The sequence below is a fragment of the Lycium barbarum genome, chromosome 3 (assembly GCF_019175385.1).
Source record: "Lycium barbarum isolate Lr01 chromosome 3, ASM1917538v2, whole genome shotgun sequence".
In the NCBI taxonomy this organism is placed as follows: Eukaryota; Viridiplantae; Streptophyta; class Magnoliopsida; order Solanales; family Solanaceae; genus Lycium; species Lycium barbarum.
The window spans coordinates 103,681,505-103,753,593 of NC_083339.1; the positions used below are offsets into that span (position 1 = coordinate 103,681,505).

The following is a 72,089-nucleotide window of genomic DNA, read 5'->3' on the forward strand; positions in this document are numbered from 1 at the left end:
TTTCTCGGTCATAAGCTTGAGGTCATTCTTGACTCGAAGGGTTTCCTTTTTAGCTTCATCAAGCTCAGCTCAGAGGACCGAAGGATCACTGACTTACTACAGCTGATCTTCTTTTTGCTGCAGGAGAAGTTTGAACTTCTCAGTTGCTCCGCCTTGGGCATTCAGTTAGGCCTACAGATCGTCCATCTCCCGCATAATATGAACGAAGCCTCATTCTCAAGGACAATAGACTTCAAAGGGAAAATGACACCAAAGATCAGTAGACCCTTAATATTACTCGAAGCTAATAAAACTTTTGAAAGAATGGAATGTTTACCCGGTTAGCTACATGTATACTCTCATTGAAGAGGCATTTCCAGGAGACTCCCCCCATCTTCACCTTATCGGATTCCGACATGAGGGATCGAAGGTAGCTAGCCACCCTGGCAGGCCCGGACAAGAAATTGGTATCCTCGGGGATAGGGATAGTGGCCAACCTCATCCTATTCGGTTCAACGCTCGGAGCCGAGATGGTCCCCAAGATCTTTGATCGCAATCTAAATTCGGACTCACTGGGGAACCTCCTCGACAGTTGTGGAATATAAAGATGGCCAAACCTGAAGACACCCCCCATCACATCGGATGCGGTAATAGCCACCTTTATCGGGGAACATAATATCAAAATCTTCCTGCCCGAAAGTACGGGAAGGAGAAGAAGTTGATCCGGTTTCCTTGGCCCTCTTGGTTGTAGGCTCCTCATCCGAAGACGTGACATCCTCAACGATGACAGTATCCACTTCCGGTACGATGACCTTTAATGGAGTAGGAGTTTGGAAGGTTTCGACGATGGGGACTGTGATATTTTCAGTCGTGTCAACGGTAACGGGTTCGGTCGAACCAGCCATGACATTCTCCTCCATAACGTCGACTAAAGCAAGATCCGCCTCGGTGGTAGCAGTAGTGGAGGCACCGGTCCTGACTTTCGCTACCAGAATATCATCATCGGGGAAGTCTCTTAGACCCCCAACTTGTGAAAGGCCACTACCGGCTTTGGAGCTCTTCTTTCTTTTGTGACCCACTGAAGGTGACTTCGGGGGCGTGGAGGATTTGGCATTCTTCTTTTTCTTCTTTGCCTCAGCGATGAGCTACGCTGAGTCTGACGGATCAAACACCAAACTTGGCGCGAGAGGGGCATCTATTGGTTCAGGCCTTGGGATTGACGAACCCTTTAGTAGACCTGAAAAAGATAATAGCGGAGTTGGAAAAAGGATGAGCGAAGGAAAGAACACAAAGAGAAACAGGAAAAACGATGCTTAACATGATTTTTTGCAATCCACTTCTTGTCGGATAGATCTTTCCATGTGTGTAATTGGTGCAGGTATGGCCTATGATGTTTTCTATCCAATCAAGGAAGTTTATATTTCATCTGGGATCCATGCAGTAGCTGAAGTGCAAGAAAAAGTTAAGAGACATAATTTGAAAGCGTGTGGAGAAAATAAAAGAGTTCTGTGATGCTTACGTTTCGTGTTCCACCACTCGAGGAATGGCAAATATCCCGCCGGGATTATCTTCACAGTTTTATCCGCAAGAAAATGTTCCAACCAGCCTCGGTATCTGTTCTAATAGACGCTAGAAAGGATGGGGTATTTGCCTCTTTTATAGAACTTTACAACCCCACCACGAAAGATCCGTGGACTATATAGCCAGATTAAATGGTGTAAAGTGAATTCCGCATTGACGTTGTTCGCTAAAAATCGGAGACAAGTTACAGTCCGCCAGACAGGCGGACCAATTTGTATGAGGCACAAGTTGTACATTTGGCACATATCGAGGATAACTTGGTCGATCGGAGAGTCGAGGTTGAGTGTGAAGGGATAGCTGTATACATTTGAATATGCATCCCTGAAGGTGGTGATGTCGTCGTCCGCACCCGGAACAACGATCTCGAAAGACCGGACCGTCCAGTCACAATCAGTTCGGACTCGTGAGAGGTCTTTTTCCTTGATCGAGGAAAGGTAACGTCTGACATCGTAACCCCTGTACGACTTTGAGGACTTTTTCAGAGCAGCCTCGACCACGAATTCGATATCGAAATGATAGTTCGAGGGAAAAATATCTTGAGCCCGAGGTTCGTAGAGATCAGCCTAAGGGTTAACCTCAGGCTAGCTGAACGTGGAGAAGCGGCTGGTGAAACGTTTCTGGAAGAAGATCTGGAATTCGTTGCCATTTATTATGAAGATTTGTATGAAGATATAAAGATTTGGATGAAGATATGAAGATCTGGGATGAAGATTTGAAGGTCTGGGATGAAGATTTGAAGATTTGAAATGAAGATTTGAAGATTGGGTTGGAGGTTCAAAGATTGGGATGAAGATATGACAATTGGTAGATGAAGGTTTGAAGGCAGGCAAGAACAAAGTTGAAGATTCAGAGAAAGCTCGAGGAGTAATTGATCGAGTAGTAAATAGTGAACAGTGGAAAATCGACCTTTTATAGAGGAAGAGTAATAATGGCGAGATGTTTCGAATTCAAGAACCGAAGGGGCGGACCAATCAGGAAGATACACGTGTCCGAAGTCAGAAAGATGTGGTGTGAAAGGACGTCTGGTTTCCCGCCCGTTTTCGAAAAGAAGCTTACAAGAGAAGATACCGAGGTTATCATTCCACTTCCCATTACTCTAATAAACTCCGATCCAGGAAGTGTGGGGACTATTTTTATACGGAAAAAACCTGGTAAACAAGTTATGACCTTCCGATGAGAGTTCGGAGAAAAATAGGAATGTGACTTCAAAATGTGACGTTGGTTTGAGCTCGGTGATTCGGATGAAATGAAGTCCGAGGGGTCGTTAGTCCGTTAGGCCGAAGTGATGCCGATTAGCATGAACGCGAGAAATTCGTGACGGGTCAGATTTCTCGCCGCCAATTCCGCCGTCTGTTACACTACAGCCGTTGTGGCTCCGCCAGTAGTGGTAATTAGCGTATTTTTACCACATTTAAGGGAAAATTAGGGTTTTAACCCTTGTACTATAAATAGGGGTAAACTCTCTCATTAGGATCATCTGATTTTTACTCTCACACTTTGTAAAATCTTATATTCACATTATGAAGATCAATAACAACTAGGCTCAGGCACATAGCAAACGCTCTGTACCTGACCAACTACAGGGGCAAACAATAACGGATTCAGGCTAGCTATTTCTATCCTCGCTCTTTATACATAATTGATTGTTCTTCCATATTTCATTATGTTAACGACAGATTAAACCACGTATCCTTTAAACCGCGTATAAATTCAATTGTTACCTTTTTTGGGTAAACAAAAAAGTTAGAAAAATAAGTCACGGAGCAAACTCTCACGATCCAAATTAGGCTCGTGCGGGCACCTACCTTCCCGCCTTGGTAGGCGAACCCTCTAGTTTATATAATGTTTCAGTCACATAACATTCCTTTCAAAACATTAGGAAATTAAGAAATACATCAGAATTTCATTTATAAATACTAATTTTAATGTTTCATAATCCAACAATACATATTTACTGACTCGATACAATGTTCCCATGACCTGGTCTAGACTAATACTCTAAGACTCAACGTTCAATCCCGGAATGAAAAGGGAGGAGGCCTTCCAGACAAGCACCACATAACTTCCGCATATACTTCGATCAATCACCTGAAGGAATCTACACCCCAAAAAGGGTGTAGCAAGTGCAATATCAGTACAAACACGGGTACTGAGTAAGTATCATAGGCCGACAACGGTTAGTAGTACATATTGGTAAAGAATTCACGAATAATGAGGATACTCACTATATGAAATCGCACATCCCAAAAACAGTAGATCACAATTTCAATATAACTTAATTCACAACAAATCTTTAATGAATTATAAGTTGGCCAGACTCCCATACAAGTTCTCAACATCTTTACAATTCCTAAGTCGCTCGTTCGTATTTGAGGAGCAAGCTCTTTATTATGACACCTTTATGTCCACCTTGCTTAACACAATACACTAATAGTTTTAGACTAATTTAACACGCACAAGTCAGCAATATAAGTCACAAGAATCGAGTCCAAATGTTCATCATTACCTATGTATAGCATCTAAACCCCATATGATAAATCTGAGTACTTCTGATCCAACCAATCACTACGTTAGAGTCATCACAACAGAATCATCACAACAGAATCATCAAATGCATCTCGACCAAGTCATAATGCAATGCAATGTGATAATGGTATAAATGCGATGCCATGCCATGCAGATAAGGTGTACACATGTACTCCCGACGGAAATATCGACGTCAAGGTAGCACAACCCAGCGTGACTGGCGAACTCTAAGTGCCACCCATCCCGAATTTTTGCCAAACAGACAGACGGGACCCTGGCTAATTGCTCACAGGGGGAGTCTCACCGGCACCACCCTAGCGGACTAGCGGAGCCCATGCACTAAAAATGATTCCGGAACAACGTCAGAATCGGCCATGCAATAACGATGCCTGAATATAACCATTGGACATAGGCCTCCTCACAATCACTGAAACGAGTTGTCAAATATGAGTTTCATAAATCAACGATTCCGGAATTGAACCTCGGACATCGACCTTTTTCACAATCACTCAAATAAAAGAGTTTATCAAGTGTTAATTTCATATAAACAACGATTCTGCAATGGATCTTCGGACATCGGACTTTTTCACAATCTCAAGTAAAGGAGTTTATCAAATATCAGTTTCGCTCAATCAACGATACCAGATCATCACCGGAAATCGTCTATGCATGATAAATATAAGAGAATAAGTGCAATGCATATGTCAATCACCAACAGTCGAGCTCAATATCACAAATACAACAACAGTTATGTCAACAACGCATCAAATCACAATACCAACAGTGGGTATGCCCACAATATATCCAAGTACAAATACCAACAACGGTATGTCAATCCTATCCGAACCAGGACAACAAGCAGAATTTGATATCTACCAGCTACACATGGCATTAAGCCAACAAAATTGAACAATCAAACACACATAACGGGGTCGCTAGCCTCAACACACATCAAGTCAATCATTTAATATAGGGTATTACCATATCCCTAATCGGCATATTTGCTTAGGATAAGAATCTCACCATACACTCGAGTCACTCGTCACCATTTAACTAGGACATCATTCACTATCGCGATTCATTTTATATTCCCAGCTAGCGTTTAGCTTCACTACAATTGTTACACCTCGGAAATTTCTCCGTGAACGTACAACGAGTAGACCAACAAAGTGTATGAATGTGCGATGTTTTACTAAGTAGGGAATGACTATTTATGAATTTTAGTAATGAGAAAGTTACAGATTTGCACTTCGACCCAGTGGGTCGTAAAATAGAATACGGCCCGTAAAGTGGTTTACGGACCGTAAACTGCCATCGTCTTTCAACATTCCAAAAACTTCAACTTTCTGCCAAACGACGAAATGGTTAAATACGACTCAGAATACGGACCGTAAATCAAAATACGGCCCGTAAACTGTGACTGTGAACCACCATGACTCCAGCAAACCTTTCTGTTTCTGATATGCTTAAATACGGTCGTGAAGGACAGACCGTAAACCAGAAAACGACCCGTAAACTGGGTTTACGACCACTGTGCACCCGACTACTGTTCATTAAAAATCAGGTTTTGAGTTATTAAAAGGGACCCTAAGCTCATTTATTCATTTCTCATCTACACGACTCAAGAAGTCTCTAGAACACTCTAAACACTTCATTCACAAGAATTCAAGAGGAGCAAAGGAAAATCAAGGTCAATAACAACAAATCCATGAAATCAAGTGTAAGAATCACATCAAAGTTCATCTACACCAAGAAATTGCAAAGGAAGTGAAATAAGGTTTTTGGTATAGAACAGTATTGCTACTCAAGGCTTGTTCCTACAACATCTAAGGTAAGTTTGATGACCTTCTCATGATGATTGAAGTATTAAAACGTTGAAACACTTGGATTATGGAAGAGTGTATTAAATGGGTCATAAAATGTGAATAGTGCCATAATTGAATGATAGTTGGATTGAATTATGAATGTTTGGTAGTTGATATTGAATATGCGAAAAGTAGTATAACCAAAGGAAGTGCCGCCCAATTTTCCCTATAAATAGTAGCGCGTTCTTATAGTCGATTAACTAACGTAAATGCGAATTCTCTTTTGAAGGTAGAAACACGATATCGAAGGAGAACAAGCGAACGATAGCTTAGTTAAACGTCAAAGGTATGTGAGGCTAGTCCCTTCTTTCTAATGGCATGAATATGATAGCATAATTTTCCTCTTCTTCATGAGTTCCTATATTCCGGAAAGCTAAAAGCCTACATCTATGAACGGTAATATAAGATAAGAGATATGATATGATGATCCTAAAATGGCATGATGTTATTTATTGCTCACACTCACCTTGTATTTTAGTTTCTTCAAGGTGAGGCAGGTTGTCGATAAGTGCTCCATAATGAAATCGGGGGATCACGACCTTACGTCACCCCGATAAAGTAAAGTTGTTCATAAGCCTTATGCATGTATTATGATGCGTATGCTGCAATAAACATATTATGATGAGCATGTATGATGATGATATAACACCGCGCCTAGTTGGACGGGCAGTCACTGCTAAGGCGGGCAGCTATACGATACACCATGGCCAAATGGCATGGGCAGAAACCACTTGTGGGCGGCATGAGATGATACCCCGGACGCGGGAGGCCTGGACGCAGGATAATGTTATGATTATCACACCGATCCGATATGGACGGGCAGCTTATACTTTATGCATACATGATATGATGACGAGTATGAGTAAGACAGCATGGCTTAATTCTTTTATACATGACAGTTAGATATAGATGTTCCATATTGGTGTTTCCTTTATGTCATTGTTCTATTTCTTTGTTTATGCCTCTCATACTCAGTACAATGTTCTTACTGACGTCCGTTTTCCTTGGACGTTGTGTTCATGCCCACAGGTAGACAGGGAGGAGAGCTCGACCCAGACCAGCAGTAGCTGTCAGCCGATTGAAAGCACTCTTTTGTATATATTCATGTATATGTATCTTTGGGCATGACGGGGTCTTGTCCCGTCCTTATGTTTAGTACTCCAGTAGAGGCTCGTAGATGCGCAGTGTGGGTCAGATGGTCTCACGAAATGCTATTATATGTATATATTATTTTGATGGACGAGAGGCAAATGTATATAAAAAGTATTTATGTTTCCATGTAAAATATGATTTTCCTACAATTTGAGTATAAAGCCGATAAAAGACCATTAAATGAGCAAGATGAGTAGTAGCACGAGTGGTGCTCGGTGGTTATCCCCCGGTACCCGTCATGGCCCCTAGCTGGGTCGTGACAAAAGTGGTATCAGAGCGGTTCAGTCCTAGGAAGTGTCTACGAGCCGTGTCTAGTAGAGTTTTGTTTATGGTGTGTTGCGCGCCACATCAATAAACAAGAGGCTACAGGGCATTTAGGAAAAATGACCATCCTTTTTCTCATGAGATCGTGCGATAGAGCCATGTTTAAGATTTATCCTCCATAATAGTGTGTTATGATTTCAGAATGCCGCCAAAGGGAAAGGCTGCAGCCGCCCAGAAGGGCAAGACTACGATAAAGAGGCGGGTAGAAATAGAGCCTCCGATGAATATAGAAGAAGGCGAATCACATAATGAGGCCTTGTCTAACACTTCTTCTACCCCACCTAATGTGGAAGAACAAGGAGAAGCTCCAGCTCCAACTCCTCCACTTGTTGCTTCGGGTCAACAAATGACTGAGGCCATCCATTTATTGACACAGTTGGTCGCCGCACATGCACAATGACAAAATGCGAGCTCAAGTGATCGGGCAACAAGTACCAAAGCCCGTGATTTTATGAGTCTAAATCCTCCGGAGTTCTTCGGGTCAAAGCCGGATGAAGACCCGCAGGGTTTCATAGATGAGATGTTGAGGACATTGAAGATTGTCCATGCCTCTGAAACTGAATCCGTGGAGTTGGCATCTTATAGACTCCGGGATGTGGCAGTTTTATGGTATAACAACAGGGTAATGTCACGAGGAGAGAATACACCTCCTCTGGTTTGGCAACAATTCGTGGATGTTTTTATTCGTCACTATTTGCCACCCGAGATTCGCCGAGCTAGAGCGGATAGATTTCTAAATCTGAGGCAAGGGAATATGAGTTCCCGGGAATATAACATGCAATTTAATTCTTTGGCTAGATATGCCCCGGCTATTGTGGCCGACATGGGAAATCGGGTACATATATTTGTAAGTGGCCTAGGGCCACATTTATTCAGAGATTGTTTAACGGCTTCGTTGCAAGACGGGATGGATATTTCCCGAATACAGGCCCATGCTCAGAATTTAGAGGGGTGACAACAACCACTAAGGAATGACTGCGATAACGAAAGAAGGCAAGGCAAGAGGGCGAGATCTATGGGAGCAGGCAATGGTTATAGAGGGGGATCAAGGCAGACATATTCTGGTTACTCAGGCCAGTCGGTGACCAGTGCACCTCCTCGATTTACAGGTAGGAGATTTGATCGCTCCTTCCGCTCAGGACAGGGCCAGAGTTCGAGGACTCCAGATTCCCAGTTCAGGGAAGATTATAGTCAGAGGAAACCCCCAGTACCGCGATGCAGCCAGTGCGGTAGATTGCATTCCGGACAGTGTCGCCAGGGTTCGAACGCTTGCTATACTTGTGGCCAAGTTGGGCACATGATGAGAGATTTCCCGTCGATGAGTGGTAGAGTTGGAGTTCAGCCCACAGGTTCAGCAGCTAGTTCCTCCTCAGCACGCCCGGCAGGACAGATTCCTCAGATGTCAGCAGGCCGAGGTAGAGGTAGAGGGGCAGCATCTACTTCAGGTGCCACTCAGCCCCGTGTATATGGTTTAGCCGGACGGCAGGATCTTGAGTCCTCCCCGGATGTGGTTACAGGTACATTGTCTATATTCTCCCGTGATGTATACGCACTGATAGATCCGGGTTCTACCTTTTCTTATATTACTCCATATGTTGCTGGTTGTATTGGGGTGAAACCTGAGCCAATCGAACCTTTCGAGGTATCTACTTCGGTTGGTGATCCCGTGATAGCAAGACAAGTGTATAAAAATTGTGTAGTTGTGATATGTAATCACCAGACCACAGTTGATTTGATTGAGTTGGAAATGTTGGATTTCGATGTAATTATGGGCATGGATTGGTTGGCCTCGTGCTATGCTAATGTTGATTGTCGATTGAAAGTGGTTCGATTCCAATTCCCGGGAGAGCCCGTGCTTGAATGGAAGGGTAATGCAGCATCTCCAAAGGGTAGGTTTATTTCCTACCTTAAGGCAAGGAAGATGATAGCCAAGGGTTATATTTATCATTTAGTTCGGGTTCATGACACCGAGTCAAAGCCGCCAACTTTCCAATCAGTTCCGGTCGTGAATGAATTCGCAGATGTGTTTCCAGACGAACTTCCAGGTCTTCCTCCAGAGAGAGAGATATTGACTTTGCCATTGATGTGTTGCCGGACACCAAGCCTATTTCTATTCCTCCTTATCTAATGGCTCCGGCAGAATTAAAAGAGCTAAAGGCGCAGTTGAAAGACTTGCTTGGAAAGGGGTTTATTAGACCCAGTTCATCACCGTAAGGATCACCGGTCTTGTTTGTAAGAAAGAAAGACGGATCTCTACGAATGTGTATCGACTACAGGCAATTGAATAAAGTGACGATAAAGAACAAATATCCTCTTCCGAGGATTGATGATTTATTTGATCAGCCACAGGGTGCCAAATGGTTTTCAAAAATAGATTTGAGATCGAGTTACCATCAGGTGAGAGTTAGAGAAGCGGATATTCCCAAGACGGCCTTTAGAACGAGATATGGTCACTATGAATTCCGAGTAATGTCGTTTGGGTTGACTAATGCTCCGGCCGTGTTTATGAATTTGATGAACAACGTATTCAGGCCTCTCTTGGACCTATTTGTGATAGTATTTATTGATGCTATTCTGGAGTATTCTCGCACGAAATCGGAACATGCAGATCATTTGCGAATTGTTCTTGGCATTCTTCGAACCCGAGAATTGTATGCAAAATTTTCAAAGTGCGAGTTTTGGCTACATTCTGTGACATTTCTGGGCCATGTTATTTCAAATGATGGCATTCGAGTCGACACTCAGAAAATTGAAGCTGTGAAGACTTGGCCAAGGCCTACGATGCCTACAGAAGTTCGTAGTTTTCTAGGGTTGGCAGGTTATTACAGAAGGTTCGTAGAGGGGTTCTCGTCTATTTCAACCCCATTGACGAAGCTAACCCAGAAGTCAGCAAAATGTCAGTGGAATGATGCTTGTGAACGCAGCTTCCAAGAGTTGAAAGACAGGTTGACCTCAGCTCCGATCTTAACACTTCCAGAAGGGTCAGATGGCTATGTGGTGTATTGTGACGCTTCCGGTGTCGGATTAGGGTGCGTATTGATGCAGCATGGTAAAGTTATTGCATATGCTTCGAGACAATTACGGAAACATAAAAGGAATTATCCGACTCATGATCTCGAATTGGCTGCGGTTATTCATGCCTTAAAATATGGAGGCATTATTTGTATGGTGTACATGTTGATATCTATACAGATCACAAAAGCCTTCAGTACATTTTCAAGCAGAAGGAGTTGAACCTGCGGCAGAGGCGGTGGTTAGACTTATTGAAGGATTATGATGTGAACATTTTGTATCACCCCGGAAAAGCGAATGTAGTAGCCGATGCGCTTAGCCGATCAATGGGCAGTTTATGTGAAGTCCCTCCGGAAAAGAAAGAGATGGTTCATGAGCTCCGCCAATTAGCTAATCTTGGAGTGCGTGTGATTGATTCGGGTAATGCAGGGATTGGCATCAATGACCCCACAACTTCATCTTTGGATATAGAAGTGAAAGAATGGCAATATGAAGATCCTAAATTGTGTCGTTACAGGGACACATCTCATGGAAAAGAAAAATCTCCATTTGAAGTTTCTATGGACGGAATTCTTAGATACCAAGGCAGGCTGTGTGTGCCGAATGTAGCGGAGTTGCGCCAACGAATTCTAGAAGAAGCACATTATTCTCGGTATTCTATTCATCCAGGTGCAACTAAAATGTATCATGATCTCAAGATGATGTATTGGTGCGATGGGATGAAGAGAGACATATCCAAATTTGTAGCGCAGTGTCCAAATTTCCAACAAGTAAAGATTGAACATCAGAAGCCATGAGGCTTATTGTAAGCAATAGAAATCCCTACTTGGAAATGGAAAGTGATTAACATGGATTTTATTGTGGGATTACCTCGTTCCCGCGGCAAGTATGATTCCATATGGGTGATCGTGGACAGGTTGACGAAAGCAACCCATTTTCTCCCAGTTAAGACTACATACTCAGCTGAAGATTACGCAAGGTTATATCTCAAAGAAATTGTGCAACTTTATGGTATTCCATTATCCATTATCACAGATAGAGGAGCACAGTTTACAACCAGGTTTTGGAAGTCCTTCCAAGAAGGTCTAGGCACTCAAGTGAAGCTTAGCACGACATTTCATCCGCAGATTGACGGACAAGCCGAGCGTACTATTCAGACCTTGGAAGATATGCTACGAGCATGTGTGTTGGATTTCGGTGGAAGTAGGGATGATCATTTACCGTTAATCGAATTTGCGTATAATAACAGCTATCATTCCAGTACTCAAATGGCTCCGTATGAAGCTTTATATGGAAGGAAATGTAGATCCCCAATTGGGTGGTTTGAAATAGGAGAAGCACAACTAGTAGGCCCTGAATTAATTCAACAAGCGGTGGAAAAAAGTTAAGGTGATCCGAGATCGATTGTTAACAACCCAAAGTCACCAAAAGTCTTATGCGGACAATCGCCGACGAGACTTGGAATTTAAAGTTAGTGATTGGGTATTTTTGAAAGTATCGCCAATGAAAGGGGTGATGAGATTTGGTAAGAAAGGGAAGCTAAGTCCTAGATACATTGGACCCTATAAAATTATCCGCAAGGTGGGTCATGTAGCCTATAAATTGGATTTGCCTTCGGAGCTTGAATCAGTCCACCCAGTTTTCCACGTTTTGAGGCTCCGCAAGTGTATTGGAGATCCCACAAAGATTGTTCCTATAGATGATGTGCAAGTAACAGAAAAGCTAACCTATGAAGAAGTGCCTATTGCTATCCTCGACATGCAAGTGCGAAAACTCCGAAACAAAGAGGTGGTTTCAGTTAAAGTCTTGTGGCGAAACAATAACCGGGAAGAAATGACTTGGGAAGCGGAAGAGAGTATGAAGTCTAAGTATCCGCATTTATTACAGCCCCCAGGATATATTCAAGATGAAACGCCAGCGATATAAGGTATGTATGTTTATTTTCGTGCTTTTGGTCGCGTGTGGCCACAGATATGTCGATGTTGTGATGTAGCTCTGTGAGGCGATGATATTATGGGATGTTGTGACAGGTTGGTAGTGCCAAATTAAAGGGGAAACTCTGGCGAAATTTTTCTAGAATCCCCGATGACTTAACATTTGAGGACGAATGTTCCAAAAGGGGGGAAGAATGTTACACCTCAGAAATTTCTCCGTGAACGTACAACGAGTAGACCAACGAAGTGTATGAGTGTGCGATGTTTTACTACGTAGGGAATGACTATTTATGAATTTTGGAAATGAGAAAGTTACAGATTTGCACTTCGACCTAGTGGGTCGTAAAATAGAATACGGCCCATAAAGTGGTTTACGGACCGTAAACTGTCATCGTCCTTCAACATTCCAAAAACTTCAACTTTCTGCCAAACGACGAAATGGTTAAATACGACTCAGCAAACCGTAAATCAAAATACGGCCCGTAAACTGTGACCGTAAACCACCATGACTCTAGCAAACCTTTCTGTTTCTGATATGTTTAAATACGGTCGTGAAGGACGGACCGTAAACCAGAATACGGCCCGTAAACTGGGTTTACGGCCACTGTGCACCCGACTACTGTTCATTAAAAATCAGGTTTTGAGTTATTAAAAGGGACCCTAAGCTCATTTATTCATTTCTCATCTACACGACTCAAGAAGTATCTAGAACACTCTAAACACTTCATTCACAAGAATTCAAGAGGATTAAAGGAAAATCAAGGTCAATAACATCAAATCCATGAAATCAAGTGTAAGAATCACATCAAAGTTCATCTACACCAAGAAATTGCTAAGGAGTGAAATAGGGTTTTTGGTATAAAAGAGTATTGCTACTCAAGGCTCATTCCTACAACATCTAAGGTAAGTTTGATGACCTTCTCATGATGATTGAAGTGTGAAAACGTTGAAACACTTGGATTATGGAAGAGTGTAGTAAATGAGTTCTAAAATGTGAATAGTGCCATAATTGAATGATAGTTGGATTGAATTATGAATGTTTGGTAGTTGATATAGAATATGGGAAAAGTAGTATAGCCAACGGAAGTGCCGCCCAATTTTCCCTAGAAATAGTAGCGCGTTCTTATAGTCGATTAACTAACGTAAATGCGAATTCTCTTTTGAAGGTAGAAACGCGATATCGAAGGAGAACAAGCGAACGATAGCTTAGTTAAACGTCAAAGGTATGTGAGGCTAGTCCCTTCTTTCTAATGGCATGAATCTCATTGCATAATTTTCCTCTTCTTCATGAGTTCCTATATTCTGGAAAGCTAAAAGCCTACATCTATGAACGGTAATATAAGATAAGAGATATGATATGATGATTCTAAAATGGCATGATGTTATTCATTGCTCACACTCACCTTATATGTTAGTTCCTTCAAGGTGAGGCAGGATGTCAATAATTGCTCCATAATGAAATCGGGAGATCACGACCTTACGTCATCCCGATAAAGTAAAGTTGTTCATAAGCCTTATGCATGTATTATGATGAGTATGTTACGATAAGAATATTGTGATGAGCATGTATGATGATGATATAACACCGCCGCTAGTTGGTCGGGCAGTCACTGCTAAGGCGGGCAGCTATACGATACACCACGGCCAAATGGCATGGGCAGACACCACTAGTGGGCGGCATGAGATGATACCCCGGATGCGGGAGGCCTGGACGCAGGCTAATGTTATGATTATCACACTGATCCGATATGGACGGGCAGCTTATACTTTATGCATACATGATATGATGACGAGTATGAGTAAGACAGCATGACTTAATTCTTTTATACATGACAGTTAGATATAGATGTTCCATATTGGTATTTCATTTATGTCATTGTTCTATTTCTTTGTTTATGTCTCTCATACTCAGTACAATATTCGTACTGACGTCCGTTTTCCTTGGAGGCTGTGTTCATGCCCGCAGATAGACAGGGAGGAGAGCTCGACCCAGACCAGCAGTAGTTGTCAGCCGATTGAAAGCACTCCTTTGTTCGGAGGTGCTTATGACGATTCTTTTGTGTATATTCATGTATATGTATCTTTGGGCATGACGAGGTCTTGTCCCGTCCTTATGTTTAGTACCCCAGTAGAGGCTCGTAGATGGGCAGTGTGGGTCAGATGGTCTCACGAAATGCTATTATATGTATATATTATTTTGATGGACGAGAGGCAAATGTATATAAAAAGTATTTATGTTTCCATGTAAAATATGATTTTCCTACAATTTGGGTATAAAGCCGATAAAAGACCATTAAATGAGCAAGATGAGTAGTAGCACGAGTGGTGCTCGGTGGATAGCCCCGGGTACCCGTCATTGCCCCTTGCTGGGTCGTGACAACAATAATCTCACCGATAGGCATAATTAGATTCCGTCCACTACTCCCAAGTCACATAAATCCACTGATAATCAACAAGGCCACATCAATACCGAAGGAGTCTGCAGGTCATAAGCCCGAACAAACAAGTCACACACTACAATACCATCCTAACGTTACATACCAAATATCTGATTCCTTTGCATGCATTCTCCGTTTCTTCTACACAACAATACGGAAAACTAACCGGAGTCTACAAAATGGAAACCATAACCTATCTCATGGCCGAGCGGGTACCACGAACATCCAATGACGCCTCAATTAATCATCACCGCGTAATCCATATGAAAAGCTCGGAGACAACCATGAGACCCAAGAGTAGAATTCACCATTAGGGTCCTTCCCAAGGACTTCGAAATAGCTTAGGCAGATATGGAATTTTATCCTACCTAAAATCTCACTATCACAACACTAGTTGATAAATCAACCTTCATTTAGGACATTCATGACCCAACTCAAGTTACTAGTTTGGTCAAATTGTCATTTTAGGCTTATTTCAAGAAACCCATTTCCATGATCTAAAATAGAGACCCATATGTATTTTAATGGGATAGGTGAAGGATTAGGTTGGGAATCATGTTAGGATGATAAGCATAGGAAAATATTCCAAGGACTTTTATATCAAGAAGGACAAGAGTTAATCATTTTGGAACTTAAGAGATTTGAGCTACACATTTGTGATTCTAGACACGGATAGTTAATGAGAATCAATGTTGGGAGAATGGATGGAAGAGGTTAGGAGGATAATCTTTCCCAAGGAAGTATCATTTTTTGCTCCAAAATTACTCCAAAGACGGCTGGACCCTCTAAGGTTTTCAGAAATGAAGCCAATTCCCGAAATGTCACTTAAATAGGTGGAATCACTGCTTGTGACCGCAGGGGCGGTCTCGTCACCGCTTCGGCTTCAAAGGTGACGCTAGGGCGGTCGAATGGGATTCACTGCCCTGCCGCTTTTACAGCAGACAAGTTGTTGCTGCGGCACCACTGGGGCGATGAGCATGACACTGAAGCGGTCAAAGCTGGGCTCGAGGGCCCCGATCTAATTCTTTACGCGCAACTCATACGATTTCCCGATCAAGTTCACGGTTCCCAAGTTGCAAGGGAAGGCTCAAGCATGTCTTTGGGAGCCGGTGACAAGAATATTTCGAAGTTCACCGCAACGACGGAATAGGTCATTACATCAGATACCAATTAAACAACCGTTCATCCCCGAATGGCAAGGGCGTATTGAGGGTGATGACTCTGGTAAGCTTAGATAAGCTTTACACATAGGTCCACGGGGAAAATACATGGGTGAGATTTAATTGCAGGTCATAGTCAGTAAGCTGGTGGGACTTTTCCACTTTTTACCGCTTCAGCGGCAAGTCTACCACTTCAGGGTTACCGCTTCGACAGTAAGCCTGTCGCTGGAGCAGTTGGCAGAAACCAGAAAAGAAATAAAAGCCTCTTTCTCTTCCCACCTTTTCCCATTCCTACAAATATTCCTCCCTTACATACGGCTATTTCCCCAACTCCTAATCGAACACAGCCTTTTAACTCCCCTCCAACCCCATAAAATCCCTTCAAATACCCACATATTCAACCTACACTTTAATCCAAACTTAAACTCCAACAAATTGTTCCCTAAAAGGAAGGAAAAGAGGGTTTCCAAGGTCATTCACAATCATCTCCAACCATACCCGAATTCTCAGCCCTCAAGGTAAGAAATTTCTCCTCTATACTTGTATTAGAGTTGGTAGGCATGATTTGTAGGTCCTTATGCCTCGATTAATGGGTTTATTAACTGCCAAAGTTGGGTTTTTGGTTAATGGGTCCATGGGGCATTGATAGGCTGAGATTTATAATTAATTTAGCGTTAGGATCGTCTAAACATTGAGTGTTGCGTAGTTGATAAACAAATTTGGACCTAAAAACTCAAACATAGTAAAGAAATTTTACTCAAGATTTTATTCGGATAATCCCAAAATCTATGTTGGTTTGTTGTTAGAACAGTCCCTTAATGGGCTTAGAATTCATGCACCTTGATTTATGGTTAGATCCGGGCTGGGAAATGATGTTTGGGTCGAAATTTGGAGTCGGGAACTGAAATTCTCAATGGGTCTGTTGGGGACAACGATACCGCTGCAGCGGTCGTCCTACCGCTTTAGCGGTCAGTGGGGAATTGTACATGGCCGATGTAGCGGCCTGTTTACCCTAACAGCGGCACCACTGAAGCGATCTGCAGACTGCTGCAGCGGTACCTGCAGTTTCTGCAGCTGGTAGATTCTGCGATGGGGGGGGGGGTGAATTTCTTTCGTTTCAAGTTGTTTCCTTCTGCTATGATGTGAATCTAACTCCTTCCTAAATCCTTTCCAGGTAAATGGCACAGAATCTAGAAGAAATTCAACAAGTTCAAGGTGAGGAGGAGGTTCCCACCTATGAGAAATTTCCAACACCCGATAGCTACCAGTTGTACTTGCAGCAGCTGTCCATATCCTTAATATTGGAGCAGGGCTTCGACATGAACAACGTGGAAAAATGGGCCTCGGACTTTCTTGCCCGATTAAATCGAATCAAGTGGAATCGTTTGGTCGAGGACCCGGTCGTTGCAACCAAAACTGGGTGAGGGATTTTTACGCTATGTTGCCTACGGTCAATTGGGATTCTCTTAGCCCAGAGATTGTTATCCGGGGTACTAGGGTGAAAGTGGGGCCCAAGGCCATCAATAGGGTGTACAAACTTGACAATTATCCAGAGGAGCCTTTTGCAGCCAAGGCGGCGGAGCAGGATTTGAGGTGCTTGGCTTCGATGTTGGTTCATGAGAGTGAGATGAGGTATGCCATTTGGGCCAATAGCAGGGTTGCGATCTTTAGTGATTGTTTTACTACGAAGGCAAAGCGGTGGTTGTACATTGTCGCTCGTAGCGTGTAGGGATGTGACTCCCTCGTGCTTTGGTTGTTGCCTGTATCCTTGCGGACATACCAGTTAATGTCGGCTCTCAGGTGGTTGCGGAGTGGAAGGACTTCCTGAGGGACGGGGGTGCAAGTTTTATGTTTCCGTCCTTGATCACCTCGCTTTGCAAGAGGTTTAAGGTGCCAAGAGAAAATGCGACGGATGAGTGGGTGCTTAGTGATAGTTTATTTCACCCACTTCTGGTGAAGGGTAGGGGTACTGTCGTGGTTAGCATGGAGAGTATGAAGAGGAGGAATGTTAGTGATGCCCAAGAGGGAGGCAGTGGGGCTGGGGCTGATGACGAGGCCGGTGATGAGGGCGGTCAGGGGACTGGGACTGGAGCCTCTCGCCTTTAGGGTCCTTTTGAGCGCATAGAGATGTGCTTTGATGAGATGGAGGCCATGTTCCGGGCGATGCCCATGCCAGCTGATGGTTCCAGTTCATCGGGTGATGCTGCCGCTTTTGTCACCAGGGATGAGATGACGGGTTATTTCTATACCAAAAAGACTATGGGAGAGTCGCTTGCCTCCATGCAGACAGTATATTCTACCTTGGCCACAGACCACAGGAAACTTCGGGAGGACTTTGATGCTGAGGTTTCCAGGAACAGATCCCGGGAAAAAGTGTTCATCTATAACTGGAGAGGAACAAAGGCCATATGGGACACTATGCGTCTTGGCGTGCTGATTCCCGTGGGCGACGAGGACGACTCTGACAGGTATTCCTTCCTGGAGATGCCCCATGAGGCCGGTGGTGCAGCTGGGCAGGTGGAGACAGTTGGCAGCTCTGACGATGATAACGCCATGAGCAAGATGGATGATTAGAGACCCCTCTCCCCCTTTCCCTTTTGATGAAAATATGGTTGCCCATGTTGGGTTCTGCAGTTTCAAACAATCTTTCTTTTTCTTTGGTTTGTTTTGTTTCCCTTGTTTGGATGATGTTGTTTTTGGTTTTCGGCCAGCCTGGTTTATGGCTCATATTTGGATAATTGCTTTGTGACGATGACTGCGTAGTTCCTTTGTTTTGGTAATGGTAATCATTTTCGTAGTAGTGACTCGAATGATTCTTGCTCTTGTCGGGCTTGTTGTGACATAACTGTTGTTTAGATTGTTGCTATTATTTATCTGGTCTGTTAATTGACTGAAACAGGAAAAATCAACTGGAAACAGGGGAAGGGTCCAGGTCTCTGATTCTAGTATTACCGCTACAGTGGTCCCGCTTCGGCGGTACATGGGCCGCAGAAGCGGTCGAGGAAGAAATAGAAGGAGCCGCCTCAGCGGTGGCCTGCCCGCTGCAGCGGTAATGCTCCAGCGGTATGCTGACTGCTGGGGCGTAATACCTGGCAGCCATATTATACTAACTCAAATCGTTCGCGACTAAAATCTCAACTCGGCCAATTCAACACATATCAGACCTGATTTCAAATACAACTTGCCTTTCGCGCATAGATACCAATTGGAATCGTCTAGATACCAATTGAGCTCACCCAGATACCAATTTGACAAAAATAACACAAATTGAAAGAAATGAGGGAAATTTTCCTAGATGCCCTATAGCCTCCCGTGGACGGGCACGGACGTCTACGCACCATTCCATGAGACTCTACTCGACATTGCTCTTGTACCTAGTAGACCGGTAACCTAGGCTCTGATACCAACTTGTCACGACCCAAATTAGGCTTTTGCGGGCACCTACCTTCCCACCTTGGTAGGCGAACCCTCTCGTTTATATAACGTTTCAGTCTCATAACATTCCTGTCAAAATATTAGGAAATTAAGAAATACATCAGAATTTCATTTATAAATACTAACTCGAATGTTTCATAATCCAACAATACATATTTACAGACCCGATACAATATTCCCATGACCTGGTCTAGACTAATACAAGAGCGACTAAGTTCAGAATGACATCATACTCTAAGACTCAACCTCCAATCCCGGAAGGAAATGGGAGGAGGCCTTCCAGACAAGCACCACATAACTTCCGCATATACTTCGATCAATCACCTGAAGCAATATACATCCCAAAAAGGGTGTAGCAAGTGCAATATCAGTACAAACACGGGTACTGAGTAAGTATCATAGGCCGACAACGGTTAGTAGTACATATTGGTAAAGAATTCACGATTAATGAGGATACTCACTATATGAAATCGCACATCCCAAAAACAGTAGATCACAATTTCAATATAACTTAATTCACAACAAATCTTTAATGAATTATAAGTTGGCCAGACTCCCATACAAGTTCTCAACATCCTTACAATTCCTAAGTCGCTCGTTCGTATTTGAGGAGCAAGCTCTTTATTATGACACCTTTATGTCCACCTTGCTTAACACAATACACTAATAGTTTTAGACTAATTTAACACGCACAAGTCAGCAATATAAGTCACAAGAATCGAGTCCAAATGTTCATCATTACCTATGTATAGCATCTAAACCCCATATGATAAATCTGAGTACTTCCGATCCAACCAATCACTACGTTAGAGTCATTACAATACAATCATCACAACAGAATCATCACAACAGAATCATCAAATGCATCTCGACCAAGTCATAATGCAATGCAATGTGATAATGGTATAAATGCGATGCCATGCCATGCAGATAAGGTGTACACATGTACTCCGGACGGAAATATCGACGTCAAGGTAGCACAACCCAGCGTGACTCGCGAAGTCTAAGTGCCACCCATCCCGAATTTTTGCCAAACAGACAGACGGGACCCTGGCTAATTGCTCACAGGGGGAGTCTCACCGGCACCACCCTAGGGGACTAGCGGAGCCCATGCACTAAAAATGATTCCGGAACAACGTCAGAATCGGCCATGCAATAACGATGCCTGAATATAACCATTGGACATAGGCCTCCTCACAATCACTGAAACGAGTTGTCAAATATCAGTTTCATAAATCAACGATTCCGGAATTGAACCTCAGACATCGGCCTTTTTCACAATCACTAAAGTAAAAGAGTTTATCAAGTGTCAATTTCATATAAACAGTGATTTCAGAATGGATCTTCAGACATCGGCCCTTTTTATAATCACTCAAGTAAAAGAGTTTATCAAATATCGGTTTCGCTCAATCAACAATACCGGATCATCACTGAATATCGGCCATGCATGATAAATATGAGAGAATGCGTGCAATGCATATGTCAATCACCAACAGTCGAGCTCAATATCACAAATACCACAATGGTTATGTCAATAACGTATCACAGCACAATACCAACAGTGGTATGCCAACATATATCAATAACGCAAGTACCAACAGTGGGTACGCCCACAATATATCCAAGTACAAATGCCAACAACGGTATGTCAATCCTATCCGAACCAGGACAACAAGCATAATTTGATATCTACCAACTACACATGGCATCAAGCCAACAAAATTGAACAATCAAACACACATAACGGGGTCGCTAGCCCCAACACACATCAAGTCAATCATTTAACATACGGTATTACCATTTCCCTAATCGACATATTTGCTTAGGATAAGAATCTCACCCTACACTCGAGTCACTCGTTACCATTTAACTAGGACATCATTCACTACCGCGATTCATTTTACATTCCCAGCTAGCGTTTAGATTCACTACAATAATCTCATCGATAGGCATAATTAGATTCCGTCGACTACTCCCAAGTCACATAAATCCACCGATAATCAACAGGGCCACATCAATACCTAAGGAGTCTGCAGGCCATAAGCCCGAACAAACAAGGTAAACATAACAATACCATCCTAACGTTCCATCCCAAATCTCCGATTCCAATGCATGCATTCTCCGTTTCTTCTACACAACAATACGAAAAACTAACCGGAGTCTACTGAAAGGAAATCATAACCTACCTCATGGCCGAGCGGGTACCACGAACATCCAATGCCACCTCAATTAATCACCACCGCATAATCCATATGAAAAGCTCGGAGACAACCATGAGACCCAAGAGTAGAATTCACCATTAGGGTCCTTCCCAAGGACTTCGAAATTGCTTAGGTAGATATGAAATTTTATCCGACCTAAAATCTCACTATCACAACACTAGTTGATAAATCAACCTTCATTTTGGACATTCATGACCCTACTAAAGTTACCAGTTTGGTCAAATTGTCATTTTAGTCTTATTTCAAGAAACCCATTTCCAAGATCTAAAATAGAGACCCATATGTATTTTAATGGGAACGGGTCGTTACACAAACACATATTCTTGTTTGTTGAGTCATCTGCAGACTGCAGGATTGTTTCTTCAACCATTTCAACTTTATTCCTACTTGTGATTCTTAAATAGTAAGTGGTGAATTTGGTTTCATTTTCACTCTTTTGCTGATAGTATATAGACAATCGTCATGGCAAGTATCCTGAAGTGTATTATTGTATTTTCTTTGTAATTTATTCTTCTACAAACATTGTGATAATATTATCATATTTTTGTGTTTCTTTTTTTCCTTGAAATGAATTGACCTATTATATGTAAGACAAGAAAAAAAATCCGAGCATACATTCTGAAGTTGAGTATTTTGTCTTCCTTGTAACAAAGAGTGTCATTTCTCGAAGTAATTAAATCCAGATTTTGTTGCAAGTTCTATCTTAGACCTTTTACTTATTGATATAAATTATTTGGACGACAAAAAGACACACAAAATGCGGAAACGTTTCAAGTTAACAAGGAATCGGTTGGTTTTTCGTTTTTGGTTGTATCAATGTACTGTTTCCTTGCTGTTAAAATATTTGTCTTTTTAATCAATTTATAAAGCATTTTGATATATGTATATACATTAAGTAGTTTATTTCTTATATCTTAAAGAAATCTACAAAAAGCATTTTATAAGTTCTTAACTTCGTAGTAGACGAAGTGCGAATAAATTCACTATTTTTCAATTAAATATTAGGAAGCATCAATGCCGTTGAAAAGTCTGATCCGAATGGAACAATAAAGTCAAGTGATCAGGTCTTTTTTCCTTTGGTCAATTCACGTGCTTTGTTTTATGTCTGCTAGCGGCTTCCTGTTTATGCCTCTTTTTAATGAGCTTGAGTCAGGGGTTGATGGTTAAAAATATATTTATAAAATTAAATAATTATATAAATTTAATTTAATATATTTTGTATTATAAATTGTTAAGTTGCAATAAACGACAACTAATCTATCATAACAAGTTAAATTACACAGATAATGTAAGAAATTATTATAATGTTACTGTATATAATTTAAATCTTTTAAAGAGTTTAAATTCTATTTACTAATGACATAAACAATATTTACACAATAAAATTACTTAAAAGGTAATTATATATAACTATAATTAATAAGCATTTATAAATAAGTTACAATGAATGATTTAAAAAACTACTCAAGAACAAAACAGTAATAGTTCATTACACTGGGAGGCATATATTTTAAATCCTTGTTGAAAGTCATTTTTTGCACTGTGTAGTTTAACTACGTATATAGTAGTGAGTCTCCATTAATATTTGAAATATGTCATATATAATTGTTTTCTTTTTTGTTGGTTTGTTGTTTCACATTTGATTCTATTGCATTTTAGTAAATTCAAGAACTTAACACCTATACATTCTGAAAACGATTATGCTATTGAAAGTTCAGTTTCGATTGTACCGAACATATTAATGGATTATTATACCAGCAAGCAATATTTTCACAAACGGATAGCAGACGCTAGAAGCTCAAACATTATTCAACAGTGTTACATCTACTATTTAACACAATAATAAACAAAAATTACATCCCCAATATAATCTTATAAATGAGGTCTGGGGAAAGTAGGATGTACGCCGATTTTACCCCTCCTTTGTGAGGTAGAGAGATTGTCCCCCGTAGACCCTTGGCTCAAAATAATAAACACATATATACAGTGTATACATGACAAAATATAGCTCGACACAAGGCACAATGGGAATGGAGCACGTGGTAGTTGAAGGTGAAACGTTGCTTAGTCATTTCACTTAGTCGGAATGAGAGAGTACCAACGCAATTGCCTCGGGTCATTAATGAAAGGTTAACGTTGTGTGACCGGTCCAGATTCGAAGCAAACATTACGATTTAGAATTAAAGTGGCATTTATTGTTTATTGTTACTCATTATTAGAATTTAATCAATGTTTAAGTGTTGATGTATTTGTACTATAAAAGGAGCCTAAAGGCCTCTAATCAGGATCATCAAATAACAATTACTGATACAAATTCTTACTATTCAATCTTTTGCAATTAGCTAATTTTATCATTCTTTTGTACCGGGTTCATATTTATTATGCAAGGCTAGGGCCTATAATTGTTCGACCGGAGGAAAAACCAACAAAGGATTCTCTCCAAGGATCAAAAAAGCCCAAGCTTAATCATTTCATTTTTGCTTTATAATTCTTTATTGATTTACTCATTCGATTTCTCTAGTCGTTATTAGCCTTTTTATTCACTATTTATAACAAATCAAATCATGTATCCTTTAAACCACAAACAAATTTAATTGTACTCTTTTTAGAGTAAACAGTTTGGTATCCACCGTGGGGCTAAGGATAATAGTGATATTGTTTTGTTGCTCTAATTACTTTACTTATCATCTTTTAATCTCTGTTACCAGGTAGTTTTTGACAATTACAAACACTAGAAATCAAGCGATGGAGTATAGAACAACGTTAATGCACAAGAAAGAGATCTGGCAACAGGACAAGCAGGGCAAGGAACCATCAAGCCTAGATTTCCCCTTGTGGATCCAAGCATACGGGAAATGATTTAACTCTTAATGATGAGCTCGAAGAAGAAGTGGCAGCTGCAAATCCAGGGTTAGCAAAGATCCTAGACCTACTAGAAAAGCAGTAAAAGGCTATTGCTGATTTGCAAGTAGGATGAAATAATGTTAGAACAAACTTACCCAATACGAATGTTGAGCATGGAGAAAGCAGCAATGAAACCCAAGGTGATAAAACAATGCCGGACATTATGCAATACCTAGAATTCCTTTCCAATCAGTTAGAAAAGAATGAGAAAGAATTAAACGGTCGATTGGATTGAAACGAAAAAAAAATTAAGGCAATCAATTCCCGGATAGACCAGATTCCAGGAGCCCCTTCGGTACTGAAGGGACCGGATTCGAAGAGATATGTGCAGTTGTCGTACCCACCAAATACAACACCTACATTAATCCTAAAGAGGTTCAAAATGCCGGATCTATCCAAATATGATGAGACCAGAGATCCTCAGGAGCATGTGACGACATACACCTGTGCCGTAAAAGGGAATGATATGTAGCCAGATGAGGTTGAATCCTTTCTACTCAATAATTTTGGTGAAACATTGTCCAAAGGGGCAGTGACTTGGTATTCATTGCTTCAGGTGAATTCGATTCATTCTTTTGAAATGCTTGCGGATGCTTTTATCAAAGCACATGCTGGAGCAAAGAAGGTGATAGCAAGGAAGGAAGTTATCTTCAAGATTGCCCCGGGCGATGCTGAGTTACTTCGTAAGTTTGTTATAAGGTTCCAAAAGGAATGGATGCTATTGCCGGTCGTCCCGGCTGAATGGGCAGCAGATGCATTTTCCAAGGTATTAAACCCTCGAAGTTCGAGCACCTCGTAGAAATTAAAAGAAAACCTATTCACTACACCAAAAGAGGCTTTTGGTGGCAATATATTTTCCTTTTAACGGCAATATTTATTGCCACAAAAACATTTACCATCAATTGGTTAATGCCATTATATCCAAGGTCGCTAAAGCCTTTAACGACATTTATTGTTAGGGCTAAAGTTTGGTATTGCCGGTAATAATTGATTCTAGAATATAATTAGCTGCAATTAAGTTATTGTCGCAAATTAATTGCCGCTAAAAGCATATTTTATTGTAGTGATTGGAATTTCCTGCTACAACATGGGCGGATGTTCATAATAGGTATGAATAAAAAAAAAACAAGTGAAAGATGACCAGTTTGGGTTACTGGCTGGATCGACTGGCCAGAGTCGGAACCATGACAAGCCTAGAAGGAATGCTGATCACGATTTCAGATCTGAAACAGAAAGATATCAACCGTATGGACAATAGGAAAGGTCCGGTTCAAGACCAGAACAGAACATAAATAATCAGTATGAAAGACCAATTTCTGACAGAAAGGTAGATTCAAGTCAAGATAGACTGGGGTTGTAGTCTAAATCTACAACAGTTGATTCAGTTACAGACAATATTGAAAATTCGAGGTTATCGAAATATAATTTCAATGTTGATTTAGTAGAATTGGTCGAAGCAATAAGTAAGATTGATGGTGCAAAGTGACCCAGATCAATGAGATCAGATCCCAGTCAGAGGGATATGAGCTTATTTTGCAATTACTATGGAACCCATAGTCATCGAACCGCTAACTACAAGCACCTCAGGGATGAGATTGCACGATTTTTGAAAGATGATAACCTAAAAGGGTAATTATGAGGGTTAGGATTCGTGGTGGAGCTCGTCCTCAAGCCAATGATGTTCCATGGAGCAAATCCACCACATTTGAGGTGCTTTAAGAGGCCTTAAGCGGGTATCTTCACGCAACACACTCATTAATGACAAAGAGCGAGCCTTTGAAGGCCATTGAAGACCTATATGTGAAAATGATCAAGCTATGGAGATAGCTTGGAAGATGGGGGCTAGTTATGCAAATAGTGGCTAATGATGCAAAGAGGATATTATCAAAAGATAAGCCATCATCCTTTGGAGAAGACAACCAAACAAGGCTCTTACTTCATTAAGGGTATTTTTGTAATAAGCTAGTTAGTCTTCTTTAGTACAGTAGTATAAATACTCCACTTAGTTATTTCATTACTTAGTTTTGAATAATGTTGAGATGAATACTTTTAAAGAGCGATAATTTGTTTGGTAGTTTAGTGTAGTGCTAATCTAGTGATTAGTGTTAGTGATAGTTAATTATGGCGAATTCCATTGTTGGATATTGAAACCCTTTTCCATTGATTTCATAGTAGAGTTGTTCATTTGTGGATTCATTTGATTAACTCTTAATTGAATTCAAATAGTATAGGTTCGTTAATAGGAATCGATTAGGAGAGTTTGGATTTCATATATCCAAATTTACCTATAATTCCTTTACTAATTGTGACTTGCTCCTATCCTTCTCTTCTCATCTCAAATTCTTCTTTTATCTTTCAATTCTAGCATTTAGGTTAGATTCCTAGAGTTTCGGTTGTAGGAATCATATCATTTGGTATCAGAGCTTAGGCTAAAGGATTGTTCCTACAATTCTTAATCCTAGGTTCGTCTTATTTTGAAAATCTAAAAAACAAAATTGAAAATTCCCAAGAAAATTCAAAAATTTGGTCTATTGTTCAATTTGAGTGAAATTGAGTGTACATTTGAATTCCTAGAGGTCAAGTCTACCTAGATCTAAAGTTTCAAGGTGTTTGGAAGAGCTTTGGAAAAATCACCATTGTTGAACTTGAAGGTTTTAGAAGAACTTGAAGTTGGTCTTGAAGAATTCGTGGTTGTTTGAGCTTAAAAAGTTTGGGGTTTGTTCTCTAACTTGAGAGAAAGCCACATACAAAATTTGGGGCCATTTCAAGTTGATTGGAAGAATTCACCATTGTTGGGTTTGAAGTTTTGAAGAACTCGAAGAACAAGAAATTTGGGTTAGTTGATTTCAATTTGTATTGGGCTTTGTTCTCTATGTTGAGGAGGATCTAGATTCGAAATTTGGGTTAATTGGACTTGATTAGAAGAAATTGCAAATTTGAAGTTCATAGTGTTCTTGAAGATCTTCATATCTTCATGGGTGTTCTTGCAAAGTTTAGAAACTAACAAAGTGGGATTAGTAATTTGGAGTTTATTTAGAGCTAATTTTTATTGGGGTTTGTTCTCCTAGTCAAAGAGGACTTAAATCCGAAATTTGGGAGAAAAATAAGTTGATTTGGGTATAGATTGAGTTTTGGGTATTCTTAAAGTTCATAGGTCTTCATAAGTTCATCTTGAAGAAGAAGACCAAAGAGAGTGTTTGATCCAAAAGTCTTCAAGTCAAAGGATTGAAAAGTGTTTGTGTGGGCCCAAAACAAAAACAAAAAATCAAAATAACAATTCAGCCCAAAATGTCAAAAAAAAAAAATCCACGTCAGTCGCTGACGTCAATGCCACGTCAACAGACACACCAGTAACCACGTCAACCTGACGCGCCAGGATGCCCAGTCGCACCTGATGGGCGCGTGGGTTCCACATTCAGAGAGTTGTTTTTTTCCAACACTTTGATATTTTTTTTTTAAGTGTTGGCAGATTTTGGTCCAACTTTAGGGGGGCATATCTTTGTGTATATAAGGAGTTACGAGACTCATCACCTATCTAAATTGAAGTTCAGTGAGTCTACTTTCCAAATCAACAAACTGTTCATCAATCGGAGCTCTGTAGAAAAAGTTATGTGTTTTAAAAACACGCTGCAAGCAGCTCCGAATTTTCTAAGTGTTTGGCCAAGGTTTGTTCACTTCTTCTTCTCATTTCTTTGACTGTCCAAGCTAATTAACGACTCGTAATTGTCCTTACTTGTTGTTAACTAGTTCTTGAGTGCAAATTCTTTTCGTACCAATTCTTTCAAGCATTTCTCGTTTTAATTTTGTTGGAACTTCTTTGGCTCTTTCCGTTAGTTTTTGAGTCATCCGTCATTCATTAAATAATAATCCATTCTTCCACAAAGCTTAGCAACCTTGTGAATTGATTTGGGATAAGAGGTTCTTTACCAACTTTGGAAGAAACACTAGGTTGAGAGGTAAGGTGAGTGCGAATATGAGTGACGTGAGGAATTTTTGCTACTAAGTAGGGTATAGAGGCGTGCATGGCTCAACTTGTGCAAGAAAGAGAGAACCTATTCGTTGCAAATGTGCAAAATTCCACGTGGAGTGGCCAACCTTGTGTCCAAAATCTAATGAAGAAGGTTACTTCGAATGAGAACACAAGTTGGATGAGATTTTTGAAAGTTACCACTACTTGAAAAAAAAAGAAAGTGGAGCAAGCTTCTAGAACCCTCAAAGGGATTCTTATAAAGCATTCGGAGCATGAGAAAGGAAGGGGGAACCCAATTGAGACTTGGAGTGCCTTAAATGAATTTTGGAGGTGTCGCTTTATCAATCCATATGGAAAGAAAAAAGACACCAAGCACATTCCTAATCTTTCGAAGGGCATTTTGGGAGCTCATTCCCTTTCCGAAAAACATGAGAGATACAAAATTGAGAGAAGTAAGGGAGAGCTATGTGACAACTCTAGAGCGGAAAAAGGAGAGGTTGTGCGGAGTGACGAGAGGGAGTTGTCACAACATCATTCCAACCTATTTACTTCTTCATCTTGTTGTGAAGACTCTTTTGTAGATACTCAAGGAGATAAATTACTAAAGAAGTCTTCATGTGAAAAACTTCCCTGCTTGAAAGAAAGAATGGAGCCCAAGACCATCCCTCCAATTGGTCAAGTGAGCTTACCATTGGTAGCTTAAGGTAAAGAAGATCCTTTGAATACACATCGAGGTAAAGAATCTTATCCTAATACTCCTACTTCTTTGAGTGATCTTGATGCCGAATTGAGTATGAAAGATAGTTTACCATGCATTGAGCTTAATGATTCTTTACCATGTGTTGAGCTTAATTGGTCTTTGATGAATATTGACAATGTTGTTGATAGGGGTGTTCCAACACTAGTTGATCCTATTGATGACCGAATTGAATCTTCTTGTGAGGTCAATTTGTATCCACCTAGTGTTGACACTTGTGAATTGAATGTTAGTACATTGTCATGTGAGATGATAGCTCACACACTAGTTGATCCTAGCAATGGCCGAATTGATTCTTCTAGCAAGATTAATTTGAGTCCAACTACTGTGGGTACTTGTGTTAATCAACTTGCTTGTAATGTTAATCCACTATTTGAGGAATTTTGTGTCATGCTTAATGAACCTCACATTAGTGATGATCTTGAACTAGTTGATAATATGAATGATTATGAATATAACACATCACCTTTGCTGCGGGTCAAGCTGTAGAGGGTATCGCGAGACAGCCTGAGGCAGAGGGAAAAATACGAGGTACGCTATTGCTTAGTCTAGCTTTTATGGAAGCTTTAACAATTTATGGACTGGTTGTAGCATTAGCACTTTTATTTGAAAATCCTTTTGTTTAATCTAAGATTAGAGCTTATGAATATAACACATCACCTTTGTTTGATACATATGAAGATGAGTCTCTTGATCTTACTTTATTGACATTTGATGAGACACAAGGTTGTGATAGTGTTGTGTTCCATGTAGAGGGTTATGACAATGATTCTTTTGAGAGTAAAATTACATGCTTTGATTCTCAACCCTTAGTTGGTTATTCTCTCCTTAAGGATAATGTGCTCATGATAATGAGGTGAGTATTGATAGTGAGTTGCATGGTTACATGTTTTGTGGTAAGGAAGGTGTAGCCACATTTGAGGGCTACAAAGTCTATGGGAACCCGCTACGGGACAATGATCCTCCTCCTTGTGATGGGAACCTCCTCTTGGGGGGAAAAACATTAAATGTGATCCACCAGACATAAACTTCTTTAAGCTTAACATTGACGGGGCTTCCAAATCGAACCCTGGTAAAGGAGGAATCGGTGGAGAATTCAGGGACAGCAATAAGAAATGGATTTTTGGATTTAACATGGGAATCCATTATGCCACTAATATATACATGGAAAGACTGGCCCTTCTTCACGAGTTGAAAATTGCTATTCAAAGGACCTGCTTCCTCTAAAGATCGAAACTAACTATAAAGAACTCATAAATATGTTATTTAACAAGTCTTTTTCCACCAAATTTGCTTGATGATTATAGGTACCTATTGCTTAAAGCAGGAAGGACATCAATCAAATACATTTATAGGGAAGCTAACAGAATTGCTGACATATGAGCTAAGATACTTTTTGGAGGCTTGATGATGTACCCCCCCCCCCCCCCCCCCCCCACACACACATTTGTTATTTCTCTAAGAGATGGAATGGATACTATGTTGCCTAGGCTAGTCTCTATGTAATGACTCTTAAGTTTGATTAATGAATAAAATATCCTATTTACCAAAAAAAAAACTTCCATCTTTCCTGGTTGCTGTGTGTTTTCGAGGATTTGCTCAAGGCTAACACTATGTAATACAGATTCATTAAAAGTTTTTAAAAAAAAAGAAGCAAACATTGTTAGAAAAATATCCAGTAGATATATTTCAAAACAATACATTCAAAAGATAATTATTATATGAGGTATAACTGCATATATAAATATTATTTAGTTCTCACAAAAAATTATACGAGATATATAAATTCATTATACAAAATATAATGAATTATACGAGGTACATAAGTTTATTATACAAGGTATAGTAAAATTATACAAGGTATATAAAATATCTTATATAAGGTGTAACAAAATTATACAAATGATATTCTATATGTAACAATTTTATTATACTCTAGCCATTGCTCGCCGTGTTGAATCAAAACTATGATTTTATTCTCCCTCAATGAATAATGAAAGCAAACTAGGGAAGACGTAAAAAAGGAAAATAAAAACCGGCAATATAGGAAGTAGAAAGGGGGAACCTATAAAAGCAGTTATAGAAAATATCGTACTAGCAAAAAATAGGAAGATGATGGCAAAAAAATAGGAAGATAATGTAATGGGTTATTGTTGACATGATTTACCGATGATTTCCTTATATGTAGGCTGTAGCAATATGTTATAACTCCTTATCTGACATTTGAATGGTAATTGTAATTAACTTCTAAGAGTATGTAAACTTTTTATATTATTGTATATTCACGTTTCTTCCCTTTCTAATATAGTAGAAACTGTTATCATTACTGTTATCATTCTAATTATCTCCAATTATTTTTTAACATAATTATCGAAAATTAAATTACAAAGCGTCAAAGCCGTGAGAAGTATGTATCGAAAGGAACAATAAAGTCAAGTGATCAGGTTCACTGGATGAATATATATGCTGAACAGATTCACTGGATGAATAAGGAGACTTCTATATTTAGACAGAAAGCCAGGATTAAATGGCAAGAAGAAGGAGATAGTAACACTAAATATTTCCATAGTGTTATAAGGCATAAGAGGAAAAAAACTCATATATACAGGATCAAAAATGAGCTTGATGAATGGATCCAAGGGGATGACAGAATTGCTGATGCTGCCATCAGACACTTCCATAGATTGTTCTCTCAACCTGATCAACTTAATGAGTTCAAGATTCTGGAAAATATTGATAATCTTGTGACAAGTGAGGATAATGAGAGTCTGGTTGCTGTCCCAAGCATGGATGAAACCTTTCAAGCTATTATTCTCTTGGATCCTGATAGTGCCCCTGGGCCTGATGGATTTAATGGAAGATTTTACCAAGCTACCTGGGATATTATCAAGGAGGATGTCCCATAACATGGTTAAAGATTTCTTTAGAGGGGGGAAACTGACCAAGTTTTTTACCCACACCTGCCTAATACTTTTACCTAAGGTGGATTCCCCTAGCAAGTTCTCTCAGATGAGGCCCATTAGTTTGAGCAACTTCTCAAACAAGATTATCTCCAAGATCATCTCCAACAGATTGACTAACATACTCCCTAAGTTGATCTCTCAGAATCAGACTGGGTTTATTAAGGGCAGACTGATCACTGAAAATGTCTTACTAACTTAAGAATTTGTCCAGGATATCAATAAGAACAACAAATATGGGAACATTGTCATGAAGCTTGATATGGCTAAGGCCTATGATAAAGTCTCTTGGCTTTTTCTCAAATCTACCCTCAGGCAAATGGGATTTTCTGAAGTTTTCATAGACATCATACATAGACTCATTTCTGAGGTATGGTACTCAGTCATGATCAATGGTATGAGGCATGGTTTCTTCCATTCTACCAGAGGCCTTAAGAAGGGTGACCCTCTATCACTTGGACTTTTTGTACTGGCTGCTGAAACCTTGTCTAAGGCTCTAAATCAACTCCACAACAAAGAAAGGTATATAGGCTACACTACGCAACAAAAGGGGCCTCTGATTAATCACTTATGCTATGCTGATGACATTGTCATCTTCACATCTGGGAACAAGAGAAGTATCAAAATGATCACCAAGATTTTGAAACAATATGAGAAGGAATCTGGTCAAGAAATCAACATAGACAAGAGTGTGTTTTTGACTGCTACTAACTCTCCTGAAGCTAGAAGAAGAATGATTGGTAGAACTACTGGCTACAAACATCAGTTTTTTCCTATGAAGTACTTAGGATGTCCTATCTTCCCTAGGAGGAAAAGACTCTCATATTTTTCTGACATTGTTAAAAGTGTCATGAACAAGGCTCAAGGATGGCAAGGTAATATTCTATCATCTGGGGGAAGAGCAACTATTATTAAGCATGTCTTACAGTTTCAAACTCTTCATACACTAGCTGCAATGTCACCCCCTAAAGGAATCATAAAACAGCTTGAAAAATATTTTGCTGATTTTTTCTGGGGGCAGACTGACAACAAAAAGAGATATCATTGGAGTTCTTGGGCAAACATGTGTTACCCTCAAGTTGAAGGGGGCATAGGCTTCAAAAGTATTAGTGACATTTGTAAGGTTTTTGCCTCCAAAAGATGGTGGAGACTGAGAGTAGAAAATAACATATGGGCTCAGTTTATGATGGCAAAATACTGTCAAAGAGGTCATGTGGTTACAAGAAATGTACAAGGATATCAATCTTTCATCTGGAAAGAACTTTTGAGAATTAAATCTGAGGCTGAACCACACATCTTATGGAGGATAAATGAAGCTAAAGTGTCCTTCTAGTGGGACAATTGGACAGGTCTTGGCCCACTAGCTATCTATCACCACTCTGGGAGCAATCCGGGTACTCTTATGGTGGCAGACTGTCTAGTAGGAGATAACTAGGACATGGAATACATTACAAAGCTTATTCCACCTGATATCGGCTATGTCATTCAGAAGGTGGACATAGGGCAAAGAGACAAGGTTGATCAAGCCATCTGGATGGATAATCCATCAGGAAAATTCACATGTGCCAGTGCTTTTCAGGTCCTAAGGAAAAGGCAGCCTGAATCTCCTATCTGGAGGTGTATATGGAATAAAATAAACCCCTTTAAAATGGCCTTTATCAGCTGGAGAATTATCAAGAAGAAGATGCCCATGTATGATAGAATTAAGAACTTCTCTAATGAATCTGATCCTATGTGTATTTGCTGTAATGATCCTAAAGAGGAGAGTATGCTACATGTCTTCATTGAAGGGGAGTTAGCTAAGAAGGTCTGGGAATTTTTTGGAGACTCTTTGGGTATTAAGATACAGAATCAGACGATTCAAGCAAGGTTCTTAACATGGTGGAATTTTAACACTAATAACTCCATGTTGAGAGTGGCATACTAGTGCATCCCTGTCTTAATCTGTTGGGAGTTGTGGAAAGCTTGGAGTTCTGTCAGATATGGAAACAAGAAATATTATGAGGCCAAGATTTATTATGAAGTGGCTCAGCATGTGAAGGGCATCATGAACAAGAAAGGCTATTTGAGAGACAACTGGAGCAGGATATGTAGTAGTATGGAAGCTCACAAAGCAGTGTTAACTAGCTTTCCTGTCGTTTGGAGCAAACCACTAGTGAATACTATCAAGATAAACACTGATGGAAGCAACATGGTACTTTGCAACAAAGCAGGAATTGGGGGAATTGCTAGAAACTCTAGAGGAGACATTATTATGGCTTTTGCTAAAGCAGTACAATTTTGCTCTATTAATAGTGCTGAAATCCAGGCTGCAAGTTTTGGTATAAACTGGTTGAACCATAACGATATTAACAATGGTATTATAGAGGTGGATTCAATCCTAGTGGTGAAGTGGCTAGATGGTGAATATAGCATCCCCTGGGAATTCTTGAAGGAGATAGAAGCCTTGAAAAGGATTATAGACAAAAGAAGAATCAAAGTGCAACATTGTTTCAGGAAAGCAAACACAGTAGCTGATTCTTTAGCTAAATTTGGCAGCAACACACAGTTTAGTTTCATTGCTAACTTGTATTATACGATGCAGGAAATCCCAAGGCAGGCTAGGGGAGCAGTGAGGATGGATAAAGCTCAACTAGCAAACTTCAGAATCAGAACTAGGAGAAGAACATGAAGTACATACAGGAGTGGAAAAGGAGAAGCAGCAGTCAGATCAACATGGAAGCTATTAATCCAATGCATAGGAGGGAGCGTGATTTTTTGGACAAACTATTAACTATTTTTGCTGGACTACTGGCAGCACCTTCACTAAGAATGTGGTGCAAGTCCTATGTAAAATAAGTAGGTTGTTTTTGTACTATAGTTATGATGTCCCGTGAGTTGTTAGTATAATGAGAACATAACTAATTAGAATACTATCTAATTAGTAGTGTTCTTCTAGCTCATAGGGGTAGATATAAGAGAGGAGGTCCTTACAAATGTTAACGAGGGAGTCATGGCGTAGCCCTCCTCCCATGTATATTTTTGCTAATCTTATTAACAAGATAGGGGTCAATGCCAAACCCCCAATGGCCATACACAACGGTAGTCTATGGAATTGGTTTAATATAAAAAAATAAAAAATAAAAAAAAGGTGATCAGGTCCCTTTGCCTTTAGTCCATTCACGTGCTGTGGTTTATGTTTGCTAGCGGCTTCCTGCTTATGTCTTTGTTTAATGAGTTTAAGTTTTTGTATAGTGTTTAAAATATATTTATACAAAAATTTATCTAGAAGGTATATCATTACATGTAATCTTTTTTAAAGGCACGATTGGTAACTTGTAATAAATGATAATTGGTTCAATTAAATTAATGTTATAATATTACATTATTGATGTATGTAACTTAAATTCTTATTTAATTAATTGTATATGCATGTGCTGAAACTTGAAAGAAATTAAGTTTTTCGCCAAAATAAAAAAAAGAGAGAGAAAGAGTTTAAGTTCTGGACTAATTAAGTAAAAATATAATTACACAATCAAATTATTTAAAAAATAATTATAATAATTATAATTACTACGTAAGCATTTGTTGATAACTACAAAATGGGGAGAAAATACAGAAGCAGGCTGGAAATTGGACCCTTGGTGGAAGACATGGGACTTCCATCATTGAAAGGAAAGCTAACAAAAGGACAAAAATAGCATATATCAGCACTTTGTCCCAAGCAGCAATCTTTAAATATATTAATAGCATAAACTGAGTAGCACTAAAGTTTATGGAATAGGCCACACGGTGCTTGCTTTCTCCACCCGAGAAGGCTCGTAAGAAACCTCATCACACTTCCAGTCTCAAATTTCTGCTCTTTATAACAAATCCTCCACACACTCTTTTTCCACTCAACTCAATTTTCTTTTTACTTTGGATTCTCCGAGAATTTGAACAAATATAGCTGAAATTCTTTTGTTTCACTAGAAGGACAAAAATGGCTTTACCGCAAGAGACTTGTAGCACACTTGATTCGATTAGGCAACATCTTCTTGATGATTTTCAATTCAAGGAACATTATATCCCTGAAACTAACCAAAGTTCTGAATCTCTGGACAGAACTTTCTCTTTTGAAACAACATTCAACTCATGTGCGAACACCGTTCAAAGTTCCAATCTTGAATTCTCAAAAACAGAGTTCGATTGCTTTTTCGAGTTTAAGAAAAAACCAAAAGTGTCAGCTGGCCGTATCAGTTCGAATTCTCCAAAGCAAAGGAGCTTCAAAGAACGGAAGCCTCCTCTGAACATTGCGATACCCACGAAGCCAGTTGTTCAGAAAGTGGAAGTTTCCATGGAGCACTACAGAGGAGTTAGGCAACGGCCGTGGGGAAAGTTCGCGGCGGAGATTCGCGACCCCAACCGAAAGGGGACTCGGGTTTGGTTAGGAACATTCGACACCGCCATTGATGCGGCCAAGGCTTATGACTGGGCGGCGTTTAGACTTAGAGGCAGCAAAGCAATACTGAATTTCCGTCTTGAAGTTGCTAACTTTAAGCAACAAAATGATGTTGAGATTCACCCACAGCAAGTGAACTCGGGAAGAAAAAGGGTGAGAGAAACTGAGCTAGTAGTTATCAAGAAAGAAATGAAAAGAGAAGAAGAAAGAGTTATCCCGACGACGGCAGCTCCATTAACGCCGTCTAGTTGGTCGACGATTTGGGACTGTGGAGACGGAAAGGGTATTTATGAGGTGCCGCCACTATCACCATTGTCTCCACATATGGGATATTCACAACTTTTAATGATGTAAATAAAGGACAACTGTGTGATTTAATATGAAATGTCAGTATTCAGTAGATGAAGGATAAATATATGGCACCTGACTATAAAAAGTCTCAGGTGATTTCTCTATAAAAAGATGTAGGGGTAGGCTAGCTAGGGTAATTATGATTCAATAGGAGATGGAGAAGATGGTGGTGTGTCTTGGCCTTTCTTAATTTCTTTGATTAAGTTTTATTTTGTGTAAAAGCGTCAGTTAGAAATCTGTTCGATTGGTTTATTCATTTCTCTGGGCTGGAAGTCTGGAACTGTGAAATCATAGACCTCCTTAAGATTCAGCAAGAACTATGTATGCCTGTACATATATAACTCCTTTATCTCTCTCTCCCTCTCTGTATTTTTTTTTTTTTTTTGGCTGTCTTTAATAAGAAGAGTATTAAATTTTGTTATTTAGTTTTTCTAAATTCTTAACACCAACATTCGACTTCGCATATTTAAAATCATAAAATTCATAAGATATTTTGATACATTATATACGTCTTTAGTTTAAATCACAAGATTAAAAAAAGAATTAATTTTTAAATTACAGATACGATCAAACTAAGACATATAAAATAACAACAACATACTCAGTGTATCCCACAAGTGGGGTTTAGGGAAGGTAAGGTGTACGCAGACCTTACCCTACCTTTGTGAGGTAGATGTTAGAAAAGAATAACGGGCAAGAACAAAGAATTGCGTACCTTTCAATTGCAGCAGAAGTTGTTGATCTTACCACCAAAGAAATTTGCCCTAAGTCTACTTTGAATCACTAGGAAACAAAGTCGATATCACAAAGAAATGTCTTCTCAGTTCTTGGGTGTTTGTCGGAGATATTTTATATATCCAATTCTCTGTCAAAGAAGAAGAAAGCGTAACCCAAAGAGAAAACCTTGACTCCTATTTAAAAGAGGAGTTATGTTACATCTCGGGGAATTCAGACTTGCGGCGTTGTGAGTAGACTATCACGAGCTTAAGGTGAACACGAAGTCCCTATAAGATTAAGGAGAGTATTTGATAGCTTTAAGTGCGTACCATAAGATTTTGAAGTTATATGAATCGATGGAACGAAGTTCGTCAAAGGAAGTGAAATGCAAGGCGTGTTTGGAAAGGTTGTCGCAATAGTTGATTTGATGTGTATTTAGAAATGTCTTGAGGGGCTGCTATAGGGCCTCTTAGATGGTTAATGAAGTGCTCTATAAGTGTTAATAAGTTCGATAAGGATTGGAAGTTGAACGAATCGACGAGAATGAGTTTCGGAAATTTACGGATTGTACGACCATTTATACGGATCGTATAATTTATACGGCCCGTATATGGTCAGTAGATTATTTCCAGAATGGGTGGGAGCCCTGGTTGGATTATACGGTCCAATTATAAGGACCGTATAATTGGCCGTATATCCAGGTCGGGCCATAATTCTTTTTAGTTATATATGGCCACCCTTGTTCATATATTTCATTTCTCACTTTCCCCCAAGTCTTGAAAGCTCTAAAAACCCTTCTCCAAGCATATTCCACCCAAACCCAAGAGAAATCAAAGATCAAATAGCAAGAATCAAGGTATTCATGTGTTGGAAGACTCACTAGGGTTAGTAGACTTCAAGAATTTCTTGGGTATTGAAGCTAGGGTTTTCATACAAGTTGATAACTTGCTCCAAAGCTCATTCTTATGAGATAAAAGGTTAGTTTTCATGCTTATTTCATGTTATTAAGAATGCTTAGTTGTTGCATAACTTGGGTGAAAGGAGAAAGTAGAAAATGAGGTCTAAATGTAGATTTCATGATGGTTTTGAGTAGTAAACTAACTTGAGTCATGATTCTTAGTATGCTATGGATATAATCTTGTTATGAAGGGTATTAATAATGACAAGGAAGTGTTGTATGAAATTGTGCAAAGGGTTGGTGTGAAAGTGTTGATATAAGTTGAAAGTGAGAATGAATTTTGAGACTTAATGGAATATGACCACTTGATTATGATATTGTGAATGTTATTATATATGGTGGAAGTCGATGAAATAGGGGAAATGCTGCCCAATTTTCGTTAGCTCATGAATTATTCTAGTTTGAATTTAAGAGTGTCTTTAAGGCTTAACCATGATATGAATCCTTCTAAAGGTAGATTTCTCAAGCTTTGGTGGTGAACGTTAATTAGTTAAGAAGACAAAAAAGTATGTAAGGCTAACCCTTCTTTCCTTAAGGCATGATCCCATTGTTGTATACCTTCACGTGAGTTCCATAATATCTTCCAAAATGACCTCATTCCTAGAATCACTAAAGCTTATGATTCTTGATATTATCACAATACCATTAGTCTCATTCTAGGATAGTTGATTCTCTAAGGAAGGATATAATGAAAATGATCATGATGATGAAGATGTTGAGGATACTTATGTACTCCTATGTGTATATGTATGTATATATGTATGGCCACTATGTAGCACCGAGCCCGTATGGCTGGGTATGATATTCATTGCGCGCACACCACTACAGTTAGGTACAGATACCACTGAGCCTTGGTAGGGCCAGGTATGTATAACACCGAGCCTTGTCATGGCCGGGTACGTGAGACACCCAAACTTTATGTTCGGGTATGGTACTACTATGTATGTAAGCATATGTAATGGAAGATTCCTATTAGAAAAGGGTAAGAAAATATGGAACGTCGCTAGAGGTACAAATGGCTCTATCATCCCATGACTCTTCTATCTTATGTTATTTCTCATGCTTCTATTATGTTATTAATTATGCTTTACATACTCAAGACATTATTCGTACTGACATCCTTTTGTTTGTGGACGCTGCGTCATGCCCGCAGGTGGACAGGGAGATAAACTTGATCCATAGACTGCTCGTTCAGAGACTGCATAGAGGAGCTCCATTTGATTCAGAGTTGCAGTGGTTAGTATTATTCTTTTGTGTACATACATATGGGCATGACGAGATCTTTATGATGTTACATACCCTCATTAGAGGCTCGTAGACAGCGGTGTATAGCTAGATGTCTTTTAGCCTTGTCGGCTCATATTTTGTATATTATTTTGTTAGCCTCGTCGGCTTGTATATATGTACATGGGCATAGTTGTTAATGTTGATAAAAGTATCTTTTCCCATGAGATCCGTATTATTGATGTACATGAATCAGGAGTAGGCCATGTGGCTCACCTAGATGTGAATGTAAATGTACGATGAGAGCTACATATGTAGCTGAAGATTATGCGAAGCTTTATGTTAAAGAAATAGCACAACTTCATGGTGTTCCAATATCTATTATCTCCGATAGAGGGACTCAGTTTACGGCTAATTTTTGGAAATATTTTCAGGAAGGTTAAGGGACTCAAGTGAGTCTTAGCACAACATTCCATCCACAGACTGATGGACAAGCTAAGCGTACCATCCAAACTCTTAAGGATATGCTATGAGCTTGTGTATTGGATTTTGGAGGTAGTTGGGATGGTCACTTACCACTTATTGAATCTGCTTATAACAACAATTATCATTCTAGCATCCAAATGGCCCCATATGAGGCTCTATATGGGTGCAAGTGCAGATCACCAATTGGGTGGTTCGAAGTAGGAGAGGCTAAATTGATAGGACCAGACTTGGTCCAACAAGCTACAAAAAAATTTAAGCTCATATAGGATCGACTATTAACAGCTCAGAGTCACTAGAAATCTTATGCATATAATCGTCGACAAGATTTAGAGTTTCAAGTGAAAGACTGGGTATTCTTGAAGGTGTTGCCAATGAAGGGCGTTATGAGATTTGGCAAAAAGGGCAAGCTTAGTCCTCGGTATATTGGGCCTTATGAGATTGTACGCAAGGTAGGCCAAGTGGCTTATGAATTAGATCTACCTCTTGATTTGGAGTCAGTTCACCCGGTTTCCATGTATTGATGCTTCGCAAGTCCATTGGAGACCTTTCTAGAATTGTACTCGTAGATGATGTCCAAGTCACTAAACAATTGTCTTATGAAGAAATTCCCATTGTCATTCTAGACAGGCAAGTACGGAGACTCAGAACAAAAGATGTAGCTTCAGTTAAAGTTTTATGGAGAAATAATAATAGAGAGGAAATGACTTGGGAACCGGAAGAAGACATGAAGTTCAGGTACCCACATTTATTTCCACCTCCAGAAGCAACTCAGGCAGAGATGCCATTGTCCTCAGGTATGTAGTGCTTTCTTTAATGCTTTCTTGGTCGTGTGTGGCCATGGTTGTTGATGTTGTTGTTATAGCCCTATGAGGCGATATATTTTGGGTTGCTGTGACAGGGTGGTAGTGCCATATTACAGGGGAAACTTTAGCAATTTTTTTGTAGAATCCCCAAAAATCTAACATTTGAGGACGAAAGTTTCTAAGGGGGGAAGAATGTTACATCTCGGGGATTTTGGACTTGTGGCATTGTGAGTAGACTATCACGAGCTTAAGGTGAACACGAAGTCCCTATAAGATTAAGGAGAGTATTTGACAGCTTTATGTGCGTACCATAAGATTTTGAAATTATATGAATCGATGGAACGAAGTTCGTCAAAGGAAGTGAAACGTAAGGCGTGTTTTTAAAGGTTGTCGCAATAGTTGATTTGATGCGTATTTAGAAATGTCTTGAGGGATTGCTATAGAGGGACTGCTATAGATACTCTTAGATGGTTAATGAAGTGCTATATAAGTGTTAATAAGGTTCCATAAGGATTGGAAGTTGAAGGAATCGACGAGAATGAGTTTTGAAAATTTACGGATTGTACGACCATTTATACGGCCCGTATAATTTATACAGCCCGTATAATTTATATAGCCCGTATAATGGTCCGTAGATTATTTCCAGAATGGGGTGGATCCCTGGTTGGATTATACAGTCCAATTATAAGGACTGTATAATTTATACGGCCCGTATAATTGGCCGTATATCCGGGTCGGGCCATAATTCTTTTTAGTTATATATGGCCACCCTTGTTCATTTATTTCATTTCTCACTTTCCCCCAAGTCTTGAAAGCTCTAAAAACCCTTCTCCAAGCATATTCCACCCAAACCCAAGAGAAATCAAAGATCAAATAGCAAGAATCAAGGTATTCATGTGTTGGAAGATTCACTAGGGTTAGTAGACTTCAAGAATTTCTTGGGTATTGAAGCTAGGGTTTTCATACAAGTTGATAACTTTCTCCAAAGCTCATTCTTATGAGATAAAAGGTTAGTTTTCATGCTTATTTCATGTTATTAAGAATGCTTAGTTGTTGCATAACTTGGGTGAAAGGAGAAAGTAGAAAATGAGGTCTAAATGTAGATTTCATGATGGTTTTGAGTAGTAAACTAACTTGAGTCATGATTCTTAGTATGCTATGGATATAATCTTGTTATGAAGGGTATTAATAATGACAAGGAAGTGTTGTATGAAATTGTGCAAAGGGTTGGTGTGAAGGTGTTGATATAAGTTGAAAGTGAGAATGAATTTTCAGACTTAATGGAATATGACCACTTGATTATGATATTGTGAATGTTATTATATATGGTGGAAGTCGATGAAATAGGGGAAATGCTGCCCAATTTTCGTTAGCTCATGAATTATTCTATTTTGAATTTAAGAGTGTCTTTAAGGCGTAACCATGGTATGAATCCTTCTAAACGTAGATTTCTCAAGCTTTGGCGGTGAACGTTAAGTAGTTAAGAAGACAAAGAGGCATGTAAGGCTAATCCTTCTTTCCTTAAGGCATGATCCCATTGTTATATACCTTCACATGAGTTCCATAATGTTTTCCAAAATGACTTCATTCCTAGAATCACTAAAGCTCATGATTCTTGATATTATCACGATACCATTAGTCTCATTCTACAATAGTTGATCCTCTAAGGAAGGATATAATGAAAACTATCATGATGATGAAGATGTTGAGGATACTTATGTAGTCCTATGTGTATATGTATGTATATATGTATGGCCACTATGTAGCACCGAGCCCGTATGGCTGGATATGATATTCATTGCGAGTACACCACTGTAGTTGGGTACAGATACCATTGAGCCTTGGTAGGGCCAGGTATGTATAACACCGAACCTTGTCATGGCCGGGTACGTGGGACACCAAACCTTTATGGTCGGGTACGGTACTACTACGTATGTAAGCATATGTTTTTCGTACTGACGTCCTTTTATTGGTGGATGATGTGTCATGCCCGCAGGTGGACAGGGAGATAGATTTGATGCATATACTGCTCGTTCAGAGACTGCATAGAGGAGCTCCATTTGATTTGGAGCTGTAGCTGTTGGTATTATTTATTTGTGTACATACATATGGCCATGGCGGGGTCCTGTCCCGTCTATATGATGTTACATACTCTCGTTAGAGGCTCGTCAATAGTGGTGTATCGCTAGATATCTTTTAGCCTTGTCGGCTCATATTTTGTATATTATTTTGTTAGCCTCGTCGGCTTGTGTATATGTACATGGGCATAGTTGTTGATGTTGATATAGAAGTGTCTTTTCCCAATGAGATCCGTATTATTGATGTACAGGAATCCGGAGTAAGCCATGTGGCTCACTTAGATATGAATGTAAATGTACGATAAGAGGTGCCCGGGTGGGTTAGCTCCGGGTGCCCGTCATGGCCTCCGGTTAGGTCGTGACAAGTTACGTGGGAAGAGGTTACTCTCCCACAATTAAGAGAAAAAACAGTACATTTATTTTTCTCTAGATAACTTCCTTTACTTTTTATCTCTTCCAATGGGCCGGATCAGTCACGTGGACGACCTGACCAATCCAAAAATCCAACATCTCCCACTTCGCACATGGTGGACTGTACCCAAATAAGTACCATGTCAATAACACAGAATTCATATAGATAGATGGCCCGTTCGTCCTGCGAGCATCAAGAGCTATAAAAGAGCTGTATATAGGAATTCAATCACATGTGGAAAGAATCTGCTATTTAATATAAGGATCATATTACTCGCAATACCCCAGATACCGTTGATGAAAATATCATAACAACTAAGTCATTTTACAATACAGAAATATAATCATATCCTACGCAAACCTAGGGCCATAACATGTTTCTCAAACAGGTCTCTAGATATTGCCTTTGTAAAAGGATCATCAATCATTTCTCGCGTAGGTATTAAAGTTACTTCTCTACTTACTACTATGTCTCTTACAAAGTTATACTTGATGTCAATGTGTTTGGTTTTGCTGTGATACTTAGGATCATTTGTGTATGCAATACCCACTAGACTATCACAATGTAAAATCATTGATCCATGAAAATTATTTGCTACACCCAAATGCTCAAAGAATCTTTTTAACCAAACAGCTTCTTGTACTATAGATACACAAGCCACGAACTCACTTTCCATAGTTGAAAGATTCGTGCAAGTTTGTTTCTTACTTTTCCATGAAATAGCACCACTATTTAGTAAGAAAGCATAGCCGGATGTCAATTTTCTATTGTTCCGGTCACCAGCCCAATCAACATCTGTATACCCTCTCAAATGATTTTATTTCCACTATAACGTAGTGAATAATCAACAGTTCCTTTCAGGTATCGAAAAATCCTCTTCATAGCTTTCCAATGATCTCCTCCAGGATTGGATTGATACATGCTAACCAGACCTATGACATAACAAATGTACGCATAAGTACACATCATAGCGTGCATCAAACTCTCGACAACACTAGAATATGAAACTCGAGATATGTCTTCTTTTTCTTTTTCAGCCTCTGGACACATTTCAAGGCTTAAAGTATCACCTCTTACTATAGGAGTATCCATGGGTTTGCAACTATTCATTCGGAAGCGTTCCAAAATTTTCTTTATATATGTTTCTTGAGATAGACTCAAAAACATCTTGGAACGATAGACTTAAAAACTTATTGGAACGATCTCTTTGGATTTTAACACCCAATATATAGTTTTCTTCACCCATGTCTTTCATGTCAAATGACTTTAAAAGTCATGACTTGATAGTTTTGACATACTCCAAATTATTTTCGGCTAATAAAATATCATCTACATAAAGGGAAAGAATTAAATACATTCCATTTGACTTCTTCACATATTGAAATGGTCTTCATAGATCATAGTGTAATCATATGATACCACCTCTTTGTGAAATCTCAAATACCACTGCCTTAAGATTGCTTCAGGCCATAAATAGATCTTTTTGATTTGTAGACTTTCTTTTCTTGGCCTTTAACGATGAAACCTATAGGTTGTTCCATGTAAATTTCCTTGTTTAGTTCTCTATTGAGAAAAGATGTCTTCACGTCCATTTTGTGTAACTCTAGATCCAAACGTGCAACAATAGCCCAAAATAAGCGAATTGAGGTAAACTTCACAATCGGTGAAAAGGTTTCCTCATAATCTATTACATATTGTTGGATAAAACCTTTTGTGACTAATCATGCCTTGTATTACCAATAGCTATATTCCCAGAAGGAAGGTCAACCAGATTCCAAACTTTATTGGTTCTCGTGGACTCCAATTCTTCTTTCATTACTTTCATCCATTCATCTTTTCCAGGGCTTGCCAGAGCCTTAGTAACATAATTAGGCTCATCTAATTCGATGGGAGATACCAAGAAAACGTAATCTTCAATCTCGTATAATCTTTTAGGTATACCGTTTCTAGTACTCTTATGTAATTAAACTTCAGATTTCTCAATAGGATTTTGGGATTCAAAGCTCCAACTTGGATCAGGAATCAATCCTTCATCTAGTTGACTATCAAACATGTCTGAAGACATTGTCTGATCATCTGAATTCAACATTTCGTAAAGAGGCTCTCCTCCCTTCTTTGGAAAATCATTTTCTAGAAAGTGAGATCTTGTAATTCAATTTTAGTTATACTTCCATCTTCTAATTCAGCAATGAACTCATACCCTTTGGAGTGTTCAGAGTATCTTATAAAGATACATTTCTTCCCTTTTGGACTTAGTTTTTCAAACTTACCAAAACGATCTTTTACATATACATCACGACCCCAAGGTCGTAGATCATTCAGGTTTGGTTTATGACCAGTCCATAGCTCGGAGGGAGTGGAAGTAACTAATTTAGAAGGCACTTTATTTAATATGTAGTCCGTAGTCAATAATGCATCCCTCTAGAAGAAGATAGTAAATTTGCCTATGCAATCATGGACCTTGTCATGTCCAATAGTGTTCTATTTCTCCTTTCTGCTACACCATTCTGTTGCGGTGTGTAAGGAATAGTTAACTTTCTGGTAATGCCTTTTTCATTACATAATTCTTCAAATGGTTTTGATAAATATTCACAACCTCTATCAGTTCTTAAAGTCTTTATACTTTTATCTAATTGATTCTCAACTTCATTCATATATTTTCTAGAGCATTCAAGTGCTTCAGATTTATGAGAAATCAAATGGACATAACCGATACGAGTGAAATCATCAATAAATGTAATAAAATACAAAGCACCAGACCTTGCCCTCACATTCATTGGAACACAGATATCAGAATGGATTAATTACAATGGGGAATCTGCTCTCTTAACCTTCCCAAATGGTTTACGTGTAATCTTTCCTGCCAGACAATTTTCACAAGCTGACATTTAAATTTTAGAGAAAGGACCTAAATGCCCTTCCTTTGCCAATCTATTCATACGGTCTTGACCTATGTGACCTAATATTGCATGCCATGTAATAACATCAACATAACTATTACTAGAATAACATGTCATTACACAACGGTCAATATAATAGTCATAAGTTGAAGGATTACAATCTAAAACAATAAAACCATCGTAACGAAGTCCAAAACTATAAAAAAAAACATTACAAAACCATAAAAAATATTGTCTTGAGTAATTCTAATACCATTGTGACTAAACTTTAAATTGAAACCAAGATCTGTAAGAACAGACACAGATATTAAGTTACGTCAGATCTCTCGAGCATATAGAACGTCATGCAACATTAAAGATCGGCGACCACACAAGTCCATTTTGCAAGTGCCTATCCCTTTGACTGTAAGCTTTGCATTATTTCCTACATATATCCACCTTCATCCAGCTGAGACTCGACGAAACTCCCTGAGACTCGACGAAACTCCACAAACGCTTCTCGATCACGACTTACATGGTCGGTGGCATTTGAGTCTACAATCCACACAGGATAAGATTCAGCTAGTAAAACAGTGCTAGAAACATATGTAGCACTTAAAGACGCGTTTTGAAATGCTACCTTTTTTGGCTCGGGACACTCATGAGAAAAATGCCCTGGAACATGGCAGTTGTAGCATTTCATCTTACTCTTGTCTTTATTCTTGAAAAAACATTTTCCCTTCTTGAGATCTGGCTTATTCCTTTTCTTGGAGGGTCCTTCTTCGGCCTCCTTACCCTTCCCGACATTTTCCAATTCTTCTTGCGCTTGAAAACTGAAGACTTTGTGCCACTTGATTCTTCCACATAGGCATTAGATACAGTTTTAGCAGTAGCAAGCCACTCGTCTTCAAGCTCAACATGACGTGCAACATCAAAAGAAGTTTTGATGCTATCATTATAGGTTAAGTTAACCTTCAAGTGTTCCCAACTATTGGGAAGAGACCAGATCACTTCTTGAACCTGCCGCTCATCAGAGAGAACATGACCAGCACTTTTGAGCTGATCAATCATGTTAGACATCACCCTAAGGTGTTGTTTAACATTGTGATCATGACGCTTCTTGTAAGTGTGAAATTTGATAGTCAGTTTTCTAAGACGGGTCACAATAGTACCCCCCATATGTCTCTCGTAAGTGTGCCCACATAGAATGAGCTAGGGTATTCCTCACATTAGTGAATGAGATCATCAACAAGAGAACTCACAATAATTCCACGAGCAGTGGAATCTTTCTTTTTCCACGCATTATAAGCTTCGAGATCTCTTATGTGTTGAGCAGTGTTACCCTCTTCTGGGTAAACCAAAACATGGTTAATACCTGCCAGAGCATCTTGCTTTTCCAGTACATACCACATCTTACGACTCTAGATGTCGTAATTCTCTCCGTTTAGTTTTTCACCCTTGATTAGATCAGCAATGATGCTTTTAGATGCCATATCTGTTAAATGAGACATTTAAACAAGTTTTTTACTCTGAAATACTTACTTTAACAAATTTATCCATGTAATATTCACACTCAAGCAAATTAATTTTCAAAAATGACTTCACATTTAGTGTAAAATCAAAAGGTCACAAAGTTTTCGATCATCATCTACAGTCTAAACGTTAATTAAAAATGAAAAAAAAAATCTTAGTGTGAATATTATTTAATGACTTTCAATTAAGTCTCAACCCATTAAAAATAAATAAATAAATAAACAGGATATAAAAGAAAGTTAAACAACATAATTCCATATATTGAAATGAAATTCACAATGCAAATTACAAGTTCATAAGGACATGTCTCTCCCACTTGGCTTCAAGTATTCGAACATAGAACTCAAAAGGTTGACTTGGCCAAACCTCGTGATAAATATTAATTAAAGTGCTACCCCAAGGTTCTCGGAGGGAATCTACTAAAATTGGAAATGCATCCCAATCCGTGGTTACAATAAAATTAGCAAGTTCAACTCGTTTCAACCGAAAATGTTCAATATGTTCAGGCACTGAAGCATTAAGAGACATCTTAAAAGCCTTAAACTCATTGAATTTCTTCCCTCCTTCCCTTCGTATATCCCTTTGATCCCTTGGTAGATTATGCATCGCCCTTGTGACATTATTACTTATAACTTCACGTCCACGGAAATGTGTCCTACAATGATGTACTCTTCTACATTTTTCCCTTGCTCAATTTCGGAAACTCCCGCTTGGAGTATTTCGAGCTTGTCCCTGTCAAGCCATGTCTATAATAGGAATAATGAAATAATAAGAATGGACATACCATTCAATATGACAACATATGCCACATTACTCGTAGAAGAAAAAATTACGTTTAAGGATCAAATACCAATGTAATGGTGTGGATATTATGAGGTTATAATTTTTTTTGTAACATAATAGAACTTCAACACTTCATAACTCACTCATTTTTAATCCGTTTAGCATCCATAATATATCAACGGAAATCTTGTAATGAATAGATTCTGAAAATATTTACCACAAATTGTGATTCTTAACAAGTAATTTCCAGAAATCAAATTACAGAATGCAGTTTTTCAAAACAAGGGTCACAATTTTTTACTTATCTTCATAAAATCATAACTCACGTGTTTTAAATCCGTTTTAATGGGTAATATATCAACGGATATCTTGTAATGAATAGATTATGAAAATATAAGATTCGTGCCAATATTTCATATATGTGAATCACTGAAATCAATTTTCAGTTCGTAAAAATAAAAAAAAATGGTTGAGATACAACAAGCCTATTATTATTGAATTAAAAGTGACAGATATGGAGTAATTACTTCTCTATTTATAGAGAAGATAAGTAGTTGAAATAGGCGCTTGTTCACTAGTGGTACTTGTTGGTAATATTTCACTAATGGTACCTTTTCGATATTTTTGTTCCTTTTCGAATATTTCACCAATGGTAACCATTTCAGTGGTGGTACCCAAAACAAGTTTTCAAGGATGGTGCCTATTTCACCTATGGTACCCAAACTAGTTATTTCAACTATAGTACCCAAGTAATTTAAAATATTATTACTCCAATATTACAAACTATATAACAACTCCCATAGTAAGACATCTACATCTTAATTTTAATAAACCAAGATAAAACAAGAATGGCACAGTTAAAACGAAGGCAATCAAGATTCCAGTTTCTTTTCAACATGTTAGACTGGGAAGCAAATTGTAAATACTCGATTGGTCATTATACTGTGAATGACGCTTTTACCCCCATTGACCCTTCTCTAGGTTATCGGGCGGGTTTCAGGGTGAACTTTGGAGGTTTGAACCTCATAGTGGAATCCATTTGACCCAAAGTTGACTTTGAATAAATAGATCTTTTTCGAGATTTCATCGATCTTGAGAGGTCCGGACAGTCATTTATGACTTGGTAGTGTATTCGGTTCGGTTCCTAGTGCACTTAGGAGTATTTTGAAACTTGGGTTGGGAACTTGACTTTAGGCCATTGGGGGTTGACTTGGTCAAATAAACCTCCGTTGGGAAATCCGAGGTCACGGGTGAATTCGTAGCACGTTTTTATGTGTGTATGCATGTCTGTTGGGTATCTGTGGGGCCTCGAGTGATAGTCGGATTTCGGGATGAGATTGGTCAAAAACTAGAATATTCTGGTTCTGGTGTAGGTACTTGTCACGATCCAACCCCGTAGGCCGTGACTAGTGCCCGATCTGGGCACCCGAACGCATCTACCAAATGCTATCTCAAATTGTATCAAACGCATTCTAGTATAAAGCAGAAGCCGACAAGGCTTTATTTCCAATTTAGATAATTTCCAGAAAAATTTCGGCAGAGTTTGCTTTGTTTTACGGACTATCCCATATTCCCTGCACGCAGAAAATACCAACAAAGGCCACACAGGGCCAACAGAGTAACATCTAAATATATGCGGACCGGCCGCCGCGGCGAATGGGATCGCCCAAACACAACACATACACATATCTGTACAGAAAGACCCCAACCCCCAAACATGTCCACAGACCTCTAAACAGACCGACAGAATCATATGACGGGACAGGGCCCCGCCGTACCCGTGAACGAGGATATACATATATAGAAGTGACAGACTATACCAAAAGATGGCTCTGAATAAAAGAGCGCTCCAAAAATAGCAGAATGAGATCCTAAGCGGACGGATCAGCAAACCTGTCGTCAGTACCTGCGCGGCATGAAAACGCAGCCCCCGAGGAAAGGGGGGTCAGTACGAAATATGTAAAGCCTGAGTTGCAGAAACAAAATCATAACTGGTATAGAATGTACAGAAAGTAAACAGAAAATACAAAGTATCAGATATATATTTTCAAAACATGCGGAGTGTGTACAGAAACATATGTCATATCAAATCCGGCCCCTGCCAAGGGGCTCGGCAGACAGAACGTGGCCACCCTCCCGACGCTGGTGCCACAACACAGAAGAATCAGAATAGGGGCATAACCCCGTAACATAATATGTCATATCAGATGGCCATAGTAAATCATATCAGAACAAACGTACATGGCACAACATACTCCACAAACCCATGTACGCGTATACCTGCCCCCTCACAGCGAGGCACGGCGAACATTGCAGGGGATTACGCTTGACAACATATCCTGGCCCGGGCTCAGTGTGGGAAACATTGGGGCGTCCACGAATGGAGTAGTGAGAGACTAATGCAATTAAAATATCATAAATGTTTCCATAGACTCGATGAGGCATATCAAAGACAAACCGATCCAATGAAGTCGGAAGGAATCATAGTAAATGAGTTTCGAGTATCAAAACAATTTATCAGACTTAATGGAATATTTAAAACAACGTTTGTTAGGTAATTAGAATGGTAGTCAAAACGTTTCTGTTAAGAACTATTCGAAAAGAAGACTTAAGTACATTAAGGGCAAAACCGGGAATAGTGGGCCCACCTCGGGACAAGCAAGGCGATGGGTCCAAATTACGCCCTTTAAGCTTATGGGATCACCTATAAAGGTTCTACGGACATTTTGTAGCTTTCCAAGGAGTTTAGAGAAGGTTTGCATAATTTCCAAGAAAACATACCAAAAGAGTTCAATCTTACTGAAAGAAAAAGTGATATTTTTGCTTGCGGATTCCGAGGGGCAGAAAGTCTTTCGAGGCCCGAATTCGATCCTAATACACTTAGGCATGCCAAAAGAAGGATCGGGGTAGCTTTACATACCTTTGGAGCTTTTTAAGCCTATCCAAGCTCACTCTCCGTTTCGTCGAAAATCTGCAAATGGTCACATTTACCAATTGTAAGCTATAGATGCTACGAATTCAATTCAACTCATATTTGTCTACCGAAATTTCGGCAGCACTTCCCCTATACATATAGCACCCCCGAGAACTTAACTCGGCTCACAATCATCAACAACAACCCAAACAACAACATCGACATCAACAACAAACATAAGAAACACAATATGGCAACACTAGTTCTACTTGCCGACATAATGCCATTATCTTCATTTCAACTTCAATTTCCAAACCAATTTCAATGATTTCACATTCATTATCAAACTAGATCATCACAACATAGTTTAGAAGCGTTTCATATCGTTTCCTTAAATTATACACACGATATACATAATATACGAACTTTCCGCCGAAGTCATAACTCATTCAAAACTTCTAATCTTTGACATACATATTCATGACATGTTTTCATCTTCCAAATTCATCAATAATCATCATGACTTGCAACCTAACAACTTCATTTTCGCAATGTCGTAAGATCGTACTAAAACGACATAAGCTTCTACATTCTATTTCAATACAAACTTATACCATTTTATCTTCATTTACGTTGCAAGCATCACAATAACACAACTAACACATTAAACAAAATTAATTCATTGGCATCCTTCCAACACCATACCACACGGCCAAACCCCTATATTTCAACTTCAACCAAATTTATTCAACTTTCATTCTCCATATGAATTCTATCATACACACAACTAGAATACAACATAAATTTCAACTCATTTCTACATGCTACAACACAAACAATACTTCATAACACAATAATAAGGGATAAATTCTTACCTCTTCTTCAAATTTCAATCTTGCCGCAAACGTCGCCCCCTCGCTAAACCAATTATATCACGTCGGAGAGCGTCTTGAACTTGCTACCAATACAAGAAGAACAAGATTTTAAGAAGAAGATTGAAGGACTTAGAATTTTTTATTTCTATCCTAAGGGTTTCGGCCGAGAGCCTCCTTGTGGGGTGTTCTTCAATTTTTCTTTTTGTTTCTTGAATTTTCATGAACATTGGCCCCCTTTATATTAGTTGATCACATGCTTAGTCACATGATCAACTATATGGACTTGGGCCAAGACCAAGTCCATGGCCGGCCACCCTCAACTTCTTGGGCCTCATTTTTCTTTCCATTTTTGTGAGCCCAATTGGCTATAAATTTATTTTGTTATTCCCGAAACTAATTTCCGAAATTCCAATTTTTTGCCCTTGGCCTTCCTCGGCACTTCCACATTAATATTCTTTCATAAACAACTCATGTGTTAATTAGAATCAATTATGGCCTTACTTCTTAAAAGTCAAGATTATTTCTAATTTTCCAAATGTGCGAAAACACGGGATATAACAGTACTGCAGCGGTGCCTTAACCGCTGTAGAGGTCGTGCTATAGGGCCTGAAAGTAGGCTATAGCGGACTGGGGAGTTTGGGGACTAGCCGCCGTAGCGGGTCTATTGCCGCTATAGCGGCCTGCTGATCTTTAGTGATGGCCGCCACGACGAGCCAGATATGCTCTGCAGCATGTGCGCTGCAGCGGTTTCATGACTACTGCAGCCGTAGTTGGGCAGAATAATTTCTCTTTACTCAAGTTAAGTCCCTTAAATCCTATCACATGTTATCATTACTCTTCTAAGCACTCTTTGAGGGAATAGAGTTATTTGTGGACGAATTCTTCTTGGAGGTAAGATCTATGACCCTAGCGTTTGTTATTTGCCTTCCTAGATTCATATTCCATGCTTGGAATCACTAGAATTTAGATAGAGAAGATGGGTCTTGTGCTAAAATTCTTGAAATGAATTGGACTTCTAAAATAGAAATTGTTGGTGAAATGGACTAGAATAACCATAGAGTTTGATGAATTCCTTGTTATTAAGCTTATTTCTTCCATTATTGATGATTAATTTGAGGATTCAAGAATTAGGGTTCATACTCAAATTTGGGGATTTTGCTTTAAATCCAAATTAGGCTTAATATTGATTTGTTTTAGCAAATGATTAGTAGGTTTGATCACCTAGATCTTGAATGGCATGTTTCATCTTTTAATTTTCCGTTTTATCCTTGTGGGCTCGTTTCCCAATTTCCTTGGGTTAGAATTTGACCTAGCTAGAAGTATAGCAATATGGATGTCATTATTCATGGTTTTTAATATAGAATTTGATTATGAATAGACTTTGAGTACTTGAAAGCATTGCGGAAAGGCAAGGCCAAGGCGTGAAGGTTTGAGGCTCCTATTTGATTTTTCAGTTAGGTTACGACTTACCTTTCGGTTAGACTTCAGTAAGTGGATTATATGCATAGTTAGTGATTGTTGGAGAAAGCATGTAAACTTTCGGGTATGAAGTTGGGATGGAATACTTAGGTTGGTATTGTTGTGATTTATGGCTTGTTGCCTTATTGTGTTCCATTGTGTTGTTGCTTATTGTGATTTGTTGGCTCGCTATCAAGTGATTGATTCTAGTAAGTTGATGCTTAGTTATTACTCGTGTGTTGAAAAGAATATTTATCATGAATGAGGTTGTTGTGAAAGAAGTAAGGACTATGACATTGTTATTGTGAGTGAGATTTGTGTCCATGTGTGGCACCGTTGATTACTTATTCTTGTTGGCATTGTTATCATGCATTCACTCATTCACATGTATAATGTTGAGATCGGGTTGCACGCCGCAACACTAACTGGGACTGGGCTGCACTTACCGCAACACGGACTGGGATCGGGTTGCACGTTCCGCGATACTGACTATTGGACCGGGCTATGCGTTCCACATCAGGTACATGGACTTAGCGGTCCCCCATGAGTCATGATTGTCGACATGATGAGATATTCCGCTCGAAGCATGTGTGTATCATTGCATATGCATTGTATTCATCTCATTCTTATTATTGGTATTATTTGGTACTTGTTCATTGATTCTCGGTGATACTTGTACTTGATAGTAGTTCTTGAGATGTCTATTGGGATTATAGAAGACTTGAGATGTTGACTAGACTTGGTGGATTGGTATTGATTATCGGTAATTGGATTGTGTTGAGTTATTCTGATTGTGAGTATGCCTACTTTTTCAGTCTCTTTCTATTATATATGATTTTCTAACTGTTGTCGGCCTATGATGCCTACTCAGTACGTGTTGTTGTACTGATTCTACCTTGCTGTATTATTTTGAGTGCAGAGTTTGTGATCGGATCGACTTCTACGCCCCGTGACTGAGTCCCGAGGCCTTCTGACGAGTATTTCAGGGTGAGCATTGGATGGATTCGCTGCCAGCATGCCTCTTCTTAGTTACTTGTCTTATTTGCTATTCTGAGACCGTATTCCATTATCAAACATGTATTCATATTCAGACTTAGAGTATTGTAGTAGTGTCTCTTGTACGGCCTTAGACAGATTCCTTAGGATTGATGTATTATTTCTGCACTTTTTCACTATCTTTTTTATTATTATCTATTTTCACTACTTTATTATTATCTATGTTTGATACTTATATTCGGTTGCCTTGATTAATTTATTGTGTTAAATGAATGAATTAGGAAAGGGTTCGCCTATCGAGGTGGGAAATGGTAGGTGCCCGCGCGATTCCCCAAGTTGGGGTGTGACACAAATTAACCTGAGGCTCTGATACCATTGTTAGAAAAGAATAAGTAGCAAGAACAACGAATTGTGTACCTTTCAATTGTAGCTGAAGTTGTTGATCTTATCACCAAAGAAATTTGCCCTAAGTCCACTTTGAATCACTAGGAAACAAAGTTGATATCACAAACTAAATGTCTTCTCAGTTCTTGAGTGTTTGTTGGAGATATTTTATATATCCAATTCTCTGTCAAAGAAGAAGAAACCGTAACCCAAAGAGATAGTCTCTACTCCTATTTAAAAGAGGAGTTATGTGGGAAGATGTTACTCTCCCACAACTAAGAGGAAAAACTGTACGATTATTTTTCTCCAGATAACTTTCTTTACTTCTTATCTCTTCCAATGGGCCGGGTCAATCCAAATGGGCGACCCGCCCAGTCCAAAAATCCAACTAAAGAGATACTCTTTTTGAGACATACCAAAAAGGAAACCGAGACACTTAAATTGAGACGAAGGGAGTGACACTTTTGGTTTCTTAGTTATAGATGAACCCAATTTTATTCCTTATTATATTTGTTTAAACACATTTAACCTTTAATTATTTGAAATGTGAACATTTGATTCCTTTGCTAGTAAATAGTCACAAATTTCCTAAGGTATTAATTGTTTCACCATTTAATTACCCATTAGTTATGTTAACTTTTGTTGTTAATTCATATTTGATGGTACTATACCTCTAAAAGAGGTTAAACATACCATCCTACATAAAAGGACCAGAAGCACACATTTTAATTAATTAAAGGTTAAATATATTGAAATCTCAAAAGGATCAATATTAAAATAAAAAGGACCCAACATGATATTATCTCTAAAATGAAATGGAACAAATAAAATTTCATATACGTTAAATTATATTGCAACTCATCTAGAAATTATGTGATGAATATGTGAACCCGATTCGGAATAACAAAACGTGATCAAGTACAAACCGTAATCAATTTCATACTGTAGCGGGGCGCATGTATGAAAACAGCTCAACGATAAGGTTTTTTCCAGAAGTTTCATCCATTGGTGGAGGAGTTTTGGCCTGACTCCTAGCCTGTATATTTACCAAAAAGTATAAGTAGATGGAGGAGGACATAAATCTTAACATCAATAGCATAATGAAGATGCTACAGATGGAATGAAACTCATCAAAATAGTATAATACTATATACATGTTACTATAAACTAACAAAGGATCAAGGCAGTCAGCTATCATCATGAAAGAACTTGTTCTTTCTTCCTTTTGAATCTGAAATTTGGGAGTCCAACAAGTTCAAACTTTAGGGAAGCTCTAATCTTTAGAGGTAGGAAAGTAGCTTCACTAAAGATTGAAGAATTTTTGGATTGTTCTCCTATGTTGGCAAGAAGTTCAACAATCTTCTCTGAAAATATGTTTAAAAACAAATTACCATCCCCAAACATAGTAAAAATCTGCTCCACAATCTGTCTGATCCGCCATGGGGGGTCAGTCTTACCATTGAGAATATTAATAATCAATAAAGAATCATATTCAACTAGCACATTAGAACAACCAGCATCTAAGAAAATCTTCATTCCTTTTAGAGTAGTCTTGGCTTCTGTAGTGTTATTACCACAAAGTCCATAAAAATCTGCAAATGCTTGAATAAAATTGCCAGTGTGCTCTCTAACAATACCACCTCCGCCTCCTGATCCTGGGTTGTCCACCTACTGATCCTGGGTTGTCCTAACTATAACCATCAACATTTAGTTTTACCCATAAATGAGTAAGTTTAATCGACAAATATCCTGAGAGATAGTGATTGGTTTCATCTTTTCCACCAAATACATTTACCAAGCCAAGTATCAGGAAGCTTAAGCTGAGGAAAGTGAGTTTTGACTATCAGAAAGATAAAAATGTTTACTTGATTAATAATATACCAAGTTGACATTCTTTTGTCATCAAATCTGGCCCTGCATCTATTTTTCCAAATTCCCAACAAACAACTATTGGTATGCACTGTAACATGTAAGTATGTACTCCATTTTTTCCTTTAACAATCCACCAATTCATGATAGTCATTCTAAGTTGCCCATGGACTGGTTTTATCATAGGTATTGCATAAATAGTTTCATACCTGAGATGGAATCTGACCTTCACTTAAAATATTCTCAGTTGTTTCGTTCTTGTGATCCTTGCTGTAGCTATGGGTAGAAGGGAAATGGATCCCAAATATTTTCACAGTATCATCAGTAGTAGAGACATCATCATGAAGAAAGATACTCTGAAAGGAACTTTCATGTGCCATGTTTTAGAATTGATCAAGGTAGTCGAATTTTTTTTTCTGACTAAATCCCAAGCACGCTTACTATTGAACTTCCTAGAGGAATCAGGGGTCCAGATAGGATGATCATCTTTTCGAGGGCAAAAATCAATATCAAGAATAGAGTTGATCACATTCTGAGGGAGAATCCTATGTTTGTACTGCTTTACCTATATCAAATTCCTTGACCAAGGTTCTTTTGGGAGTTTTTTGGTTATGGACAAGTTTGCCAATAAGGCCATGACCTGTCCAGTAATCCCACGAAAACGAGACATTTCCTTTACCAACTTTCCATAAAATGCAAGGTTCCACCATCTCTTTACTATCCATAGCCTTTTCCATTTATGAGATTGACCAGAAGCCATTTCTTTGCAACAGGATGAAACCTCTTACAGTATTTGGCTTCTATAAAAGCTTTGAGAAGCGAGTTGTGAGTTCTGAACTTCCACCACACTTAGCAGAAAAAGTGTTGAAAATGTCATGAAGTGATCTGAAACCAGAGCCAGCTTCATTTGTTAGAAAGAAAAGTCACTCTAGGCACACTAATGCTTCTTCTTTTTGTCTCCATCCATACCCCAAAAGAAATCAGCAATTATTTTCTCAATCTGCTCTAAAACAATCTTTGGAGGATGAACAGCTGATAATAAGTGAAGAGGTGAGACATGAAGAACATATTTAATTAGGAATGCCTTTCCACTACAATGCCCCATCTGGCCGTTACAGTACTTTTGACCTTGTTGACCCTTTTCCGAGCTTCTTTAGCTTATATTAGATTAGATTTTGTGATCATAAGCCTTAAAGCAAAAGATTTTTGACCCAAAGTTAACTTTTGGGTATATAGACCTTTTTCAGAAATTCATCAATTTTGAAAGGTCCGGATAGTCATTTGTGACCTGCAGGTATGTTCGGTTTGTTTCCCAATACATTAGAGTGCGGTTTGGGACTTGAGTTGGAAAGTTGATTTGGGGGTATTGGGGGTTAACTTGGTCAACGAGACCCTCATTGGGAAATTCGAGGCCACAGGTGAGTTCATAGCACATTTTTATGTGTGTTTACATGTTTACTTTGTATCCATGGGGCCCCGCGTGATAGTCAAATTTCGGGTTGAGACTTGTGGAGTTGTGTAAAGATTTGGTGTCTGGTGTATCGCCATAGTGGCAGTAGGACCACGGCAGCGGTATCGCCATGGTGATGGCCCTTCCGCTATAGCAGTGTAGAGTAATTGTGAGTGATCACCGTAGAGGTCATGTCACCGCGGTAGCGGTTCCGCCGTAGCAGACTGCAGACCGCTTTAGCGGTTGCCAGGAACTTAAATGCCCTAAATCCTTTTTAAAATCCTATCACTCCTCATTCATTACTCTTTACTCTCAGTTCTAGAGCTATTTTTGAATCAAAACAAGAGATTCTGAGGCAATTCTTCATCGGGGTAAGTTCGTCTAACCCTATCCTTTATTTATGATTCATAATCCACCTTAGAAACTCCCTAATTCATGCTAGAGTCTTCCAATAACATAAGGATTAAAGAGGGTTGTTGGGATTTCTTTCTTGAATGAACTTTTGATTATCAAACCTTGATTTGTTGATGGAATAAGCTTTAGTATGGCATTGATGGGTAATAGCTATGTAAATACAATTCCTTCATTATTAGTGACCAACTTATGAATTTGATAGTTAGGGTTTATACCCAAAATTGGGGGTTTCTCTTTAAATACGAATTTAGCTTAATATTGAGTTGTTTTAGAAATTGATTGTTGGGTTTTGATCATTTAGACTTGAATTGCTTGTTTCACTTTCAAAATTCCTGTTTTGCCCTTGTGGGCCCGTTTCTCCAAATTCCAAAGGCTTAAGTTGGCCAAATTAAAATCCTAGCAATATGGGTATGGTTCTTCATAATTTCTAATCTAAATTACGTTATAAATAGACCTTAAGTATTTGGAGGAATTGAGGACAGCAAGGCGCTCGTGTGATTTGTTTGGGATTCCTGTTCTGCACTCCAGGTAGGTTATGACTTACATTTTTGGTTAGACACCGGTTAGCGATTCGTATGTAGTACTAGGAAATTGTTTGAGACATCATGTGAACCTTCGGTTATGAAGTTGGGATGGAATTCTTAGGATTGGTACTGTTGTATGACTTGTGTGTTCGGGCTCGCGGTCTGTAGAATCCCTAGGTTTATGGTTGGCTCTTCTTATGAGAATTGGTGGATTCTATGTATTATGGGAGACTAGTTGGAAGGAATGGATTCACGTGATGGTTGTTTTTATGTGAATTGACTGGAATCCATATGTTATTTATGATATTATCATTGCATGACATACTTTCTCATATCCATGATATATTTGTCTTGATCTTAATATTGGAAGATGGTGATGACGGAGGTAAGTATGACTCATGCGACATTACTATATTTGTGTAGCCATCTCTATGCTGTGGGATACGGATTGGTTAGCGATGATATTGGATGGATGAGTCATTCTAGGCTGTGTTATACGGAATGATGGTACATAGAATTAGCGGTCCCCCATAGGTCATGACTTTCGAGAGGTGGACATCGTCCCCCCGGAGCATGTGTATATCATTGCATTGCATTCCATTTGCATATATTCATATATGTTCTTATTGTCATTTGGATTGATATTGATCATCAGTGATATTTGAGTTATTGGTTGATTATTGGTTTATGATTGGATTTGTGAAATACTTGAGACTCCGTTTGGTAATTGGTTGTACTACTTGGACTTGTTGACTTGTATCTGTCTATAAGCATGATTATCTTTCTGTTTCCTTGTTTGCATGCGTGATCTAAGTGTTGTCGGCCTATGATGCTTACTCAGTACTGTGTTTTGTACTGATGATACCTTATTGTACTCTTTTTATGAGTGCAGAGTACGCTGTTGGAGAGACTTCCACCCCTCGTGACTGATCCCGGGCCAGATTCACTAGTATCTGGGGTGAGCACTTCGAAGATATGCAGCCCGGATGACTACTCTTGCATTACTTGTCATATTTCTATCCTTGAGATAGTATTTATCTATGTGACTATGTATTTAGACTTAATACGTATTTAGACTTCATCTATGTAGTAGCTCTTGTATGAATTAGACCAGATTCATTTGGGCATGTATTATTCCGCACTTATTAGTACTTTTATGTCAGACTTATTTATATTATGGTTGGGAGTTGATTTCATTTATTTGTTTGGGTGTTGGTTAAGGGACGGGTTCACCTACAGAGGTGGGAAAATGTTAGGTGTGCGCACATTTCCCGAGTTGGGGCGTGATAAATTGGTATCAAAGCACTAGGTTACCCGGTCTATAATTACAAGAGCAAGTCTAGTAATGTCATGCAGATCTGTATGAAGAGCTCCGTACCTACCTGCGAGAGGCTATAGGACATTAAAAAACTTCCCTTTCTTTCATTCCTTCATGTTGCTTCATTCAAATTGGTATCTAGTCGATTCCAATAGGTATCTGAATTTCTTTGTCTTAATCGCTCACGAAAGGTGGAAGTCTTCCTTAATTTTTTATGCAATTGGTTTCATTATGACGTGGCTCTTATGGTACGAGATGTGTTATCCTGATTCAGATACGTGACCAAGCTCAGTTTCTAGTTATGGCTTGAGGATTCAGTTGAGTGGCATTGTGGTTAAAATTAGTTTATTGTTGAGGTTTCTTAGGTCGAATGATCTCCATGACTTCAGCATTGAGTTATTCTAAAGTGGCAAAAGGCATTATGGCTTAACAAGAGTGATTTGTTCGATTGATTTTGGGAAAAGTTTCAACTGCGTCAAGGCATTATGATGGTGTGCGTGGCACAGATGTATCTATGGCAAGACAACAATTCATCAGTGGCAGGGTATTAGATGTCGATATGAGGGACGAGTGAAAATTTTGTAAGGATTAGCGAAATTGGCAAAAGTATAGTGACCGCGTATAATAAAGAAGAAAAGTTAAGAATAATGACATAAAGGACTACTTTTGTGGAAAATGTGTAATGTAGTAAGATTTCGTAGGGAATTTTGGCTTGAGTACTTTTTGTGTTAATGGGATGGAGGGATAAGAAAAATGATTTGGATAGATATATCTCGCTATTAGGAAGGGAACAATTGGTATCTGACGTGCTTGTTAGAATGAGGTTGCAATTTGTACATGAGTGGATTTCATCCTCGGTCATGAAAGGCTAAGTTGAACTTCGATGTGATAATATGCTGGTCGTTTGTAGGTCTTTCAGGAAGGTGGTTATCGGTTTTAGATAGAGAATCAAGGTTACTTGTGACAAGTAGAGACTTAAGATATCGAGTGGTGGTGGTTCTTGTCTTTCAGCGAGGGATATGTTCGTCGATATGTCGTGTTTAGAATAATGATAAGGAGATCACGGGATCACGTGCTACGTGATTTGAGAGTTAGGTTGCGGTCATACATGGCAGAATAGACATAAGGGCTCAGTGTGAGCTGGTGGTTGATTAATAAGAATGACTTTAATGTTGTACAAATGTGAAGTCTCAGTATTCATGGAGCTATCGGGTGTTGCATCTAGCATGGGATTGGAGTTGAGAGCTTGTACCCATTGTGTTAGTTTAGGTTAGTACTTGCTATTATTGGTGTTGCTGCTCGGTTGAGTTGATCGAATGAAAGGGATAATCGCGTGAATGGTTAGAAGTTTTCTGATACGACAGTTAGGATGTTCGAAGTGGTAAATCGACTAAGGAAAAGGACTAGGTGATATAATAGAGTAAGTGAAATGATGAGATTCTGTGAGGTTTCGTGTTCATCGACTAGTGAGGAGAAAATCTCAGGTAATCGACGTGTTAAGGTTTATAGGATGTGGCTTCTGTTGTACACTATCAGTTAGTTTCGTAACACTCTGCAGTGGCTGAGTTAGTGTGGTTTTAATAGAAAAGATTTGTGAGAATTCCTATTATGTGAGGGCTAGAGTTTTATTCTTAAGATGGGACTATATTCGTGGTAAGTGTTTTATGCTACAAGTAATATTGACTAGATATCTTGGATGAATACCTTGGATATTAAGGACTTGGAGATAGCTGTGCTAGGTTGGCGCAAAAGGTTGCGAGATTTGATGCTTCTGGAAATGCTAGGGGCTTATTGAGGTAGTACAATGGGAGGTTCAATGGTTAAAGGGTTATTACATGAGGCTATAGGTTTTTGCATAAAAAAGTTTGGGGTTGTATCAGATTTGCGTATCAAGTAATGATTGAGAAACTCTAAGGTTGCATTCATAAGGTATGGTTATTCGATACTCAGTTGACAGCTTAAATATGATTTGGCTTTGGAGTCGAGAGTGACAGACATGATTTGTTATGAGTGAGAAAAATATTAGAATTGGCCGCCACCAATGCTTGGTGGGACCGTGATTGGTTTCAAAATTTTGGGGTTAGCTTGAGTGGCTATTAATGGTATTCAGGGGTTTTGCATTGATTTTGGCTCGGTATTGTTTGATTAGAACTTGATAGACTGTATTCATATCTCCAGAAGGACTTATGGGGTACCAGTAAATCACCACCACAGATTCAATGAGTTTCAGTTTAGATTTGAGGTATGACGGGTTTACCAAGCTTATCCAGGATTTGCAAGTGGACTTGATGATATTTTACTGGGGTCAAGTATTCAGATAATTATAACGGTTTATTTCGGGGATTGATAGTGATTTGAAGAGGTGTTATGGTTACGAGAGGTCTTTAGAGTGATCAGATGGTTTCCTATGGACTTGGCTCGGCGAGTTATTCAGTGGGTATGCTTCCAAGTATAGTGATTTGAAGTTTCAAGAAGACTTGGAACTGGCTAAGTCGGCTATGAGTAAGATCAGTTCAATGGAATTGCTTAAAGTGCTCCGATAAAACAAGAATTCTTTTCTGGCAAGAGTAAGTCACGGCTTCTGGCTTATGTTTATGTGTTTCTAAGATGTATCGTGATTTGAGGCAACATTATTGGTAGGGTAGGATTAAGAGAGATATTGCAGATTTTGTGGCTAAGTGTGGAAATTGTCAGCAAGTCAAGTATGAGCATCAGAGACCTGGTGGTGTGCTTCAGAGAATGTCCATTCCTGAGTGGAAGTGGGAAAGGATTGCTATGGACTTTGTTATAGGTCTTTCGAATACCTTGGGCAAGTTTGACTCCGTTTGTGTTATTGTTGATCGGTTGACCAAGTCCGCTCATTTCATTCCAGTTCAGGTCACTTATAATGCGGAGAGGTTAGCCAGGATCTATGTTCGTGATATTGTACGATTGCACGGGGTCCTAATTTCCATCATTTTGGATCGAGGTCCCCAATATACTTCTAATTTCTGGAAGGCTTTTCAGACAGATTTGGGTACCCAATTGGACCTTAGTACAACTTTTCATCCCTAGATTGATGGTTAGTCCGACAGGACTATTTAGGTGCTCGAGGATATGTTGAGAGCATGTGTCATTGATTTTGGTGGTCATTGGGACCAATTCTTGCCCCTAGGAGAGTTTGCATGTAACAATAGCTACCATTCGAGTATTGATATGGCACCGTTCGAGGTTTTGTATGATAGGAGGTGCCATTCTCCTATTGGGTGGTTTGATGCAATTGAGGTTCGTCCGTAGAGAACAGATTTGTTGAGAGAGTCCGTGTATAGTGTGAAGCTTATTCAGGAAAAGCTTCTAGCAGCTCAGAGTCAACGGAAGATGTATGCAGATAGAAAGGTTCGGGATTTAGAGTTTGGGGTAGGCGAGCAGGTGCTTCTGAAGATCTCACCCATAAAGGGTGTTATGCGATTTGGGAAGAGGGGTAAGTTCAAATCGAGGTATCATGGCCCATTTGAGATTCTCCGTAGAGTTGGTGACATTGCCTATGAGTTGGCCTTGCCACCAGGCCTGTCCGGTGTTCATTCGGTCTTTCATGTGTCTATTTTGAAGAAGTATCATTCTGATGGTACTTACATTATCCGTTGGGATTCAGTGTTGCTCGATGAGAACCTGACCTATAAGCAGGAGCCGATAGCGATCTTGGATAGACAGGTTCGGAAGTTGAGTTCCAAAGAGATTGCTTCTATGAAGGCTCAATGGAAGCATCGTCCTGTTGAAGAGGCTACTTGGGAGATCGAGTCTGATATGCTCGAGGGATATCCCTAGTTGTTCGCTGATTTAGGTACTTTTCCCCATTCCACTTCCATGTCGCTCGAGGATAAGCGATTGTTTAATTGGTATTTGATGTAATGACCCGTTTGGCCGTTACGATACTGTTGACCTTGTTGACCCTTTTTGAGCTTCTTTAGCTTATATTAGATTGGATTTTGTGACAATAAGCCTTAAAGCGAAATATGTTTGATCCAAAGTTGACTTCTAGGTAAACAGACCTTTTTTCAGAAACCCATCGATTCTGAGAGGTTTGGATGGTCGTTTATGACCCACGGGTATGTTCGGTTCGTTTCCCAATGCATTAGAGTGTGTTTTGGGACTTGGGCTGGAAATTTATTTGGGAGTATTGGAGGTTGATTTGGTCAACGAGACCCTGTTGGGAAATCCGAGTCCACTGGTGAGTTCGTAGAGCATTTTTATGTGTGTTTGCATGTTTGCTTTGTATCCGTAGGGCCTCGGTGATAGTCAGATTTAGGGTTGAGACTTGTGGAGTTGTGTAAAAATCTGGTGTTTGGTTTACCACCATAGCGGCACCAGGACCACTTCAGCGATATCGCCATGGCCATGGCCCTGCCACTATAGCGGTGTAGAGTAATTGTGAGTGACCGTCGTAGAGGTCGTGTCACTACGGCAGCGTTCAGCCGTAGCGGACTGTAAACCACTATAGCGGTCGACGGGGACTTAAATGCCTTAAATTATGTTTAAAACCTATCACTCCTCATTCATTACTCTCGGTTCTAGAGCTATTTTGGGAGCAAAACAAGAGATTCTGAGGCAATTCTTCATTGGGATAAGTTCATCTAACCGTATCCTTCATTTATGATTCATAATCCACCTTAGAAACTCCCTAATTCATGCTAGAGTCTTCCAATAACATAAGGATTAAACTAGGTTGTTGGGGTTTCTTTTGTTACACCTTGGAAAACTCCCCGTTAGCGTACAGTGAATAGGTTAGCGAAGAGTACAAGGTATACGGTGATTTGGATAAGCAAGAAATAGCATTTGATGATCTTAATCGAGATTCAAAGACATTTGACTGAAAGAAAGAAGTTTGGTAAAGAAAGTAAAGGATATGTTGCGTGTCGGGTAAGAATTACGAGCGACGAGTTAATGATGGCATAATGATGTCTTAGAGAAGGGTGATAACGTGCCTTATATTGGTATTGAGGTGATAAACAAGTGTTAAGAAGGTTCCATAAAGATCAGAGATCAAACGAAGTGACGAAAATAAGATTTAGTAAACTGATGGGTTATACGGTCGATTATACGGACCGTATAATATTTTACGGACCGCATAATGGACCGTAGAAATGCCACAGAATGAAGTTGTTGAAGGGTTGATTTCATGGTCGATTATACGGACCGTATAAAATTATACGGCCCGTACAATGTGGCGTCAAAGTGACACAGAGAGGGATGGTCACCGGAGCAGTTTTACGGTCGATTATACGGACCGTATAATAACGTCGGGACAGATTTCAAGTTTTAAATAAGGGACCAAGTTCATTTATTTCATTTCATTTTTCATTCTCCACAACTCAAGACCTCTCTAGAAGCTTCCACACATTTCATAAACAAGAACTCATGAAAAATTAATGATCAACTTCATCAAATCCACAAAACTAAGTGTGAGAAACTCATCAAAGTTCATCCAAGTCAAGAAATTTCAAAAGAGGTGAACTAGGGTTTTGGTGCAAGAAGAGTAATATCACTCAAGACTTGTTCCTACACTATCTAAGGTAAGTTTCATGGTATTTGCATGTTATTTAAAGTATGGAGAAGCGGAGACACTTGGATTGTAGAAAGATAAAGGAAATGGGTCATGAAAGTATGAATAGTGACATTGTTGAGTAGAAGTTTGAATGAATCATGAAAATGGATATGTTGAGATTGTAAATAGGTTATGAATGACATGTAGAACATGGAATGAGTATTATATGTGAAGCAACACGATAGTGAACTATGGTCATGATTATGGATTAATTAAAGTGAAATTGTAAAATGTGGATAATATAAATGAATGATGCTTGTCGTTGATGATATTGTGAGCGTTGTTATGAATGTTTGGGAGTTGATATAGAATATGGGAAAAGTTGTATGAACGAAGGAAATGCCGTCCAATTTTCTCTAGCGTTAGTAAGTCCGTTCTTATGATTGTTAGCTAATGTCGATACGAATTCTCTTGAAGGTAGAACGTGCGCATTAAAGGAGAACAAGCAAGCAATAGATTAGTTAAACGACAAAGGTATGTAAGGATAATCCCTTCCTTCAAAGGCATGAATCTTCCAAGTTTATCCATGATCCTCCTATACGATGGAGCTTATGAGTCCATAAATATACCAGACTACATACGAGTATGATAATGATGATGATGAGTAAAAGTATAGAGATTCTATAGTTCATGATATGATGCTCCTATAACGTTAATGATGTCGTTATTGTTAACACTCACCTTATATACTATTTCCTTCGAGGTAAGGCGGGATACTCATAAATGTTCATAAGATAATCGGGGGTTCACGACCTTACGTCACCCCGACATAACCGTAGTCGCCTACAAAGTCTAATGTGTACTCCTAATGATAAATGTGAACTGATGCTAAGTCATGATAAGTCTATAAGATGATCAATAATGCTAGCTTGTAATATGCCTATGTTATGTATAAAAATGCCAAGCTATGATAAGATTATGATATGTTCATGAGATGTGTAATAATGATGGGTTATGAATGACTATGTGATGATATGATTCCACCGTGCCTAAATGGCCGGGCATGTCACCGCTAAGCCGGGCTGCATATGATTCCACCGTGCCTAGATGGCCGGGCATGTCACCGCTAAGGCGGGCTGCTATGTTTACACCGAGCCTAGAGGGCCGGGCATGATCAGCACTAGTGGGCTGCATATGATGGTTACCCGGATGCGGGTTAACGATGAGGATTATGATGTGATGACATATGTGTCATGATTATGCAAAATATGATATATCTACGAAATGTGTTTGCCTATGAAACTTATACAGGTTATATCCTTCTCTTATGGCTCATGATCCTTCTATTATATTTGTTTCATTCCTGTCTTACCTACTCAGTACAATGTTCGTACTGACGTCCGTTTTCTTTGGACGTTGTGTTCATGCCCATAGGTAGATAGGGAGGTGAGCTTGATCCTGACTCGTAGGGGCTGGTAGCGGATTGATAGCACTCCTTTGTTCCGGAGGTGCTTGATTATTCTTTTGTGTACATTTGTATATGTTGGGCATGACGGGGTCCTGTCCCGTCCTTTTGTCTAGCACTCCAGTAGAGGCTCGTAGATACGCAGTGTGGGTTGTATAGTCTCACGAGGTTGCTACTATATATATATATTATCTTGATGGCCGAAAGGCTTATGCATATAAAAGTAATTATGTTTTCAAAATGAAAGATGATTTTCTTATAATTGAGTTTAAATTTGATAAAAGAGCATTAAATGAGTAATAGAACGAGAGGTGCTCGGTGGTTAGCCCCGGGTACCCATCGTGGCCCCTAGCTGGGTCGTGACAAAAGTGGTATCGGAGCAGTTCAGTCCTAGAGAGTGTCTACGAGCCGTGTCTAGTAGAGTCTTGTTTATGGTGTGTTGCGCGCCACATCAATAAACAGGAGGCTACAGGGCATTTAGGAAAAATGACCATCTTTTCTTCTTATGAGATCTTGCGATAGAGCTGTGTATAAGATTTTATCCTCCTTAATATTGTGTCATGATTTCAGAAATGCCGCCAAAGGGAAAAGCTACTGCCGCCCAAAAGGGCAAGACTACGAAAAAAAGGTGGGTAGAAAGAGAGCCTCCGATGAATATAGAAGAGGGTGAATCACACAATGAGGCCTTATCTAATACTTCTTCCACCCCGCCTAATGTGGAAGAACAAGGGGGAACTCCAGCTCCAATTCCTCCACCGGTTGCTTCGGGTCAACAAGTGACCGAGGCCATACACCTATTGACACAGTTGGTTGCCGCTCAGGTACAACAACAGAATGCGGGCCCAAGTGATCGTTCAGCTAGTACCCGAGCCCGTGACTTTATAAGTTTGAATCCTCCGGAGTTTTTCGGGTCAAAGCCGGATGAAGACCCGCAAGGTTTCATAGATGAGATGTTGAGGACATTGAAAATTATTCATGCTTCTGAGACTGAATCCGTGGAGTTGGCACCGTATAGACTCCGAGATGTGGCGGTATTGTGGTATAATAATTGGATAGCATCGAGACAAGAGAATGCGCCTCTACCCGTATGGCAAGAATTTGTAGATGCTTTTATCCGTCACTATTTGCCACCCGAGGTCCGCCGAGCTAGAGCGGATAGATTTCTGAATGTGAGGCAAGGAAATATGAGTGCCCGGGAGTATAGCATGCAATTTAATTCTTTGGCTAGATATGCCCCGACTATGGTGGCCGACATGGGAGATCAGGTGCATAGATTTGTAAGTGGCTTGGGGCCACATTTGTTCAGAGATTGCTTGACGGCTTCGTTGCAAGAAGGGATGGATATTTCCCGAATACAAGCCCATGCCCAGAATTTAGAGGGGCGACAACAACCACAAAGGAGTGATCGCGACATTGATTGAAGGCAAAGAAAGCGGGCCAGATCTATGGGGACAGGTAGCGACTATAGAGGGGGATCGAGGCAGACTTATTCCCGACATTCAGGCCAGTCAATGACTAGTGCGCCTCCACGATTTGCAGATAGGAGATTGGACCGCTCCTCTCCTTCAGGACAGGGTCAGAGTTCGAGAGCTTCGGGTTCCCAGTTTGGGGGTGATTATAGTTATAGGAGACCACCAGTTCCACGATGTAGCCGGTGCCAGAAATTACACTCAGGGCCATGTCGCCATGACACAGATGCTTGTTATGTTTGTGGACAGACTGGGCATTTGATGCGAGATTGTCCCTCGCGGTATGGTAGAGGTGGGGTTCAGCCCACAGGTTCGGCAGCTGGTTCTTCCTCAGTGCGCCCGGTAGGGAAAACTTCCCAGATGTCAGCAGGTCGAGGTAGAGGCAGAGGGGCAGCATCTACTTCAGGTGCCACTCAGCCCCGTGTGTATGCTTTAGCCGGACGACAGGATCTAGAGTCCTCCCCAGATGTGGTTACAGGTATATTGTCCATATTTTCCCGTGATGTGTATGCATTGATAGATCCGGGCTCTACTTTCTCTTATATTACTCCATATGTTGCTGGTTGTATTGGGGTGAAACCTGACAATCAAACCTTTTAAGGTATCTACTCCGGTTGGTGATCCTGTGATAGCTAGACAAGTGTATAAAGATTGTGTAATTGTGATATGTGATCGCCAGACCAAAGCTGATTTGATTGAGCTGGAGATGTTAGATTTTGATGTAATTATGGGTATGGATTGGTTGGCCTCGTGCTATGCTAATGTTGATTGCCGAATGAAAATAGTTCGATTCCAATTTCCGGGAGAGCCCGTGCTTGAATGGAAGGGTAATGCAGCATCTTCGAAAGGTAGGTTTATTTCCTACGTTAAGGCAAGAAAGATGATAGCCAAGGGCTATATTTATCATTTAGTCCGAGTTCATGACACCGAGGCAAAGTCACCAACTTTCCAATCTGTTCCGGTAGTGAAAGAATTTCCGGATGTATTTCCTGATGAACTTCCAGGACTTCCTCTAGAAAGAGAGATTGATTTCGCCATTGATGTGTTGCCGGACACCAAGCCTATTTCTATTCCTCCTTATCGGATGGCTCCGGCAGAATTGAAAGAGTTAAAGGAACAATTGAAAGATTTGCTTGAGAAAGGGTTCATTAGACCCGGTTCATCATCGTGGGGAGCACCAGCCTTGTTCGTGAGAAAGAAAGATGGTTCCCTACGAATGTGCATCGATTATAGGCAATTGAACAAGGTGACAATAAAGAACAAATATCCTCTCCCAAGAATTGATGATTTGTTTGATCAACTACAGGGTGCCAAGTGGTTTTCTAAAATAAATTTGAGGTTGGGTTATCATCAAGTGAGAGTTAGATAAGGAGATATTCCCAAAACAGCCTTCAGAACGAGATATGGCCATTATGAGTTTCGGGTAATGTCGTTTGGGTTGACTAATGCTCCGGCAGTGTTTATGAATTTGATGAATAACGTGTTCAGGTCACTCTTGGACTTATTTGTGATAGTATTCATTGATGATATTCTGGTATACTCTCGCACAAAATCAGAACATGCAGATCATTTGCGAATTGTTCTTGGCATTCTTCGAGCCTGGGAGTTATATGCAAAATTTTCAAAGTGCGAGTTTTGGCTGAATTCTGTAACATTTCTGGGGCATGTAATTTCAGATGATGGCATTCGAGTCGACACTCAGAAAATTGAAGCGGTGAAGACTTGGCCAAGGCCTACAACGCCTACGGAAGTTCGTAGTTTTCTGGGATTGGCAGGCTACTATAGAAGGTTCGTAGAAGGGTTTTCGTCTATTTCAGCACCATTGACGAAGCTAACCTAGAAGTCAGTTAAATTTCAATGGAATGATGCTTGTGAACACAGCTTCCAAGAGTTGAAGGACAGATTAACCTCAGCTCCAGTCTTAACACTTCCAGAAGGGTCAGATGGTTACGTGGTGTACTGTGATGCTTCCGGTGTTGGGCTAGGATGTGTGTTAATGCAGCATGGTAGAGTCATTGCTTATGCTTCGAGACAGCTGCGAAAACATGAAAAGAACTACCCAACTCATGATCTAGAATTGGCTGCAGTCATTCATGCATTAAAAATGTGGAGACACTACTTGTAGGTATGCATGTTGATATTTATACAGATCACAAGAGTCTTCAGTATATTTTCAAACAGAAGAAGTTAAATCTGCGGCAGAGGTGGTGGTTAGAATTATTAAAAGATTAGGATGTGAACATTTTATACCACCCCGGAAAAGAAAATGTAGTAGCCGATGCGCTTAGCCGCCGATCAACGGGCAGTTTATGCGAAGTTCCTCCAGAAAAGAAAGAGATGGTTCACGAGCTCCATCAATTAGCTAATCTTGGAGTACGTGTAATTGATTCGGGTAGTGCAGGGATTGGCATTAATGATCCCATAGTCTAGTCCTTGAACATGGAAGTGAAAGAGCATCAGTATGAAGATCCTAAACTATGCCATTACAGAGACATATCTCATGAAAGAGAGAAGTCTCCATTTGATGTTTCCACGGATGGAATTCTTAGATACCGAGGTAGGCTGTGTG

At 39.5% G+C, this 72,089-nt stretch overlaps 2 protein-coding genes across 2 annotated transcripts; both read left to right on the plus strand.

The window, feature by feature from the left end:
- The first annotated feature begins 33,657 nt into the window (after positions 1–33,657).
- LOC132631065 (uncharacterized) lies at positions 33,658–34,890 on the plus strand. The gene is made up of 2 exons (XM_060346664.1): positions 33,658–34,088; positions 34,200–34,890. Exons 1-2 carry the CDS (start codon positions 33,658–33,660, stop codon positions 34,888–34,890), a joined length of 1,122 nt encoding a protein of 373 aa, XP_060202647.1.
- Positions 34,891–35,853: 963 nt separating this feature from the next.
- Positions 35,854–37,307, plus strand: LOC132631670 (ethylene-responsive transcription factor 5-like). The gene has a single exon (XM_060347336.1). The coding sequence runs from the start codon at positions 36,181–36,183 to the stop codon at positions 36,991–36,993; it is 813 nt and encodes a 270-aa protein (XP_060203319.1). The 5' UTR covers positions 35,854–36,180; the 3' UTR covers positions 36,994–37,307.
- Positions 37,308–72,089: the final 34,782 nt, after the last annotated feature.

Coding starts and splice junctions, on each gene's coding strand:
- LOC132631670 (XM_060347336.1), top strand. CDS start 36,181: ATGGCTTTACCGCAAGAGACTTGTAGCACACTTGATTCGATTAGGCAA.
- LOC132631065 (XM_060346664.1), top strand. CDS start 33,658: ATGGAATACATTACAAAGCTTATTCCACCTGATATCGGCTATGTCATT. Junction 34,089..34,199: donor AATCAGACGATTCAAGCAAG/GTTCTTAACATG, acceptor GAGTTCTGTCAG/ATATGGAAACAAGAAATATT.